Source organism: Hoplias malabaricus, chromosome 7 (genome assembly GCF_029633855.1).
Source record: "Hoplias malabaricus isolate fHopMal1 chromosome 7, fHopMal1.hap1, whole genome shotgun sequence".
Classification (NCBI taxonomy): Eukaryota; Metazoa; Chordata; class Actinopteri; order Characiformes; family Erythrinidae; genus Hoplias; species Hoplias malabaricus.
In genome coordinates, this window is record NC_089806.1 from 18,634,474 (window position 1) to 18,706,562 (window position 72,089).

The window sequence follows — 72,089 nt, forward strand, 5'->3', positions numbered from 1 at the left end:
AGGCATTCACTTTCTATATATACACCCACATGAAGATTAGAAGTCAGTTATGGTTCTGCTTTTTAAAATCCAAATATCCCAAACATATTTAATGCCACTGATTCTACAGGAGCCCTGTATTTTCTAAGACTTCTTTGACTGGGTTATGTTTTGTTTTTATTGGTTTTCCTGTCTTTCAAAGCTTTAAATCCTCATGGGAAGTTTTTGGAGTCTAATGGGTCTTGCATTGTTGTTGAAACTCCCTGCATTTTTAATTAAATGTTAGCATACTTACTCATATCTTTCACTTGTTTACATTTTTTCCTTATGTAAGTGTATTATCATATATCTTACCTCATAAATACCTCCTGAAACATGAATAACTTGTACTAAAAAAAGCTGCTTTGACTAGAAATTATGAATGAATTGTGGTCTCTGGTTTGACACGTTATATCAAACAATTCCTTTGCAAGATTTTCTACAGTTAGTCACTGGCTGAGCTACAAGTTAGAATCTGCATTAGTGTTCATAAACGAGTTCAGAGTTACAGCTGTCATCACAGGATAAGATCAGGATTCCACTGTAAAGTAAAAGGCTTCAATAGAGCTGAGAGTCATCAGATTAAGTCAGTCTATAGCTTTAGGCGACTTTATTCATTTACACCAAATTTAGATCTATATAATACAGATAGTGCACATGCAAGACTTCGCAAGTGAAATATATATATTACCAAATCATTTTCACCTATTTGAAATATATATATTTGCAACAAGTGCAAATGCAGAAGATAAAGACATTAAATAAAAATAGTATGAAATCAAAAATCAAGTATACAAAGAGAATACTTACGTAAACAGCCTTTCATTGCTGTTGAAATAGTGAGAGTAAGATGAAGCATAAAAGCACTGGTGTATAACAACATTTCCACTCATCCTCTCCAAAAAAACCCCCAAAACCCCCAATACATTTAAAAATAATATTAATAAAATATTAAGTGGGACACGAACATATAAAAAACACCCCATCAAGAACCCAGTGATAAAACTAGGAACCTAAAATCATATTAAAGGCTTGAAATGATAACAATATGCTTGTCAACACACCCAGAACAATTTCGGTTTTCATATGCATTCAGTGTTTCCTTTAGATACAATATTATGTTAACCATATGTAGAATAATTCATGTTAAAATGATGAATGTTAAAACACTCACAAACAAGTGCTATATAGACAATTCATTAAAGGTATACTATGCATTTGTGTATTCTGTGATTTAACATTTTTGAGCTGAACATTTAAAAATGTTTTGATAATAATTTTTTTTACAGTCCCTTATGTTCTAGGTATTAACCAGGTAAGAGTGAGGCTCACATTACTGTGGTGTCTGGGTGGTTATATAGCATTACAAATTGTACAAATGTAAGAGATATTCACATAGTATGTTTCTATGTGATTGAAATGTTTCGTGAAAATGTTTCGTACGAAAATGATTCGTACCATTGTTCACTGTGTCTTTTCTCTTTACTCTCTTTGTATTTTGTAACGAGTCATTAACACAGTATTCAGAGATGCCTTTGCTTTTATTTACTGCTTAATCTTCGACATTGCATGAATGTTTAAGAATAATTAAGAGTATTCCTGGACTACACAGCATTTTGAACTGTGATTTTCCATTGAAAGGAGTATACAGTCAGGGACTAGGCTCAACCCCTGCCCAGGAAACCAGCCCTTGGTGTACGTTTGTACTTGGCTTGATCCTTTGTACGATTAATAGCTTGAATCTGTTGGGTGTTTCAGTGTAATGTGGTAAATAATTATCTAGTGCTTTGCAGATTTGGAGACTGGTTCATTCCTAGAACTTAACAGCCTGTGAAATAAATTATTGCCAATAATTTTACTGCTTTGACAAGACAGCTAAAAAGAATGGAAAGTCGATTTCTGGACATTGCACACTCAGGCTTGACAAAATCCAGGCATTCTATAAAGCAATTCTGGAGTCTACACTGGACCCCCTTATTTTGTTTTATCACAAGATACTGAAAGGCATGGAGCGCGAGTGTTACAAACAGAAAAGGACTTTTCACTTAACAGTTTCACTTCCATTGTTTACAAACATTTTTAAATAATCAAAACCTTCTTACAGTATATGTTCACATGATAAAACGATAGTAAATCAGGGCTGATTTCACAGATTCATAAGAATTAATAAATGGAGTATTTGTTGCCACAAACACAACAAAATATACCAACAGCTGTGAGGCTATGGAAAATAAAGTAGTGCATTTCTATTCCTGCAGAAGTGGTGCTTGCCATAAGTACAACTAGAAGGTGACAAGTCTAATTTAATGGCCACTGTTAATAAACACAAAGCTGTAGTCGCAGAAGTAAGTCAGTTAGACCGTGGCAGCATGTGATAGCTCATGACATCACTAACCCAAACCCCACCCCCCGGCCGCAAAGAGAATCACCTATGTATGCAGACAGTAGTATAAATAGTACCATGAAAAATGTGGGAATAACGATATGCGTGTTAAAATATCTGCCAATATCACTTCAGAAGAGAAACCACAGAAACAATGTGTGCAAAATTCATTAACACTATGTATGATTTTCAAGTATTTGAATTCAGAGATAGAGATCCAGATGCCGCTCCTTATGACTTGAGGAGAGACTTCAGGCGAAATCAATATGTGCTATCATACTAGTTCTTTTATATAGGCTTCATATCCTTAAAAAAATGCAAGTTCCACAGGCAAGGTCATGCACTCTGGGCTTATTCTGGGAATAGACATGGAATGTATATGGGAAAAAAACTGTGGGAGTGGAAAGATCATGACAAAGTAGTATTCTAACTGTAGAGAAAAGGATGGCTTGGGAGTTCAGGATGATACATCTACAATATCAAGTGCAAATCACTCTTCAAAAGGAACTACAGTACTTTAACTTCATTTTATGATTGTTTTAAGATCACAGCCAGGCACCATGCCAAAGTATTCAAATGTGATGAATCTGGGAATGTTTTTTTGTGCCATAACAGCACAACAGTTCAGTTCTGGTATATCAGGTCTTACGTGGTTGTCAAGAGTCCTATTATTTTACTTCTGTCTTTAGATCTTGCTCCTAAATGAACTCCTGCTTTTGGAAGTTCCAGGGTTTTTTATTTTTCTGAATAAACATAAAATTGGAGATAGCTGACTTTGTGCAGCACTGTATGTGAACACACACACCATATACATGAATTATGATGATTGTGCATGCAAAGCATGGGCTTGTTGAATGATTTGTTTCTATGTGCTACTTTTATAGCACACTCTGGAAGGTGAAGCCCCCTTCTATTTTATTTTTACATGTAGCTCCTTTTAAGAGATACCAGCCTGGTGTTAAGTATTGATAAAGAGAACTGCCTCTAACCCTGAATGTCCCAAAGTCTGCATTGGACCTGAGATGTCTAAGTGCTTGGCTATTCTTTGCTCAGGCAAGAATAGTCATATTATTGTTAATAATGGTCTATCCTGCACTTGGTTAGGTAGCTGCCGGCATGCTAAAGTAGCAATCACACCGTTGATTGTGTGACTTTTTTTTTTTGACAAAGATGGGCTGCAAACCTTGAGGGAAAATGGCTGAATATCATCATGTCTTTGCTTAAAAGGTCCATGACCTGAGACAGAGATCTGTTCTCCAAACCTTCCAGTTTAGAATGAGGTCACCAGCTTACTCTATCTAACCACATCTGAAAAAGTCAGAGAAGAACAGTTTGCCATTACAGTATTTAAGGGCCATGGTGAGATTTTCAAAAGAGTACCCATCTAAAATTTCTGAATCATTAAAAGCAAAGCATTCAGTTTCACAAAACAAACTCACAATGACCCTGTTCAGTTCTATGGCAACCTATTGGGACTTGTCCGCTACCAAGGAAAGAGGATAGCTTACACCAGTTTGTGGCAAAGTTGGAAACAGGACAATAGTTAAGACTGAGGGAGGGGGGTGGGTGGGGGGGGCATAAAACAAATAAGAACACAGTCATTGACCAGATTAAACAGGAGTTTAAGTAGCAATAAAAAGTTATATGCTGCAGAATTGAAAGTTACTGCAGCTGTCGTTACACATTGGTGGAGATCTTGTACTTGGGCGACATGTTGCTATGGAACCAGATGAAGCTGAAAATGACGCCCATGGTTTTTGGGAAGCTCTCGTCAAAGGCGAAAGTCATGGCCTCGTGCAGGGGCACTTTCACCACCTCGATCAGCTCGCCCTCTTGAGGTTTTCCACCACCTTCGCCCACCTGGTTCTCATCCGACACCTCTGCATAAAACATGGTCTGCTTGGCTCCGGTTACTCCTACCCCTGACCTGTGGAGCACAGAGGAAGTAGGTGAGTCTGATTTCCTTCATTTAAAAAAAAAAGTTTTACCCAAATTTAAGTTCATGTCCAGTTCCACTTGCTAAGCTACTACCATGTGCCAGTGTACATCCTCCAAGGCTGAAGACTAGCACATGCTTCCTCACATCTGAAGCAAATACTTAAACATATTAGAACAGCTTCATTCATTTGTGGGACAACTCTAACTGAGCAATTCCTTTGTGTTATGGAGTGAGCACGTGTGTGTTCTGAACTTTGCACACTGGCTTGTTAATACCCACAACAGGTGGAATTATATATACACAGGTGTTTGTATGCATGTCTTGTTAGGTGTTGCATTCTTGGGTTTGATAAAAATAGTAAAAATTTAAATATTTAATACAGGTTGAGACAATAGTCACAGCACACCCTTTTATTTTTTTATATATTACATCTCCACCTTCCCATAAGAAACAAATTCCCTTGATCCAATATAGCAGCCATGTTCCAGACGCAGCATAAAAGTTAGGCCCTCTCACACATTACTTGCTGGGTATTCAGATAAAAGGGTGTCCTGCAACTTTTGACTCACCCTGTATTTAATATTATATTTATTACTATGCTAACAGATGCCAGCATTGCTTATGATGGTTTCCACTGATGTAAGACACCCCAAGAAAGTGTGAGGCCCATTATGCTTTGTTGGACTCCTGGCCATGGATGCACTGGTTATCCTTTTCCCCTTCATAGAATGGATGACAAAGTAGAAGAATGGCAGATAATTGAAAATGGTTCAGTCTCCTTAGGACTGTTTTCAACATTACATAATAGCAGTACTACAGCAGAAGTCTCTGTGAACTTGAAATTGGAAGTTTTCCAGTTTACTTTCCATTTTCTGAAGAACAAGCTGGCATGGTAATAAACATTGTCAGATGCTGGCAGCATTTGAATTAAAGACACAAATGGTTCTGAAGGTCTCCATGATGAGCAGGAATTCTGATCTCCACAGCTGCACCGTAAGCCTGCCAGTCCAGTCAAGTTGCTGTATTACAGTGAATGTGGGGTTCTACTTTGTGGGCCCTTCAGGCATTCAGAGATGCTTCTTAGGCCTTAGAAAGAAAAAATATTACAGTAAGCATGACCAGGTTGGAAGCATTCCCTCACTTGAGACACTGTCAAGGAGATGTTGTTATGGTGATCTTCCATAGGGCCTACTGGCCATTAGAGGGATTGTGGGCCTCAATATCTTTTTTCCTCTCCCTGAAATAGTATCTTTAAAATAAATTAAAGTTATGAGCTTAAAAAACTACAGAATTTCAAAGAGTCAAGAGAGGAAGGCCTGAATGGCACTTTGTAGAATAGACAAGAACTTCTCATACAAGCTCATTCTACCCAGAATGTGTGGGCTAAAGCTGCAAAACACAACACTGAATTTATTAGCATTATCAAGGAATTTCATGATCAGTGTTAGAGTTGCCCAGAGCGGCCAATCAGATGACTGTGTATGAAACAGAAAACCCACTACCCACATTCACTCTTCTAAACATCTCTATAATAGAATCTGAACAATGTTTTGATAACAGTGGAAGCACTCAGTATTTAATGGATAGCCCAGAATGGAGATGTGAACCAAACAGAATGGGCTTGTAAGAGCCTGTAGCTGTGAAGGCCTGCAAGAGTACTGTTTAGGTGAACTGTTTAAATGCACATATTGGGTATTGTTACATAGGGGTAATGAGGGATATGGTGACACACACCCATTAGGATGGGGAATTCACAACATAAAACAGGAGTGATAATCCCCAACTACTGCACACAGAGTGAATTCAGTTTGAACCATTTATTATTTATCTTAATAAAAGATTACCAACTTAAATCCTCCACAATACAGGGACTTTAGGCAACATTTGAAGCAGTAGAAAAATAAACGTACACATTAATTTGTTCTTTGGGTTGATATTTAAAATCCCCATCGGAAAATATGGTGCGTACATTTATGAATGAACCATACCTATGTCAATTTTGGAAATATATTACTTTTTGGTTTGTTTGTTTGTTTGTTATTCTGAATCATGAATTCATTTCCATGTTCATTTGCTTATCTTTAACAGTGTCTAACATAAAACAATAGAAACGATCCCATTTCAATTAATAAATGAGCCAAATGACAAGGGGCTACCTTCAGGCCAACTGTATAATTTACTACAAACGGACCTGCAATTTTAAACAACTGTAGCATTATGCATTAGATAATTATTAACAGAAGGTATATTCACTGATTGTTGTTATAAAAGCCAATGTTGCTTTAGTTTGCTGTTATCATTATTGTATACAACTGCTTGGTCAGTCTTTGTGCTCTACACATGTTGGCAACCCCCTTTTACCTTTTTCTTCAAATGGTCAGAACCACAGTGTGTTATTAGGGTTGTGGATCATTCTCAACAGTGCAGTGATGCTAAAGTGGTGGTGGTTTTTGCTGCTATGAGTGCATCAGAGAGTTTTTAAAAAGGCACACATATCATTTGGGTGCACCTTGTAAATGCAAAGTCAGAGACAAAATGCTATTGTTTAGATCTTTTAGGTTGGTGGATGGTACAGCTGTATCTGATGCACTCATACCAGTGTAACACACACACACACACACACACACACACACATACACACTAACACATCACAAGCATGTCAGTGTAAATGCAGCACTGGGAATGATCCTGTTGTAGTCCTGAATATTGAAGGACAAGGTGAAAGAGGGGTGAGTGCCTCCAACTCTATCAACATTAAATTAGTGTTTGTTTGTTTTCATGTGGAAAAACCCTGGGATGCTTTTTTTTTGCTACATCTTTGCAACTCTTTATGTTGTTTTCTTGCCAGAAATTTCTATATTGGTATACAATGCACATATGTTACCTTTAGTTATTTGGACATTGCTCCAAAAGTTAAACAAAATTTGTAGCACTGCGTTTTCCCCCTGAGCTGCTTAAATTTTTATAATATAACGATTGGATGTAAAGGTAGATATTTAAATAATAATTAATAATCCTCCATTTTATTACGTGTACTCTGAGGATCGCATCTTAATTGGTGATGTTTCTTGTTCATGAGCTTCAATTCAACCAACATATTTTCCTTAAAGTCCATGATTGTGAAAAAAACAACAACCAAACACTATAAAATTCTGATTATATTTCCTCGTCATTTGCTAGCTCTCCAGTCTGTTTGCACGCTCTAAACACATCCCCAGTGCCTTTAAATAGGTAAAAAAACAAAAAAACAAAAGTGTCTCCGTGTGCTAGTGGTAAGAAAGTAGCATTTTGAAGATTATTTTGACAATGAAGTGGTCAAATGTTGAAAAGCATGAACTGAGATGAGATGAGGATATTGCTTTATTCCTGTTCCATACGTGGATAATATTGACTTTATTTATTTATTTTTATTAAATTAGGGAGAGCGCTAACTGCATGCATGTAAACACAGACCTAAAGTGCTACAAAACTAAACAACTTGAGTACCAAATGTGTTTCTGTGGTAATAAAACAGTGAAGAAAAATTTGCAAATAAGTTATACTTCAGCCACATACAAACAACAGCCATAATTTCCCCTCAAACATACGGTTCCGTCTTAGGAAATTTGAACTTAAGAGCTTCTCAATGTAAACGAACCAGAGAACAGAATTTGCACACAATCGCAGATGTCCCCTTAAACAGATCACAGTTCACATTGGTTCACATTGTTTAGTTTTTATTGTCCTATCAAAGCAGGTCATCCATTTTGCATTCCCATACTTAACCTGCAATATACAGACATAACCCAAACAGTCCTTAAATACACAAGGCAGGTGTAACACCAGGCCTGCAGGTGCGTGTGATGGCTCAAACAGGTGTTTGGCCGGCCAGGACCTTGTGTGTGTGTGAGTGTGTGTATATGATAGCACGTAGGTCTGAGGGAGTGTTTGTGACTCCATGTAATGACACAGTGGATTAGAACTGGGTGGGTGAGGGTAATCATCAGCAGCAATAAGCAGGTGCATGCACTACCTTACTCAACACACACATACACACTTGCAGATGTGAGACGGCAAGGGTTTACGACTGTCTCCTCATCTAAGGCCGATAAGAACACAGTCTCTCCCCAGTGAGCTAGTTAGAGGGGGCTGTTTTACCCTACCCTTCACAGCTGTATTCCTTCAAACAACAGCTTTTTGAAGTGATAATAAACAGGGATTATGGAGTGAATGCAACACTAAATACAGGGAACAAAGTTTAAACTTTATTCACCACAAGATATCCGTTATATTGTTTGATGCAAAATATGTCTGTTGAAAAAGATACAAATATAATAGCGTGTAAAGACTTCTTTACACCTTGTTCTGTGTAATTGAAATTCAATATTTCATTACTGTTTATATTGAGTTCATCTGTGTCTAGAAAGGCTTAGACATCACAAGATCATTTTACTCCAAACTCCAGGTAAATTATTTGTGAGTGTGTTCATAAACTAATAATTTAGCAGTTGTTTATTCTGAGAATTTCAATCCATCAGTTCTATTTCCACATCTAACCATCATCTTTTGAGATTATATATATATATATATATATATATATAAAATTAAAATCTCAAAAGCTAATATAATATATGTGGACTATAATAGATCTGGAAATAAGACGTTACGTGACAGGCAAATATTGTTGTAACCTCTGAGAACAATACACATGAGAATTCTTTGAAAATGAAATTTTTTTGATTGATATTTCCCTTAAATAATGTCAAAAAATGAATTAATTATGCCAAGTGTTTGACACGTCCACTCAGGCAGGGTTTCCTTTGTTTTTGGCCTTTTTCCACATTTTGTGAATGTACAGTATCAGTCAAAAGTTTGGACACCTCATTTAATTGTTTTCTTTTATTATTATTATTATTATTTTAGGAAGACATTAAAACTATGAAGGAACACACATGGAATTATGCAGTAACCAGAATATGTTTTATACTTCAGCTTCTTCAAAGTAGCCACCTTTTGCTTTGATGACACCTTTGCACACTCTTGGCGTTCTCTCGATCAGCTTCATGAAGTCGTCACCTGGAATGGTTTTCAGTGAACAGCTGTGGCCTTGTAAAGAGTTAATGTGTAGAACCGCTTGCCTTCTTAATGTGTTTGAGACTATAACTTGGGTTGTGCAGAATTGGAGCGTGTACACATTTCTATACTGTGAAAAGCCCTATTCCACCCAATGACTAATGCAATGTGTCCAATCTCTTGACTGGTACTGTAGGTACTGCCATGTAATTATGTTATGTAAATCAGTGTACACTAAAATGGCAATTACTCTAGATTTAAGGGTTAGTTTAATCCTGTAATTGTGCTGAATAGGTATAATTCACACCTGTATGATGTGATCCTCCTAAGCTTGGTGACAGGAACGTCATAACCACATTCCTCGAGGACTTCCTGCCGAGCGATCTCCTCCAATGAGAGATTGGGTTTGTCCACCAGGCCGGCGCATAGCTCATAGGTCACGCCTGCTGATGCTGGAGGCTGGTCAGCGTCGCTTGCCACTTCTTCACCCTCCTTACCCTCCTGCTGGACTTTGGGTTCTTCTGGAGCTGCCGGGGTACTTTCCTCACCCCCTTGCTCCCCCTCAGGCTGAGGAGGCACAGGCTTGCTCCTCTCCCACTCACACATGTAGACGGCTGCAAAGAAACACACAAGAAGAATCACACACCCATCACACAGGAAAGGCAGCATGATTCCAGGGGGCATATCACAAAACATGATTTCAGATTTCAATGTTATATATCTAAGACATACACCTTTATCAGAGCACAAATATTTATTGAATATTTTAACAATGTTTAAGGACAGTTACATTTTCAAATCTTACTGGGCCATTTAACATCTCGAGCTAAACTAAGACATTTGCTTCGTCAGAAACTTTTAGGGATAAATTTAGGTAAGTCTGACCGGCCATTTTTACTGAATCAGTCCTCATCCTTCAGTCGCCTTATTACAACTTCAACACAGTGCAAAACTCAAGGTGTAGATGGAAAAAATATTCTAATGCCCTTGAAACAATGGTTTAGAAAAAAAAATCCCATAATCTTTGATCATCTCATTAAGCCATTATGATCCTCATCAAGCAGGTGGACTTCTGAAGCAGGCTGAGGCAACCTGAGCCGCACAGTAAAGTGAATGTATATGAGCGAGTGGGACCTGAGCTCAAGAGCCATCATGCTCCAGAGGCTTTGTTCCAACACCATTACCTCAGACAAAGCCCGGCCTTCTCTCGAAGCATTGTTCGGGGAACCAGGAGAATGAAGGGGGGGAAAAAGGAGAAGTCCCTTTCAATGAGAGACCTTCCTTCCATTCTGAGGAGCAGGGCGCCGTCCCTGGCTACAGCATGAGGAACAATAGCAGCGTGGGGCCACAGCCTCACGTATCGCAGCACAGGTCCAACACTCACACGAGCTCCCAAAGCATGAAAAATGTTCCATTACGGGAGAGCTATTGTTTCCAAAGGCTCTGAAACAGGGCAGAGAGCACTCTGCTATAAACACCATACAGCCATGAGTGTACTGAAAGTATAGATTTTAATTAAATATTTAAATACAAACACACACACACACACATACACTAACATACACACATTATGAGTTTAATATTCAGCATCTGAAATATTTAACATTAAAGGGAGTTTGTCCCTCTTTTCCAGAAGCAACCACCTCCACTGTTCTGGGAAGTTTGAACAATCCATGTTCACACATTTCTGTGGTGATCTGGAATCTGGCGACAGATCACATTCTGACTGATGTTGGATGATTAGATTAGAAAGTAGAAAATATTACACTATATTCTAGAAGAAGAAGAAAAAAAACATTCAAGAAGAATGACTAATTTTAAGGTTATCAGTTATGGCCTCGCTAAGGCTATGGTGTAATTTGGCACATAACACCACCTTCTGCAAACAGTTGTAAAATGACTGTTGCTGATGTTACCAGGTGGCTGCTGGAATAAACTGAACACTTCTGCTTTAAAGACGGGATCAATTTAATGACCACTTGAAGCAATCCAGATGGTTTATTAAAGATTTTTGGTCATATTGCTAGCTGAGGAGATGACAGTTGATAGGCAGAAGTAACTGGCAGCATTAGACAAAGATGTGCTCAGGACACAGTTATTGTAATTAGTCAAGAAATGGTTGTACAGTTTAACACTTCCCCAAGATGTAACTGATCAGCCAAGAGGGTTCAGTATTAAATGTATTTTTCTTTAGTTAATGCTTTAGACATGAAGTTAATGTTGCTAACACACATTAGAAATGATTCATTGCCCAAATCCTTTCTATAAACACATCTTCAAAACAAATCAAACTTAGAAGCACCCTGAGACCTTCACACATTATTTTTTCTTTTATTGGATTTTGAACAAACACGTTGAGAGTTCCCAATGTAAAATACTTGGAAAGAAAAAAGAGGGAACAGTAACTAAAACTTAAAAAGATATATAAAAAAGAAAGGGCTCTGCCCATAAGCTAAAAGAATAATAAGGTAATAAATAAATATAATAATAAATGTAACAGAACAAGTGTACATCCACTTCTATACGTCATATTTCCTGTATCCTGTACTATCTCATCCCGGTATTTCTTCAAAGGAATTAGAGCACGGTGGAGAAAAAGGAAACATCAACTACAGACACATACAGTTGCAGATAATTCACTCTCCCATTCATCAGTGTGACCTTCCAAAAGGGTTCAAATAAGTCTTTTCGTAAGGTATTATTTGGCATTATTGATAAATGAAGGGAACATTATAATGTGCATTCGAATTTGTACAAACCTGCAAATGTCTTGACACAAAAGTTGTATATTGCTGTTCAAAAGGCAATAAACCTCCATATTTGAATATCAGACACTTTTCAATGCCTGTGGTTTCACACGTCCTGTCTTTGTATCAAGTGCTGAGGTATTCAGGAATCCACCCCCCCAAGATCACAGCTCTCAGTGTACTGTAGTAGCCCAATCCTGTGCACATTACACCTTTATCCAGAATTAACCAAACCATCCAAATGTGCTGCAGCTTGCTTCAAACAATTCGATGTTATTTTTTCACCTCTGTAATGCACTGCACAACCCCCTTCTCTAACCAAATCACACGTACATTTAACATCAATTAGAGTAGATTTGTGTCCCCCAAATACTCTGCTGAGAATTTTGATAACCATGTCAGTAAAATCCTCACTAACATTCATCACAGATCTAGCCTGGAAGCTATCAGAAACCATGCTACAGGCTGTGGATTTTTCTGATTTGCTGATTTGATTTTGGATTTTGCAAAAATAACGGGTCAGACTTCTTACGCTAAGTAAAATATTTCACTTTGAAGTTAATGAGAAAGAAAATAATCAAAATGATTGAAAAAGTAAGTAATAAATAAATTAGATACTATAAAGTAGTGGAAATCATCATGAGACCTTGGAATTAGGTGCTTACTCTACAATGCCATCTCTTCTGGCTCTGAAATATATATTTGTTGATGTGGTTTTTAAAATAGCATGTCTTACTGAGAAGCTTCAATACGAGCTAAACTTTGTGTACCATGTAGCTTAAAACTGTATGCAGCCACAACGACAGTTGCTGTACTGAATTCAGTTTTGTCAGCTAAAGAAATTCCATGATGTGCTTAGAATCTATAAGGATACGGCAGACATTCTGCACAAGAAGCAGCACTGGATTTTGATGTAACTCTTGACTACAATCACAGCCTGCACCATTCAGTTACACTGTGAAACCCCATTTATATTTTACAATACATAGTAAATCACACTGCTCTGAACAACACCAACAAGTTTAATATTAATGAATGTATCCTAAAGGGTGTGATCACTGGCTTGTGCAAACAAATGTGTAAAAAGTTTTATCATTCCTTTTAAGAAAGTGTGGATTACTGAGGCCTCCTGTAAATATTTAAAAGCGATTCCTCTCAACCAGTTTCGTCACTGCTGTATTTGAAAAAAGGTTCATGATTTAAGTGTTTAAATACATTAAACATGCTACATGAAGTGTAGTCTTGTCCGCTGATTGGTGGTGTGAACCTGGCAATATTTATAAGAAGAGGTTATTTACCTGGGCGGAACTGCTTGACCAGGATGAAACAGTGAGAGGAGGTGTTGAAGATCAGCACAGACACACTGAGAGAGGGAGATAGAGAGAGAGGGAGAGAGAGAATTAATAGCAGTTATGATCTATGTTCCTGCAGTTTTAGCTGTACTAAAGAAAGGAAAAACTAAGAGTAACTCTACCACTATATGTCATTATAAGAATAGCCTCTAATTAACTACTCCCAAAATAGACACTAAGACAAATCCATAAACACAGAGAAGAGTTCAGCATCTTGGGAGAGAGGTCCACATCTTGTCTCATCCTAAAACCTTGTTTGGTTTTGGATTCCTGCCTTCTGGTTATATTCAATGTTCGGAAGCAAGAAATTACAATTGCTGTAATTTGAATTCAATATATACTTGAGGCAAACAAGTTTTCTGTCTGCAAATATTGATTATTTTTATATATTTCATTAATCTGTTCAATATTCTTTAGTTAATTTAATAACTGATAAGATTTATGGAAAATACAATTATAAAGAAAATGCTTTAAAAAACTAACATTTATTGAAACATTTCAGAAAAATGTAATGAACAATGTTATGTTTCCACCCACTAAACTTTTGCGAATACACCTCAGATGTGCCGCCATGATTAGGAATGGCATCAAAACGAGGAAGTGGGCCGTATAGAGCTTGTTCTTAATGATTTGAGGGGAAAGTAAAATGCTCTGTGGACTTTTGTATGTGTGTACAATATTCCACACAGGCACTAAAATAAGAAGCTCAGGTGCTGGTGTGAGAACAGAGTGGTAAAGTGCAGAGAGGAGGAAAGAGGAAGGATAGTCGGGGTGAGTTCATTAAAAAGCTTGTGTTTGTGGGATCAGGCTGGGGCTCTGGCACGCGCTTTGTCGCATGCGCAATGTGTATAAACCAGCTGAAACGTCACTGTTTATTAACCTTTTCCATTTGCACTTTAGTGATAGTCAAACATTTCTACCTCATTCGAGCATAAAACCCTTTTTGCAATATTTGGGAGTTTTGTTTTCCATTCAACTCATGCAGATACAGTAGCTTTGAGTATGTGTGTGGCCTGAGTAATATCATGATTCCCAGCTGGTTCATCTGTCCCAGTCCAGCCCTGGTCACAGTGGGTCTGGAGCCAAAACAAAGTCACTGGGCTTAAGGCAGGAATACACCCTAGATTAAGGGCCAGTTCATTGCAGGGCAACACACACATACATTCTTTCACACCTATGGTCAGTTTAGTATGGCCAATCCACCTACCAACGTGTTTTTGAACGGTGGGAAGAAACCTACATGGGGGAAACCCACAGGGAGAACACACTAAACTCCTCACAGTGACCTGAGGCAGGGCTCAAACCCACAACCACAGGACCCTGCAGCTGTGTGACAGCGGCACTACCCGTTGCGCCACCATGCTGCCCCCTACAATACTTCTCAGACTGCATTTAAATCATCATAAAATTGAGTATTTGCCATTTGCTTTCATGTTCTTGAATAACTTGTGTGCATTTGTGATTATAATCAAGTTAAAAGAAAGAATGACTCAAATAGGTCTCCACATACACTGCAGTTCAGGGGTTGGAGCAAATATATCTAAGCACATGAAGAACATCTTTCTTTTTACCACATAAAAGCAAAGTGAATTAATAAAAGCCTCTAAATAATCCTCCGTAAAGCTGTGATGTTCGCACCTTAGCTTCCATGTTGAGAAAGCATGCAGTGAAGCAAATATGCATTAGCTAAATATACGCTGCCTCTGTAAGGATTTATTTCCTGTATTATAAATATGATTTTTTTTGTTTTACCGTAGGTGCCTGTTGGTTGGCTGGATGACTAATGTAAACCAGGCTAATATAAGCTCATTTAGCTAATACTTGAAAAGGTAATGGCCAAACCTGAAGTTTTTTTTGTCTTTGATATTACAAGCAAAGTTATATAACAAATGTAAAATAATGAAATGTGTTCAAGCTCAGAATTCTTGTTCTGAAATGTTGTCCTTTAGTTACAGTGTGAAGGTTTACGACTGCTTTATTTGTACAGGTTATTTCAAAGGACATAACCAAGCCAAATCTGGAATATTGTAAGATTATGACTGGGGGGATAAAGTAACTTTAGTACTTTGATTCATTCATTTGTCTTCTGCAATCACTTTAGCCTGATCTGGGTTTCATTGATCCTACAGCATACATGTACTCTCAAAAAGAATGGTACTGTACAGGTGCATCATTATTCCTAATAAGTGTACAATAAGTGTAAATATATATTTATAGGTACAACAGTGGTCTTAAAGTCTAGTTATATTCCCTAAAGGTACATTACATTCTCTTCTCTGGAAAGAGAAATTTATATTGACATGAATTCATTTCAAGAAAATAAGTCATGGAGATTAATTTGGGTGTATGAAATCAACAGTTTCTGGAAATGGCTTTTGTGATTCAGGCCTTTTTGGTATTGAAGAGAAGGATTTTACACTATACTGAAAGGGCCCACTGAGAAGAACATGCTGAAATTCAGGGAAGATTTCGGCTAAATCACTAAGGGTGGGTGCCTCAGAAATCATACTAATTGGCTCGTCTAAGAGAAAACAAATCAAAACATTGCACTTCCCCTTGCTATTCCCTTCATCTAAAGGCCTCATCAGCAGACATCAAAATAGCATTAAAATAGAGTTAAGTCTGAGGTAGATGAGAACCATAGGGAAATAAGGAAGCTAGTAAGATACAGAGATACGGAACGCATGAACCATAAGCTTACTCCATCATCTCACGTATTTTCCATGGGATTAACACTATGCCTTTTGTCTTTGTTCCTCTCTATAGATCCTACACAGGAAACATTGGGAAGGATAGAATAAATACCTGCATCTTAGGGGTCTATGGATAATAGGATTTTATCAGGCTAAGAAAGGAGATCCACCAAAAGCATGCCAGGATTGCCAGGCCTTTGTTGGTGGACCAAGAGCAAGCTAATCACTCCACGGAGCAAGAGGTCAAGCTGTCCATCCACAGACTCCACTCACTCTCCCACGGAAACCATTCATTCCGTTGCCCATTCTCCAGCCCTCATCTACACCACCCAGGATTTCAGACATGTAGAGAACATGCCTGAGAGCCACTTGTCTTTGGCCTCAGATCATTGAGACGTTAGGTGAACCATGGCTGATCATACTGCACTTGTGTGAGAGAGTGTGATTGTTTTGAAGGCAGTGGAGACTGGGTCTCATACACTGTTGGGAAAACGGATGTGTCTGTAAGGGCAGGAAGCCCTGCCCAGTCTTTCCCATGGTGAAAGCCTAATGTGGGAGATTACCATTTAGCCTGGCTACTCTGAGGACAGTCATACACAAACACACACTCAATACAACTGTAGAAAAAAAAATCTTTTAAACAGGTTTTAAACATCATTTTTATTTCTTTTGGCAATAATTTTTATGGCCAATTCTGTTTACAGACAAATGTTCCAACAGAAAGACGTCTGGCAGATATTTTATTAACCTAATCATTCACATCCTCATTATTTCACCTTTAAAACTCTTTCAGCACCATGTCTGAAGCCGCACTCAGCTTTGGTGTATCTCTGGATGATCAGTAATAGTTCGGATCTGACTGGTCGTGCAGGTTTCTGCTCTACAACTTGCAAATGATTCAAAACATTTCTCTCTCTCTCAGGTGGCCACACAGTTGTTTGTTCAGTCTTTGGCCTTCTCAAGACTTGACTACAGCAACTGCCCCTTGCTGGTCTTTCACAGTGAGCCATCCGGCCCTTTCTGCTCATCCAGAACATGGCTGCATGGCTGCTCTTAAATTGTCCGTAGTTCTCTCACATGACTCCACTGCTGCGTTAACTTTGCTGACTTTTAGTATCTGCCTGCATCAGATTCAAGACCGTGATGCTTACCTACGAAGCCAAGAATGGACCGGCTGCTCCATTCATGAAGGCAATAATCAAAACCTGATCCATGCCACAAGCTCTTTGTGCCTCAACTACAGCTCGGCTTCAGGCATATTCCATCAGGTCATGTAGAAAACAAGGATCAAGGCTCTTCTCTTTCCTGGCTCGCAGATGGTGGAATGAACTTCAGCTGGCTGTATAAACTACAAAGTCCCTCACCGTCATCAAAACCAGACTGAAGATTGAACTCTCTGTGTAATATTTAGATGACCACTAATCCTGCACTTGCCAAATTATTTTGAACTTTCTTAGTTTCTTTAGTTGTGTTTGTCCTTCCCAGGCATACTAGTATCTTGAATTTTCTTAATGTATTAAATTGTTTCTCTTTCCCACACCTAGGCACTTGTCGTGGTTTCGGTTTGCACCTGTTTATTTTCTATTTAGGCTTTGCTTAAATCCTGTATCAAATGGTGTTTTAGTACAATAGTATTGGAGCTCTAATTCTATTTCTACTGGTGAGTATGTCACTCTGGATAAGAACATCTGCTAAATGCTGCAAATATAAATGTTCACACTGTGGCCTAAAAGAACACACAAAACAAACTAGCTCATTTTTAAGACTGTTGGTCAGGGTTGCAATATAAATATTTTTGCTTGGGGTTTTTTCTCTTTGTATAAAACAATCTAGCATTTTCAGTTGTTTAATGGAAAGCTGTTGGCTGTTTAAAAAAAAATTATTAAGACATTGATAGTAATTTAGCACTTATTTGAGTCATGAATTACAATGTTAAAAATATTTTAGCATACGTGCTGCCAAACAAAATAATAATATAAAATAAATATTTTTTTTGTCGTAGGTGTGAGTTTGAAGGACAATGTTTGTTCAGATTCTCCTTGACATCACACATTATTTAAAATCATTATTTATTAACCGCTAAAACAAGGCATTGGATAACCTCAAATATACTAATATATATATATATAGATATATAGATATATTAAATTGAATATATATATTCTTTATAATTGAAATGAACACTAACATGAAATCAGATTGATTAATGATATGTGCAGAGTTAAATGTTTTCCACAGTCAGAAACTACAGGATACAGGCATGCATACAATCCCAAGCATTGCATGCACAATTAAAGAGTCTGGAAGGGAAGCCCATTATCTGGAGAAACCATGATTCATTTGTGCCTGTGCTCCTGATTAAGACGGCCCGGTTCCATTTTAAGCACTTCTATCTCACCACCACCGTTTTTCTTCTTTCGCTTGCTCCTTCCTACCCAGCCCCTTCTCTAAAAGGAAGAAGTGGTGTTCCCAGCTCTCACCACCCATCTCCTTATCTCCTTCCCTCTACTGAAAAGCCTGAGCTCAGCTGACCCAAGCTGGTTCTGAAGCTGTCAGGTCATGGCACCAGCTCACCCCGGAAAAATCCCTTAACTGGCATCCCGCCCTGAGAAACACTACCACAGAGGCACGCTGGAGATTTCACACACTGTTACGCCTAGAGTCTGCAACAGGCCTTCACCTTCATCAGGAAAAACAGACACAAGGATAGAAACAAGGAAATAACTACTTTTATCAACACTTTTTAAATAAATTATATGTTTGGGTTCTTCACAGTATAACTGTTATATTATTTCTCAATAAAGCATAAGCACTCAAAGTTTGAAATGTGAAGAAAATTTATTATATTATTATTATTTTTAAAAAAGGGTGGAACCCCCCTTCATGGGTGAAAGAGAATTTTGGCAAAATAGATCACACATACTCTGCACCATCTTAACTATATTTTGACAGTTAAGATGTTTGAAATATGTTAAACTTAAAAAAAAAAAAACAAATGTGAAAGTATAATAGTCAAAGTGTTTTATTTAAATTCTCAGTTTTGTTTTATAATACACATATAAAACAGGATTTTGGTAGATCACAACTATTGTTCACCCTTAAAACCTTGCCTACTGACACACTGTGACAAAATATTGTGGAATGTGTCATATTGCCATTTACCTGATATAATCACTATGAAAATATATTTGTCAGAGTCAATTGTCTCAACCAGGAGATCTAAATGTTCTCCCTCTCCTCCCCAAAGCCCAAGTCTTCCTCATGAAAGACAATTGACACAAATTACAGTTTCTTACCTCCCAAGATCAGAGGAGTCCTCAAAAAGAACTGAAGCAGTGGCACTAATGACCTGAACAGATGCTCCTCTTAATGGTTTTACCTTTCGACTAAAGGCCCTTCCACATTCTGTCTCTCACTCACACACACCAAAACAAACCCATACATCATCACACCAAACAGTCCAGCAAAACAACACATCAATTCACCAAATGGCAAAGTGAAATATTTTAATTTGTTTGAGTAAAAAGGCCAGAGATGCACAAAAGTATTTACAGGTGCCTAGTTTAAACAATAGAAAATACATTGCTATTTTGTGTCTCTATACAGTTTTCATTTCCATGAACAATTACTACTGACTCCCCAAACTTCTTCAGTCACATCACTCTGCTTTGTTTACTACAGGTTAATTCTTATATGTAAAGTATATAGTTTGCTCCCTGAGTACCAGCCCTTGTTCTGGCAGTGTTTAAGCTCAGGGAGAGTTTGGACTCTGCTGTAAACGTAAATTAAATCACTTTCTGTGAGAAATTTCCTTTTTGTTTCTCAGCATTTCTCAATAACATTTGTCTAAAAAATAAATAAATAAATAATAGCACTATAAAGAAAAATGAGTCCATCAGCCCTGACATTATCCACAGGGGCCTAACCCCTACAATGGCATTCAATAACTTTAAGTTAACTCAATATAAAAGGTCAGGCATGATCTTGCGGCTGCTGTGGAAAATTCTAGAAGCATAGGTAGGCAGATTTTAAGTGCAATCACCCCAGGGCCCGTGTGGGTGCAGTAGGCGGAGTGGACTTTTTTTTTCTGGCAGCCAGAATCTCAGTTGTATTGCCACTGAACACTTCAACCTGTCTGGAGAGCTCAACAGCTGCTCTAACCAGAAGTGCTCTAGTAATCTTACTTTTCTAGCACAGATGTGAGAGATTCCAGGCCACCATGTTCTTATCTCTCCAGGTTGTATTAAAGTTAATTAAATTAAAGTACAGTGCAGATGGTGAAAAATTCCTCCACTGGAAATACTAGGATAATGGTCTGGATAGAACACTTTAAAAAAAAGTTTTATTAATCCAGTCATCATTACTTTTTCATCATCTGCAATTGCCCCCATTAGCTGAACCCCCCCATCACACAGTGTTTGGCTTCCTCCAGGACACCCAAACTGAAGTCCTTTGATTTTGGAATCACTAAAGACTGTTGTGCAATACCAGAGTTTGTGTTGAAAGCTGTAGCAGTGCTTTTGTATTTCTGATTTTGATTTCAGTGAAGAGTGAACTCAGGGTGAACGCCCAGCGTGAAAGAAGTGAAACAGAACATCATACCCTTCTCAACCATTGGAGAAAACTGCAATTACATTTTTGCAGATCTACAAAAAAGGATATCATGTGCCACCACATTAATTATAACAAACGTAATGTCAACATGAGAATAACAATAAATCACAATCACAATAAATAAATAAAAATCTGCAATGCCAAACAAGTTCTGGTTCTTATGCACAAAGAGCAAATATAATTGTTTTTTTTTTTTATGCATATTTTGCTGCTGACTGAATTCTCAGTTGAACACCTGGAAAAATAAACATGTGCCAAATGGAGTTCATTAACCCTACACTTCTGTAATACAGTGGAACAAACTCAAGTCTCATCTGAAATGACCAAACCCAGTGATAGTGAGTATAAGAAGTCTTGTGAGTGAGATACACATGCAGAATTTTTACTCGTTCAACAGAGCTGTGAATGATCTACCGCCCAAATAACACCTATTCTAAGATGGTCCTGACCAGTGAAGAACAGGGTGAAAGGGTACAAACAAAATACACAGAGCAGCAGGTGAACTAGAGTCTGTAACTACAAAGAACTACAAAGTGCTCCAATGGTCAGTGGAGCTGATAAAATGGACAACGATTGTTCAATACAAGGTAGGTGTTCTTAATATTGTGGCTGATCAATGTGTGCGCGTGTTAACATACATATACATTCATGTCGGTAAATCTGGGTTCTGCCTGATTAACTTTTACACTAGACGCGGCTGTAAGGTTTATTTTTAGCACAGTTTAAATAGAAGACAACAGTCAAAGCCAATTAAAGCCAAGAAATGTACTGTTATTTTGTAAAAGTGTTCAACATTCGGTGCATGTGGGTTTCAATTGGAACTCATTATTGTCTTGTTTTAGCTTAACTTAATTTAGGGATCTATTACTTTGTATTTAGAGGCAGTTTTTTTGGTAATGACTAACAAACCAAGTTAATAATAGTTAATTATTAATTTAGCTACCCTGCCTTAGCTAGCTAGGAAATAACCTTAGCCACAAACAGGTAGGCCAAATTAGCACAGCTCCGCAAGTGAATCTCACTGTAGCAGTCTACAACTGCTTCTGGCTCTCCAGGTCCTTTCTCTGCATTACTTCCAAGAAAAGAAAAGGGAAAAAAAATCATTAAATTAAGTGTTTTCTTGCATGCTTAGAAACAGGTGGGGCTTAAACACTTGTGTGACTGACATGATGAACCTTCAAACTGTGATTAATATGTAATGCAGTGAAATATGTCAGTGGGCCAAGCATTTAGAAAAATAGTGTCAATCAGTTTTTGAGATGAGAAACTCAAGAAAAACTAGCTGAATACTCACCTGTCATGAGTTTGCATGAAATCCCAGGACTTTTTTGTTCCATTCTGTAAAGAGAAAAAAATACATAAAAAGAAATATGTATATATAAGTTACAAATACTCTACATAATATATTGGCCATAATTAACTACTATCTTTTTCTGTATAGCTGAAAGTGTAATGTATTTGTAATTGTACTGCTTATGATTTTTTATTTTACTCTCATCACCGGTCATACCAAGTTCAAATCACAGGCCTTTAATCTCCTACAGAACACAGTATAATTTAATAGACCTGTTAAATAAATGCACATGATGAACTTGACTTTTTATTAGAGCTGGGGTTGCAGATTATGCCCAGAGGATCACTAAGTTGTATGTGCTGATCCTAGGAGTGGGTGATATAATAGAAGTATCATATGACCATGCTTAAAGATATGTCAACAATACACAATATGTATCAAAATATTTTGACACAGAACACAATATGCTTAAAATGTCACATCTAAAAAGTCATGTGAAATTGTACTGTTATAGTGTGCCAATAAAGCACAAGGATACTTCACCACTTCATTTAACCTTTCCTGACACAAATTTTGGGAGTTAGGGGCTCTTGCTCAAGGACATTTTATCTGTGGATTTTCCTGCGGGTTGTGGGGATAGAACCCAGGATCTTCCAGTCCCAAAACTGCTTTGCAATAATTAAAAATTGCCCAATTGCCCACTTCTGAGTCAGTGTTTTACTTCACAGTAAATTAAATAAAACACACATTTTCAGTTTGTCTTGTGCAGCTGAAATTAGTGGCATGTCTAATCACTTGAGATAGGATTCTTCTAAACGTGTCTCTCACAAGAGCAGACATGCAGGAAAATCCTTAAGCTGTGGTTCCCGGCCTGCGGTCGCTGTGTGTGTGGGTGGGTGTGTGTGTGTGTGTTCACATCCATAAAATATGATGAAGGACATAGAGTTACCCAGTGTTTATATAAATAAAACTTGAATTTAAATAAGTGGATGTACAAATGATTACACCGTACTGCAAACATGTGGAGCTAGGAAACAAGAATGTATACACAGCTACACAACACAACAGCTTCTTTACCCGGTGTTTAAAATGTAATCTGATAATGAACTTGATCACTGAAGTACACCAAATGCCAAAGCCTTCTGTGAAATAGCTGAAGCTACAAATATACTACCATTAAAATGCTGAAATTTTTTCAAAGATCTCAAACAAATTTTCCTAGGGTGTCTTGTTCAGATTCACAAATTAAAGGTGATTCGATTGAAACTAGCAAGATTTAAATCAAATTAAACAAATATGTAATTTTTTCACCTGTATTTTAATGTTGACACCTACACAAATAGTTTTTGTCAATTTTAAACAGTGAAGAAAAATATATAGCAAACATAGGAAATTCTGTTCGAATTCACCAAGATTTGGTTAAATAATATTTTAATTTTTAAATAATTAAATAATTTTTCCATATGTTGAGCTCAACTTTTGTTTTATGATAGCAGTGTCCACAATCACAATACGCTTAACTTCACTGTTAAAAGAAGAGAGAAAAGCCAGAACAATTCACTTTGCGTCATCATTCAACATGTTTTTTGATATCAGTATGGGATTAACATGACAGCAGGCCTCCATTTATTTAATCATTCTTTATATTCTACGAAAGAAACAGCTGTGTTGGGCTTCTAGGTCAGCGGTGTAATAACAAAACCTCATCAATTAGGACAATAGCAACCACTGAGACCTCACTGTAGCTCCAAGTCAACAGACACTTTGCTATTCAAAAAATGCAGAGCCCCCATCCTGGCCTGGCCTGACCCGACCAATCGTAGTGGCAGGCATACTAGGTTAATAAACAGCAACTTCCATTAACTGAAACATTCATGCTTAACCTGAGGCGCTGGACTAAAACAGCAGTGTGGAGAGTGACCCTGCATGCAGCCTCATTAACTGAAGCACGGCCAGTGGCCCAACAGGGTCACGTTTGTTTTAGGCTCACCTACCACCCATGCTAATAAAGGGGCTTTTCAACTCCAAAATGTGTTGGGGGTTTTTTTGGGAGATGGTGAAAGTGGGACAAATCACATCTGTGCAAGTTCTTAGTGGTGTGTCTCATTAAGCACAGACATGACTACAATCCCTCAACCACCTAGAACTTCAGCACCCCAAGAGAGGGCTATGCTGCTGTAGTTTACTGAGCAGAAAAAACAGAAAAAAAGGTTTATTAAACACACATTAAAACAATTAAACTAGGCACATGTTTTGCAATCCTCTCTTAATTTCCATCTTGCGATTCTGTATATTACTGAGGACAATGCTTCTGATGATCTCCTGGTAAGTTTTCGTGAACGTTTTATAAAAGAAAAAAGAAAATCATATATATATATATATATATATATATATATATATATATATATATATCGTATGTTCAGAACAAAGGCCAAAAAGGCAGTCACTGGAGTTCTGAATATTCTGAAAGCACTCTGTGAGGGCTCAGTAAACAACAAATTGTATATATTTTTTTAATTAAAGCACACAGACACCTCTCTGACCTGATTATGCAGTGTTTGCTAAAAAATGTGTTTTAACAAGTTTAAAATTAGTGTGCAATGTTTTTGCTTCAGCTTATTCATGTCCAGATGACAAACAACGCCATCTGTTTTTTTTTAATTCTCCTCAGAAGGAGCCTACTGAAGAATCAAAAAGTGTATTAAATTAAAAAAAAACTTCAGAATGCACGCCAGGGCTGAGGTGTGTGTCCTTTTCCTCAATGCTTCAAAGTGATCCAAACATTTTTGTGTAGGCGTGAAATCCATCATTTTCTGCCATGGGGCAAGGAGAGTGGGGATAAAACGGGCCTTTCTGTGGCAAGTGCGTACTTGAACACATAGTTGTGGTGGTGTAAGTGGGCATGTTTAGATAGGGGAGGAGGATACAGGGTGGCTGGTACACTTCCAAGTGGACAGCTCAAGGCCTCAGGTCTGCATAAGAGCCCACCTCCATATTTTGAGCACATGTGCACACAGGAAGATATCTTGCGTAACAGTCCCGCATTTTTCTATCAGTTCATTCCTGATTGATTTGGCAATTCAGACACTAAATGCGACTGTTGGGCAAAATACCAAATTTACACAATTTTCCCCTTTCTCCATATCTAGTCAGTCGGCCAAGACGTGTGTCCTCCTTTGGAAATTCATACCTCTGCAATTAGCATTGTGCAAAACTGCATGCCTAAATCATTACACTTTGTGCAAAGCCTGCACTGGATTGAGCTACTAAGTAATCCTAAACAGACTACAGCTACATAGATGAAAACACTAGCATCAACCACCTTGAAGCCTGAACTGGATTTCTTTCCAACCTATTTCTTTAAGCTTATATTGAGGTTGAATGCTGTAACCTGCTTCACTTTTCCACCAACGAGGAACCGGAACAGCTGTAGTTCGCAAAATAAACGTAGAACCGTTTGGCATGCTTTCGCAGACATAAATTGGTTCGTGAACCAAATAAGTTAGTTCTCAACTGGAACCAAAGAAGAGTTGGTCTTTCAGCACAAACCGTGACATCATCCGTGGGCGTGTCGAGGCTGAGTAACTCAAGAAAGAGCTTGAGCCTCATATACAGCATTATCAAGCTGCATGTGGTAAACTTCAACATTTCATATAAATGAATAATAGGAAACAAAACAGGAATACCCTCCATTTGTGTGTGTTTCTGGGGCTGTGTTTGGCGCAACACCATGCACTTTGCTCAGAGCCATGGCTCTGCTTGAGATTTCTCTGTTGTTCACCAGCTCAGCAGGATGGCTCAGAACTCTGCAACATTTACACACGTATTACATCTCACTCTGATCTGACTCCATGGTAAACAAAAAATAAGCAATGACCCTGTCATGATTCAACCACAGCGATGCCCTTCACTGATTATGTTTCCTTGGTTCCCTTCTAAACTTGGGAAGAACCAAGGCTCCAAAAATCAGGAACGGAATCAGTTAAAGTTCTTTTGGTGGAAAAGCGGACCCGCATCGAAAACTGATTTTCGGTGTAAGTCGGAACATACGTACATACAAGCCTGTCTCAGCCACGTTGAACACTTGTTCAGCACAGTAACCCCCCTCCCTAATTATCCCGAGCCACGTAACCGTGTATTTTTCCACTGCGCACAGCAAACACGAAGTTCGCGTTACGACGTTTACGACGCAAAACCACTTAAGTCGAAACAAGGCTTCATACAGTAAATGGGAGATGTGTTGTAACCACGAAACATTGTAACTCGGGACTGACGTTCTGTAATTAATATATATATATATATATTTTTTTTTTTTTTTTTTTAATCTACACAGTTCCAGGGAATATGCGTTTTATCAAACGAAATACTAGTTTATAGCCTTTTTTTACATTTACCCTGTTCACTAAAATGTTTTTGGACCTACATTTTCAAGATGATAATTACTCCTCATCAGGATACATTGTTACCAGACTCTGTAGGGTGTCTCAGATTACAATTTAATGCAGAAAATTATATAAATGTTACACAAGATAAAATGAAACAATAATCATAGTAACAACATAATTTGAATACTGTTGTGAATCATGCTTGACCTAAAGCTAATTTTAAAGAAAATGGGAAGAGTTTACATAAGAATATGGAGGAGACAGAAAGATAAATAAATAAATAAATAAATATATATATATATATATATATATATATCTTAATACTAGCAAACATACACAAGGGTGGCATGTCAGACTTCACATTCCTCAAAGCCCAGGGTGTCGTGACAGCTGGCCAGAGGAGCCTCAATGAAGGGAAGCGGCTGCAAGTTCATACACAGCAGATACGTAATCGGGATGAGGGCGCGGTGCTGACACAACAAGCCCCGAAAGTGCAAGTGTTGTAGAGGAACAACATGATCCATAAGAGGCCTTGGGGCTGAGCGCAAAACAGTTTAAGTATCGTAAGCAGTTCACACACACACACACACACTATAAACCTCAGGTCCATTGCTGTCCTCTATAATTACTGCCATAATATCCTGCAGCATCATCAAACAATACCTGTGTCAAACAAGTAATTGTGCCTCAGGCCGTTTCAACCCCTACTCCTTCATTTAGGATCAGCAAGTGTTACTCTGCTAAGCATGCACTCATGACATGGTCTTCATCATTAAGATTTCAACGTATGTAGTTGGCCTGGAAAATTGCTGCAGGATGAGCACACGTGGTATGCTGCTTGTTGCACGAGGACAATTGGTGTTCACACCTTCTCTATAGTTCTACTACTCGAACATGTAGAACAAAAGATATTAAATGTATTGACAAGTTGAGAACACAGGTTGAGAAAAAAAATATTTTGCTAGCATACTTAAAATGGACATAGAGACAAAGTTTCTATTCTATATGGTCCAAAGATGAGGTGTCAAACGGTAAAAGCAAACGTAAATATCCTCTCCAAGTTCAATTCTAAATTCCTTGTTCTTATGATTATCATGAACTATCCTCAGGAGGTGGCAGTGTGTGTTCTGGAAAGGATTTTTACTTTCTGGACCTGAATTTGCCATCCCTGATGTTTAGTAGTGAGAAATTCTACACTTAAACTCTACACTTTAGATAGAAGTGAATAAAATCATTATCTTTCTATGATGTGCAGTAGTTTGTAGTCCTACACGTTTCATATTCATGTATTAACTGGGTGGACATTTCAGTCTGACTGAAATGTTCATGTCTGGTATATACTCTGATAGCTTTAAAAGGAGCACCACGTACTATTTTTACCTTATTACAGCTTCATTGTGATGCTCCACTGACTTGTTCGAGGAAGAATATAGCCTCTCTTGGTCTACTCTGTGCTCAGAAATTGCACTTTTGTAACTTCTGTAAAAGTAACTTTTGGAGGAGTGTAACAGAATACCACCACCCTCCCCACTCTCCCTTTATTTTAGGACACGGCGGTAAAAGTGAATTAAACTGTGCAAGTAAAGTGGGAGCAAAATTACCAAATCTCTCCATAATGTTCCTTTAAACAACACAGTTCACCTGTTTCCACAGTTTCACCTGTTTCCTCGGGCATCACCATCAGTGGCATTTTTTTAAATAATTATTGTTTTTCTATTTATAAATAAAATCTGTCATAAACATTTTAAATTTCTTGCCTGAACAGCTGAAACAAGTGTTTACTGACAATCATGCCATAATAAAGATACAAAAGACTTAAAAATGTATCTTAAAGCTACTGCAAGTGTTGTTTTCAACCAACATTTGCTTGTGGAGAATTTACCTGTCAGTCATTAATTGGTTTTGGGTAAAAACTGGTTCAAAAAATAGCATAAAAACATGCAAGAAGTAGCTATATGGTCAAAGCTCAAGCTTTACAATATAACTTCTTCTTACCATTAACAGGCAAAACACTGATGTTTCAAGATGTGAATGTCCTAATTCATGGAACATCCCTCTAGTCCAGAACTTCTTGATGTGCTAATGTTTTTGCTGAGTCACAATCACTTTTGTATGTGAACTCCAAGAAACCAAGCACTGTGCTGGGACTCAAGGCGCGTGGACAGATGGCAGAGGCTCCTCATTATCAGGGCCACTCAATAGGTCAGCAAGAAAAGCCCTTTGGGACCCTGGGAAGCACCAGCAACATGGATTACGATACAGATTATAGGGCCAAGAGGGGGGTGTTGGACTTCAAAATTAATGTGCTCCGTTGGCCTTCTTTGCATTAAAGACTCAGAACTGAATGGGGATAGAGAGGCAGGCCTTGTTCTTTTGGGTGCTTAAAGTCTAATTACCACCAGCTCCCACTTTATAATGCTGTGACCCCAGCAGCTGTCAGGAATTCAATTGCCATCATGCTGCCATTTACAATCGAGGCCTTTTAATTCCCACCATGTGCTGTACAACTTCCCAGGATTTAAACCCCTCATCACACTCCATCCCCACCAGGCAATCACACCCCGCCCATATTACTAATGTGTATTCATGGAAAGCAAGATTCTCTCTGGATGTGTGGCTGAGGAGTGCAGGTGGCAATTAAACCCCTGCAGAGATCATCGGTAAGAGGGAAAATGAAGGCAGCTTGCAGCTACCACTATCTATTTTGAAGTACCAAAGTCACAGCATGACTGGCCTGATAGTATTTACATCAACAAAAAGTTAAACAAATTCCCCTTAGCTCAACTGTAGTCAATCAGGATACGTTCGGTTTCCAGGGTTAGCTGCTTTAGTTCTGGACTTGAATTATGAATTTAATTTAGAAGATGTTTTACCATTCATTTAGCCTCATGAAAAAAAGTTAAATACTTTTTATATACACTTGTGGCATTAGATGAGATGTCATTGGCTGAAATATGAATGAAGCAGCTCACAATGGTCAGCACGGCATTTCCACTTGGAATGTCCTTTTTTTTTTTTTTTTTTTTTTTTTAAAAACACAACCCATAATATTTAGTGTAAATCTTATTTCAGCCAAAAAACAACTCACTATTTGTTAATTATATCGAAACATTATTTAGATCAGCACTGAATCTATAGACCTATGTATATTTATTTTTTATTGTACATTTATTGTAGATGTACACACAGCAATACAATTACTGCTACCAACAGCAACTAATTTTCAGTTTTTTTGATTTGTCACATTACAGCACTTTAAGTTCCCTACAGACTGTCTACAGAGTCAAATGTGACAAAGGTAACCATGCTAATCAGTTAGCCAACAGGCTAAATAATGAACATCAACAGTAATGCAATTCAACTAATGGAGTAAGACATCTAGTGAAAAATATTTGTAGTTAAATATAGTGTGAACACTTGTGATCATTTATTGCCTCATCCCAAATGCCCTGTTGAGAGTTACCATGGTTATAGCCCCAGTGGTGGTAAAAATCCACACATAAACAAACTCACATGCTTCCCCGCTGTTGGCTACACAATTCTCCACAAATTGGTGTCACACAGTCTTATTTAGGAACTGCTACACAAGGGGGTGCTTTTCAACGAAACTTTTCAGCAACGAAACTTTGTGTGTTTTTTTAAACAAATATTAATGCCACGTGTCAATGCTGGTTTTAACATGTTCTTGTCCAATCTGACTCACCATTTCTCCTCGGGGGAATCCCTGATGCCGTCTTAAGGGCCCATTCCATTTACTTTATTAACTGAAGTAAGGCGTGTTAGACGATAACGGGAGGAATGCTAAAATTAGATCCCTTGCTGAGTAAACATTAAATATAATAAATAAATACTACAAGTGCTGTTTAGACATACAGTGCACAACCATCCAAAGCACACCCTGAACAAACAGAGCAAGACTCAAAATCAAGGTTGAACAAGTGTTTACATGGACATCTCCAAATATATTTTTGTTTATTTTCATTTATGCATGCCTTGGCTTCATTGGATGGAATCTGATACTTCCACTTGTCACACAAACAATAGCTTGCACATCCCCCCCCCCCACCACCACACACACACACACCCCAAACACACGTCACCTCACTTGTGTACATAGGCTAATGGAGTCCTCAGCACTTCAGCATAAACAATCCAGATCACCAAGGTAAATAATAAGGCAGCAATTACATCAAGTAGCAACCAGTGTAACTGAACCCACCAGACATCAAACAAAGCCCTCACTGCATAAACCACCAGAGGCTTCCTGACAGGGGCTATAGCTGTCTCTGCATGTGGTCAACGGGTACATTCGTGTGCACTCAAGCACTAATAAGTCAAAAGTAACAAAATGAGCAATAACCATTGATTAATGAGTTTTTATTATAGCCAAATCCAAACATCATTAATGTGTGTGTGCATGTGTGTAAAACGTGTAGGGAGGCTTAGATAGTGGTAGCTGATTTAGTTTAAAATGGTTTTGTGTCCCCCCCATACTTTTTCCTGCTCTCCAAAAGGCTGAGGCAGGACTGAAAGAGAGAAGAGCTCAACCTCTTTGTCTCCATCTGCCGTCTCTACTCCAGTCAATCCCCACCTCCACTCGCTATTCTGTCCCATCATACATACCCAAAAGGCTCTCTCCAAGGTCCAGGGAAACTAGAAGCTTAACGGACGAGCCCTTTTATGATCCTCAATTATTTTAGTCTCAATTATACAGGGCCATGATGGATGGCAAAACAAGTCTAATCAATCAACTGATGTGGCAACACAATATATATCAGGCCTCTTCCAAAGCCACTGTAGTGTTCTATTTAGAGGACATTTTGTTTGTCACAGAGTTCTGCCTTAACTTGGGAAAAGCTGCCTGTCAGAACATTACACCCCATCTAAAAGGAGACAACACTGTACTTTATATTACCATCTGAGTGATTTATGAAGCTTTTCAGAACCCTAAACATCATTGTTCCCACGAACAATCCACAATCTCGCAGGGAAGTGATACACAGGACGTAAATACAATGCTCTGAATGGCAGCCTAAACCCCCCCAGCCACAGTCGCCACCCAACCCTCACTATTATAGACTTCATAGATCTAGCTGGGCTAAGGAAGTGGTTTGAGGTTACCAGTAAACGAAGGCCATACAATGTTGGGAAACAGAAATGGCTTTTCTACTCACTGGCTCCCATAAGACGGGTGACAGTGCTACTGCACTACTGGTGGCACGTTCCCACTGCAAATCTCTTGAGAGTTCCAGAGTAATAACTAGGGCAGAAGACGCCACAAAAGGATGCCTCTAATGATAAAACAGAACACATACGGGTTGCAAAAATAGACTTATGACCGCGTGAGACAATGAGTGAGCAAAAGAAAATGGCAGGGACTCCTGATTGCCTCAACAAGCTGTCCCTCAAAACAATGAGACCGAGGCACAAGTGTGCATCTCACCTTTCCTTCCCCATGCTGATGAGCAGTGTGTCAACAAAGACCACACGCCCCACCACCGGAAGAGGTCAAAGGTCATTGTTGACCCCACTGGCCACCTGCCGATCTACTCCTCAAGGCATCTTAACTAGGCACAGTGCAGCAGAGCACTAAGATAATTATATGTCCAGTTCAAAGATGCCTTAATGCAATTGGAAAAAACAGATCCTGTCACTTAACAAGTCATCTTTTAAATAGGCTTGTCTGTGCTCTTATCTGCACTTACACTGCTGTTGTAAAGATGACATAAACTGGTGTTACTCAACTTTCTGCAGTAAGATGTTTCCTGGAGTTAACAAGCAATTGAAATGTTTACAGTGAAAAATACCTGAAAGTGTAAAACGAACACATTTCCACATAATTCCTGTAATATCAGAGGTTTGCCTGCAGTTGAGCTCGCTGGCATATGTCAAAACTGGCTAAACTAAATAATGCCATTATAATGTTAAAGGAATGTTCCTTTAAAAATAACATGTGAAGGGCAACACTGTGAATGCTATCTTTAATAACGTTATTGCATAGCCACGCAAATCTTACGTAACTGGGTGGATTTTATATGACTTTAAAAGGTACTTTAAGTTTAAAACAGAAACAGTGGCTGTAATCTAGGGCATGACAACATGCATGATGTGCATATACAGGAAGTTGAGCCAACAAGACTGTGCAACCTTAATGATTACCTAGGATGCAATTTGAGCAGTTTGGGAAAGGTTCTGGGATGTATTTACAGAAAAGCTTTGGGTGACCACTGACTTTAAGCAACACCCGTCTTGTAGCTTCAGTTTAAAGCTAAAGAAATCAAAAATGTGTGGGTGATTCGTATAGAATTAAGTGGAAATTTGTGTAAATCTGACTTTTCACCAAACTACATCTTTATTGCAGATGGCGTGTTCATATGTACAAAAATACAAAATTTGGTTCAGATATGATATCAGCAGAAAGTTACTTAATATTAAATGAGCCATGGCCAAAAAATAAATAAGTAAAATAATTAATTAATTATTTGAAAATTAATAGATTTTAAAAAACAACAACAACAAACAAAAAACACTAGGACAACTATTTTCCCTTCTTACATTTGTTTTTTGTTGTGAAGAAAATAAAGCAAAACAGCTTTCTTGAGAAGCACATACAGGCTGCTCTCACATCTTCTTGCTCATTAGGCTTTAATGCATTCATCACCTCTGTTCTCTTTCCCGCACATCTGTCTTGTGCAAATCCCATTTCCTGTGCCTATTGAGTGCGCCCAGCGGCCTGGTGCTGGGCCGATAGCTGCCACACGTTTCCCATGGCCTTCTCACCCCTCTGCTCGCTCCAGCCTGCCTGGGCCTATTGTTCCTCATCTGTTCTTCCCCACCCGATGCGCACCGTTGTCCACCCACCGGCCCCTTGCTCTAATCCAGCAACTCCCCCTCTCTCTGCAACACACTCTTCTTTGATATCCCACCTCCCTGGCTTGGACCCCCATGGCTAAAGCAGCAGGCTGACAGCTGGAGTAGTTGACCATGTTGGCTCAGCTGCTGGCTCGTGGGACAAGAACAACTTGCAACTCTGCACAGGAAGCACTCTGGAAGCTGAGTGTGGACAGCATTTCATTATCCAACCAGATGACTAATTAATTGCAATTTAATCCACTGGAGGACCCTGATGGGATAGAATCTGACAATTACTGTACCTACATACAAAACACCAACAACATCCATTTTGTGTAACTACACTGCTTTCAGCCTCAAACATCACACAGGAGATATTAGTTCATGTTGCACATGTTCATTCTCAAAATTAAAGAGAGACACATATTAAAAATACAATTTTCACCCATCCTCATTCATTCATTCATTCATTATCTGTAACCGCTTATCCAGTTCAGGGTCGCGGTGGATCCAGAGCCTACCTGGCATCATTGGGCGCAAGGCGAGAATACACCCTGAAGGGGGCGCCAGTCCTTCACAGGGCAACACAGACACACACATTCACTCACACCTATGGACACTCCCCATCCATGAAAATTAAATACTGAATCAAGTACTTTGAAAACATAACTTTTTTGATCTCCTATGTGACCAAGCCATTTCATGCACAGTACTCTACAAGGCCCAGGCATTTGCACTGAGAAACCACAGCCAAGTTAAAGCCCATGAAGAGGATGCTTGGCAGTGGACTTTCATTGCAAAGGAATCAATTGCTAATCCCCATAGCTTTAGTCTTTGGCATGCTCCACAGGTGACAAACAGCACTAAACCTTGCACAGGAGTAATTCTAAGCCTCAGGTTAAACCTGGTAAGGGTGTGGTGGCCAGGTGACCAAGATGAGGAGCCAGTAAGGCAGTGGCAGTACAGGAAGGTGCAGGCTGGCAGCAGAATTCTCCTGCTACAGGGTGCCAGCAGGGACGTGTGGGTGGCAGAGCGCAATGACTCAGTGATGCAGCTGCTGCTGTTGCTGCAAAAGACAGGCAAAGGGAGAAATATGTATGTGCCATTTAGTCTCTGTAGTTGTTGATGAAACTTAAGGTTATTTGATATTTCAAATCTGTTTACAGCACCTGCTTTACTTCTAGTCAGGACTTTAATATGGAAAAGTAGAATTGCTAGAGACGTCAGATATCTGATGACAAGTGAATTTTGCACTTACTATATGCTTTTATATTGGCAGATATGTACAAGAACAGTTTTGTACTGGCATATCACAAATCAGTGCATGCATAATCTCCATAATGATTGCTTCATAACTTTAAAACTGGTCTGACACGGATTATAACTGCTATTTTAGAACATATTTTGCTCCTGATTTCCTTTGTTTGCACACATCTGCCTCACTTTATAATGATCAGGTAAGCCTAGAAACACATCTTATACTCAACTTTCCACTGCAAAGCATGTTTAAGTTCATTAGTTATAACACCGAAAGACAAAGCTAAAGAGTGTATGTCAGATAGGACAAAAAACAAACACCAGCGAACTTCTGTGAGGCAATGAATAGATATTTTCATTAATAATGTAAGCAGATGTTGAGCAGATTTAACAATACAGCTATTAATCTGAAACATAATGTAAAGGCTAATAGAGGTCCTGATGATGAGCAAACCTCTCCATGACAAAAATATCCTTTTCTTACTCTGATTCTGTGCCAAGCGATGAGTCAGTAATACTGCAAATAAGATACAATTTAAAACCAAAATAATCATTTAATCTTTTATCATTTCAAAACACCAACAACAGCACAGCATATCTAACCATGTTTGAGCAATTCACGTCCTTAGTCTAGTTTGGCAATGACCTCTAGCTGGACACACTGCATCTTCCAAACAAGCACGTGAGCTGAGAGTGGTCCAAAAGTGACTTGCTAGTACATAGTGTGTCACCTTGACAGCCCCGCATTACGACAGTGAGCGATAGTCCCATGAGCATCTGGCGTGATTGCACCATGCATTCCACCCATACCAGCAGCAAGCAGCGGATGTGGATGACTAAGACATCTTGCCAAGAACAATGGGCCTAGGACTGAGGATTGCCACTTTAACTTCACACAGAGGAAGCCTTACTGCACAGTGAAAAACGTATAAACTGTAAAGCACAGATGCAGCGGAACAATCAGGGAGGAAACACTCGCAGATGCCCCAAGAAAACAAAGGTCTTAATGCATGTCAGGTCAACAGAAGGAAAAAAGATGTTAACTCAGGAAACGTCTATGGATTTGCTTCTATGGTCTTTGCTGATCCAGAGACACCATGAAATAAATGCCAGTGATGATGTTATCAAGGTTAGATGACAAAAGCACCAGAGAGAACAACATATAACACATACAGCATGATACAGTTTTAACAGCTATATATATTTTTTTGTATCAGTTATTTTGTACCAGTGAAACATCATTAATATTTCTCGACAAAAATACATGGCCAATATCAGTTTTCCAGAGTGTCTGTGCTTTTTCTTGCCGTAGTTCAACTGCCTGCCATGTGGGAATTTCTCTGTTGTTATGGAAACTATGCAAACAATCTGCTGTATCAAACCTGAACCAGACAAAAGTGTGGTCTGCTCTTTCCTGATTGGCTGAACACAATGTATTTATCCAAAGTGTTATTCAGCCAGGATTATAACTTGATTACATTTCCTGATTAAAGCATCTGTTGGTTTGGTAAACTTTTCTCATCCTCAACAGTAAATCTAAAGGAAAATAAAGGAAACTGCTTTTCTCCTAAATGCCCTGTCTCTGCTGCTCAGTGAGGTATCTATCACACAGAAGTATTCCATGTTATAACAAACATAAGACATGGTGGTTATTTTTTCTATTATATCTGAATGCACAGGTTTTAAATGAGATAAAGACTTGCGTCCACACAAGGCAATTCCCATGATTTGTTTTTTTCAATAATTTCACATTAATAATTCAAATAATCTGGGGGTGATTTAGATTAAATGTCATTCTAGACTAAAAAACAACTCAGTGTTTCGATGTAACATATATTACATCAAACAAATACAAATTGTTTCTGATTAAAAACAACAAGATATATTTTTAAATGCATATAATATTGAACCTGTGGCTCCTGGCTGATTTCTCTGCAAAGCACCAATGCTGATCAAACCACTCCTAATGACTTTGTTTAAATCCAAGAATTAAATTACTAACATTTTCAAAACTTGGTGGAGTGCCCCTTTGTGTATACTGGACCACCCGCTTACAAATACAGAAAGCACTGCAAAACAAACCCATGCTTAAAATAAAAAAAAAAGAAAAGAGAAAGCACTTCTGGTGTCGCAACACATGCTGAGCATTAGTTCTTCAGATTTCTCGGTTCAGTGGGTGTAAAGATGTATTTCAGTGAGCTAGGCGAACTATAATGGGAAGCATGTGCATTATTATGAAGGAAGGGATTCCCCTGTGTCTGTCAATGTAATGCTAAATCCATTCGATTTCGACATCAACTCGGAAAAGCACGTTTACTAGAGTGAGAGGATCATGCAAGCCAGGAGATCCGCTGGCTGACATTAAGAGCTGATGCTGTTGATGTTGGTGAAGGATGAATGGGGGCTGGGCTGCTGCTAGCAACAAAACCCGAGTGCTACCACCAAGACTATGGCCTTTAATTCGGACTCACCTGGCTATAGTGCACCGTGAACGGTTTCAGATAATTCGAGCTGGTGCACGGAACGACCTGGATATTATTAATGTGCTCCATTGTTTGAGAAAGAGACAAGAGATAGAAGGAGAGAGAGAGCTGCCTAGCGGCGCTTCCCACCACAGCTTTAGCCGCAGATCAGCCTACAGTGAGGAGACCGACTCTGTACGGAAGCCTGAAAGGGACACGCAGAGGATCCGTTTTCGCGCATGTGTTTTCAAATCAAACCTTTGAAAGAATCACATGAACAGCCTCTAACTGTGAAAACCGTATTGTTTTAAAGAAGTGTAAAGAAAAAGAAAGGGGAAGTGTTCGTTTCCCGCCCAATGTTGAACCTGGAGCGTATTTTGGCGCCTGAGCGTTTAGTAGCTGTTTCTCTTCCCGCCCAAACCCCAACCACAAACACTGCTAAACTATTATATCTGTTAATGATTAGTACACTTCTAACAGGGACCCGGTTTGTGAGGCGTGCAACTTAAATAAACCTGCGTCTAAATACAAAACTGACAACAATAAATCCGCAGTCTGTTGCACACAGGCATGTTTAGTTTGTTTTCAGTTGGTTGGGGTGAATCTTTATCATTTATTTATTTATTTTAAAGGTTGAATCTACATTTAAACCCTCTGTGGTAGTAAGCTCACCAACACAAACTAATGAGCAATTCTTCACACACACAACTGGAGCATTGGGCTGCCAACCACCTCAGCACCTAAGGAGCAGTTCAGGGGGTTAGGGGTCTTGCTCAAGGGCGCTTTAGCAATGAATTACATTTTTCTTTCTGGCCCTGGGATTTGAGCTGGCAAAAGCTCACTCCTCTATCCTCAAATAAGATTTTGAATGTCCAACATAAATAACACCCTTGGGAAATAACAACTTATTTCTCTTTTTCAGGAAATCCAGAAGATGCAATAGTTCAGTGTGCCCTAATATTTCACAGATTAATGAACACCCACCATTTTTAAAAACTCTGCCTCCCTGATGCTCTTTTTAAACCCAATCTTGTAACTGACATGTTGACATCATATTGAAAATGGGCATGTTTTTTCATAAACAAAACAAAAATACTCTTTTTTTCAGTTTCGACATGTTAAATGCTTTATTATGCAGTTTTTTACAAAAAAAAAAAGGCTTTACATTCCTTTATGGACCTTCAAAAAATTGGGTTTAGTTCAGGGCTTCAGGTTTTATGGAAAAGTCAGTCTCAACGATATAGCATCATAAATATTGGCTGTGTCTTTTTTAAAATTCATTCTAACACACAAAACTCACAAAAACAAACACACAAAGACTCTTTGTGGCATTTTTTGTTCAGGAGCACTGTTTGATCTTTAATACATAAAGCTGCATTTTAAAGACACTTTCAAGCTATGATACAACTTGATATTGGCTACCCACTAATTTTGCTGTCTATTATCATTACATTGTCCCCTTTTGGCTGGTGTTACAATCTCCTCATCTTGGGAGTCACTACAAAATGCAACATTCCCAGTAAACAAGGGGTCTAAAAGTAGTCTGTCCGTCAAGGACATATTTTAAACGTCAATGGACGTCCAAAATCCATCTTAAGTTAGTTAAGTGGTGACCAATCGATAACGTCAGTGGACGTCCAAAATGCGTTTTATACAAGTAATTTATGTCAAGACCAATTAATAACGTCAATGGACGTCTAAAATACGTCGAATAGTCGTCTTTTCAATGTCTGTATTTGGACGTCTTTTCAACTTTCATTTTCAACCTTAAAAGAATGTTGATTAGATAGCAGTCATTACGTTATTACAACGTTGAATCAACAGCTAAATGTTTACTGGGTTGCTATGAAGGTCTGTTTGTGTTCAGCCACAGGACCATTAATGATATCAGGAACTGATGTTTGTTGTTTAGTTGTAGATACATAAACATTACTCCAACTCATTCCTGAGGTATTAGATAATGCCCAATCACACAAGTCAATGCAATTCCACTGTCCCTTAGCCTAATATTATGAAGTTTTACCATTTCACCAGAGTGTACCACTCTATTAGCAGTGCTTTTCTTCTGAGAATATGTAGGCTGTCAGAAATGGGTGCACATTTAAATGAACAGATTTCACTAATTAATCAGGGTCATTCAATCAATCCGGCCATTTTTTTGTTTGTTTTTAATTTCACTGCCAAAAATAGAATGCCTCTAACTACTTCACGTTTTGCATAGGCTTGACTTTTGGCTTATGTTTCTAACTGAAGTGTTCTGCTTTATAAAAACTTGCATTACTTGCATTATTTGCACATAAACAAGCCATTTGGAGCATTTAAATGTACATAGTCATAAATTATTTATTGTTAGATCTTATAGGCACATTTAAAGTTGTGAATTCTAAGTTCAGAAATGTAGCAGTTTCCAGGAACCTCCTGTTATTCTGAACATTTTGTACCAGGTTGCTGCTTGATTTGTAGCTTTAAGTTAGGCTTAAATTTGTGGTTATGTTTTATTGGTTATTAAAATATATTACTGTCTAAAATTTGGTAGGTACCATGTCATCTAACATTCCTTCAGGAATCAAGAATATTAATAGGATTCTTAAGGATTAAGGATAAAATGGTATCACAACTGGCTCACATGTGAGAGACCTGGGTTCAAACAGTCTGTGCTACACCAATAAGAGTTCTTGGGCAAGACTCCTAACACTACCTGTAATACCAGTAACCTTCTGAGTCGCTCTGGATAAGAGCATGTGCCAAAATGTGTGTATGCATTTTAGATATGGATGGAACTTCTACCAAATTGACACAACTTGTACATCAGGAATCCCTACCCCCACCCCACAATTGGGGTGGAGAATGTGCACTAGCTCATCAAACAACCTTGCTCTTTTCCAGAATAAAAGTATACATTTTTAAGGAGAAATCATCATGTGTTGTAGAGCACTCCTCAAGTGCAAGTGTTGCTCTCTTACCCCGAAAGTGTGCTTTTGAATGGCAACCTATGGCATCACCTTTAAATGGAGCCAGCTCATCCGTAGCTGATATTCTTGTTCTCATTCAGCTCTGACTCTCTATTTTTTGTGATATCTGCTTGAACAAGAAAGTCTAAAATTTCTAAACATTTTTGGTTGTGGGGGAAAAAAAAACTAAAATGGGAGGGGGATTAAATGATTTATGTGCACTGATAAACTGTGTGTCATGTTGATTCCAGCTTGCTTATCTTACCATACACCTAGGCTAGCCTACATCAAACCCAGCTGAAGAAGCTTAGCCTCTCTTCCTCAAGCCATGCTTACTGAGGTTTCTCTATTTCATTTAGTCATTATATGCTATCATTTATCACAAACTGAAGAATTATATTATAACAGCTATTTTGAGGTTTTGTGTGTTGTTAACTATTGTTTTATTCTGACCCACATATGCAGATTGGGGTTGTTGGAGATGCTTAATAGATGAAGAAATAAATTTAGATGTAACAGCATACACTGCAACACTGTGTTCGAGTCCCTCTGAGGGGGAGCTGAAAATAGGTTTTAAATGGCCCAGTTTCTGCAAGAGAACATTGAAGTTAGAAATCAACATGAAGAAAAAAAAAAGTTGAAGTATTGGGTCCAGTGTTTTGCCCAAAGGTATATAAGCTCTAATATGAAACAAGGACCCATTGATGAAGGTGACACACATTGTTTCATATTGAGTGAGCTCTTGAAATTAAGGGCCTGACAGGTTAAAACTATGTGTTTGATGGAGAATGGCTTATGAGATCTCAGGAAATGGGGCGACAGCTAATTGCACTTTGAAGACATTGCTTAGGGAACTCTTTGACGGTGGGGTCAAGGTCACAGACTTTGGAAGCATGTAATTGGCTTATGATTCCCACAAGGTTACATGAGAAACTCACATGAGAATCTCTGGAGCAACGCTGCCTCAATGTTTCTACCCTATTCATGCTTATATGAACAGCTTTAGTTCTTGCTCCAAGAAGTCAGTTTCCGTAACATGACAGGCAATAGTTATGTCAGGAACAGATTTTAGACTTTACTCATTACGTCCCACGCCCAGTTCAATCTGTTATGACCAGTTACCTGTCAAAACTTGGACGATTTTCTTTCCACACATCCTCCAACTTGTCATGATTTTCTCAGATGTGAGCAAAACATCTCATTTAATCCAAATGAGATCTTTTGATGAAGGCTGGGTGAAAGTGGCTTGATAAGGGTGACAAGGAAATGAAGTCAGTATGAACCCCTGGGTGTGCCACCTTCGCTATGTCTTAAGGCTGACACAATCCTGTGTGGTTTGGCCTACCATAACACTAATCACTGCAGTCACAACACTGTACAGAAGGGGCCTTGGTCTGGAGGTGTTGAGAGGAGGGGAAGGTGTGTCACTGCCAGGATGCCCGGCCTTGGCGCTTGGTGAGGTGGGGGAATGGGGGGCATGATGTCACCCAAACTGCAGTGTGGCATTCCTTCCCAAATGTTCCCCAGGCCCCAATCTTCTGGAGCCAGTTTCCTCTTCGGTGCTCAGATACACCCACCCTCCATACACGGGCAGGATGTAACACTTTTGCTTGCTGATTTACATCTAAATAAACACTGCCAGACGAAACAATGTGCATCTGGAAGGGAACTCACAGGCCTTTCTTCTCCACCCGCTCGATTGATATTGGCCCGATCGGCCTAGGCTGTTGGCTCTGATAAGCCATGTGGGAGGGGAACCTTGGCCCCAACAGCCGGATAGTTCTGGAGACACAGAGTGGTCCACACTGCCTCCAAGATGGAAGAGAGGTTCTTCCAAGGGTCAGGAGAAGTCTGGGGAGGAGAGAAAGAGACAAGGAGGGTAATGAGTTAATTTTATGTAGTGTCATTTAGTAGTTCCGGCTCACCTGTTCATTCCATTTTCACTCTATATTCAAGAACACTAGGTAAGATTTGGCCAAATTACCAAAATCAAGCGAGGGGGGGGGGTTTGAAGCTGTAATCTCCAAAATCCATGCTGTTCACTGTGTAAATTATTTCCTTTATGCAGGTAATTAATGCCTGCATTCATGAGTAGCACACTGCAGTAAATATGGCCATGTCTTTATGTAACTCATTCTCATTTTCAGTTTAAGGCCACACAAATTAATCTTTGCAAAGTTTTTAACTATTGAAAGTTGAAAAAATTATATAACAGAGTTGTACGGTTGTGCAACATGTAGTAATGCTGTCACACAGCTCCAGTACTTTTTCTGTGTAGGTTTCCTCCCACAGTCCAAAAATCACATGTTTGTAGGTGGATTGGCTGTGCCAGGTGTCCACAGGTGTGAGTGAGTGTATGAATGTATAATGCCTTGTGATGGACTTGCACCCTGTTCAGTGTATGTTTCTACCTTGTGCCCAATGAAGCCACCTGGATACATTAGGCATACACACTGCAACCCTTAACAGGATGAAGCAGTTACAATGTTGAACTGTGCACACCCCACATGACAAATTTCTATTGAAAATCACTGCCAGCAGAATGGGACACTCTGTAGGAGCCAAAGATGCCTAATGCTGTGGTGCTTTATACCTGCAGTGTATAGCACCACAGCATTAGGCATCTTTGGCTCCTACAGAGTGTCCCATTCTGCTGGCAGTGCTTTTCAATAGAGACTTTTTCATGTGGGGTGTGCACAGTTCAACACTTGTGTATTAAAGCTGAATTCATTCATTATTTAGCAACTTCTGTATGCATAATGTATGAAAGTTTGAGGTGTATATTGGGTGACTGACACTATTCACTGATGACTGATTGAGCTACTCAGAGCAACCAGCTGAAGGTCTGTAATTACGCTTATTGTCTGTGGCATACATATTGTAGCTAACATGTACCTCCAAAATTGTAACTGCACAGGAGTATGAAAAAACCCTTAATTTTCAATGGACGTCAATGTAAATGATTTTATTCCAAGTACATTTTGGAGCATTTCTATTGGTCCATTCATCATGAAATGTTCAAACAATGTGAAGGACAGCTGCCGTGTTCAAATTATGTAATAAACTCCACAAAAAAGTCCACAAAAATTGAGGTACACGTTTTTATTGGATGTCTACGGTATGTGAAATGCTCTTGCAAATTTGCAAGGTCAAAGCTAGAGGGCACATGGGTAATAAAATGAACACAATGGCATGCAGGCTGTCTGATTTATATGGCTTCTCTTCAGCACTTCACTTCAGTCTGTTTTGAGCTGCTACTGTATTGCTGCCAGTCATTTGAACTGTACATATGTTATGGTATGAGCCTACTTAAAAGGAATGTGACTTTGTGAATATGTATGTTTGAAGGCGCAGAGTGATTGAAGAGGTTACACAGCCTGTCACATTCTTAGAAACAAAGTGTGCTTTTTAAAAGGCGAAAGAAAAATAGACACAAGCTTATCCTCCTTGGGCCAGTCAGCTGTAGGCTTCCCTATTAGACTCTCAATATCTTATCTGACCATCGTTTTAGCTATGGGACTCCAGCAGAGTGCTAAGCTTAAACCCCAGTGAGTGGCTGAAAGTGATACTGTCCATCTACCCATCCTATCACTTCAAATTAGCCTTCACTGTGCTAAAACACAAGCCAGGCCACAAGAGCCTTTTCTGCACACTTGGGTCATCAAAACACACTCCTCCACTTTTTCTTTGGTTCTGAAAATTTACTCTGTGTCTCGCAGCAGTCTACTCATTGTGAGCTTATCAGTCAAAGGTCAAGCAGGGATTGGTCATGGCCATGGATAAGAGAGGGCAGGCCTCTGGGAATGCACTTAGCTGAGGTGCTTGCTGTGTTTCTGTTAGCGCTCCCAGGGTGTATATCCCAACACAGCGCCCACAACAGGCCAAGGTCCAGACGGCCAGTCGCCACACCAAGATGTCAAACAAATGAGGTCAAAATATCAAACGACTGTCAGCACCCAGATTTCAGGGATTAAGGCCTTCTTCTATAAAGCATGATAGATAGTTTGGCCAAAGATTTATACAATTTCCCTCAGATGTAGTCAAGGAACTAAGACCAAAACTGGTGTTCAATGTATACTTTACTTTTACACTGGACAATAATGTAATTAGTATAGCCACAGATCTAGCATAATGCAAACTGCATGACTAAAGCACCAAATGGTTGCTGCAAACTGCATCAAATGGATGTAAATATGTTCAGATGAAAGAAATAATTGCACCTTGCTGCAATCTAAATCAGCCACGAAAGCATTAGTATGGCCCAGTACTGATGTTGGATGATTAGTCCTGGATTACAAAGACCACCCAAATTCTTCCAAATTGTACTGTCTAGTACTCCATCACTCCAGAGAATGTAGTTCTGTTGTCTTACAGCTCAAGCTGGTGGGCTTTACACTCTCTGGCAGGCTCTCTGGGTAATGTGAATGCTGACCTCAGGTTCTGTGCAGCTGCTCCAAACTATCCTATATCATTTCATGCACTTCTAGCTGGGATTGTACAAAGTATGCATGCAAAACTGAACGTATGTGTTTATGTCTGCACCTTAAAGAAGCAGAACATTGTTGTAGATTTTGGATATTTGTATAAATGAGAATAACCCAAAAAAGGCATTGTCAGATTATCAGCTGACAAAGCACAGTTCACATATCTATTATGAATGATTGCATACAACAGAGCTAAAAAAATGGATCATAAATACCATGCACATTGTAATGCATGTACAGTAAGCTCTGTGAGTCAGGAGGATAATTTGTTGGTAGGGAGGAAGTAGTAGAGGTTATGGGGGTTCATGTACGTGAGAGCATGTGGGCAGGTGTGGGGCATACAGCAGGGGGGCGGGATAAGAATGGAAATCGCCTGTCACATCAAACGAGGCCCCATCCCTCCTCTGTTTCCAGGTAGGGCCTAAATAAAGGCAACCCGATCCATGTGGAACTCGCCTCTCGTGAATAGGCCTTCAAAGCAGCGGGCCTGCTGTCCGTTCAAGGCCTTTGTAATGGAAACCTCTGCTGTTATTTTGCCCCGCGCATTTTTCAGGCTGGGCTATTATTGTTCTCTTCGGCCCGGATGCGTTACCCAGGCGAGGGCAGAAATTCCCACTTTCAGCTCTTTATTCCGTGCGAGAATGGCTGCTGCCCCACCCAGGGTCCTTTCTGTCTGAAGGTACTGACGCCTATTCATCTTAGCAAGTCACAAATAGAAGCAAGATGGAGCCTAGCTGGAGCCAGAGAAGAGGGCTTCTTGGCTTGCATGTATGGTCATAGGACAACCCTTCAGTTGATAAAGACCATTTACATAACCGAGGTTCTTAAAATAACTGTCCATTCAGGGTTCTTTGGGGAACTAAAATTGGTATTGCTCAAATAGGCTTTTTAGGCAGATTTGTAGGTGTAGCAGTGCAGAGGGGATAGTGTACAAACTTTATACAGCTTCTTCAACCAGTATGACCCACAAAACCAGCCAAAGTTCACTTTGCCCAATGCAAAGTTTTAGCAAGAAGTTTATAAAGCCCTTTAGCATTGGGCTTTGAAGCAGTGGGACTGTGTTCTCTGGAGTGAGATACCGCCATCCAATACTTTTGGGATAAGTTAGAGCAGTGTTTACGATCCTCACAAAAATGTTCTAACATCTACCGTAAAGAGTAGAAGCTAGAAGCAGAAGAGGAGAAGATAAAAGGGACAAGGTCTCTATTAATACCCTTGATTTCAGAAGAAACATAGAGCAAGCAGGTGTCTACAAACATATAGGTCATATGGTGTATATTTCTGGCAAACGACCGAAGCAACAGGCAGGAATGAGTGTGGGGATTAAAGGCTAAATTTCAAGCCCGTGTACAGACATTTTGGTCAGCTGGGGCTCAAGTGACAAAAAGAAGGGCAAAATGAATGAAGCAGAACCGAACGTATAAAGTACTATATCCATTTTTTTTTCCAGAAAAACAAACAAACATGGAGCAATGTGTGTTCTTGAGACTTTGCTGCCTGTGCAATTTATTCATTCATTTTCTGTAACCACTCATCCAGTTCATGGTTGCGGTGGGTCCAGAACCTACTCGGAATCACTGGGTGCAAGGCTGAAATCACAGGGCCAAATTAAAATGTGTATCTCTCAAATAGTAACTTTGCAGGAAAAGGAAAACAATATTATTAACTTTTAATGAAAGTCAATGTAAACAGATTTTATTTCAAGTAATTTTGGGGCATTAGTACTGGTTCATTCATCTTGTCATTTTCACACAATGTGAAAGACAGATGCTGTGTTCGAATGATGCAGTAAAATACAAATCTACAAAAATGGAGATATTTGTTTTTCTGAGTTACATATCTTTCTAAGATCACCACACAACCTGGCATCAATAACATCAGTAGAGGGCTCATTTCCATGCTGAAAGTCCTATGATGCTATATTTTAAACTTTCATGAAGGTGCCTATGTCATTGGTTTATTAAATCAGTGTTGTGATGGGTCCATGGCTTACCTGGAATCACTGGGTAAAAGTACACCAGTCCATTGCTGGACATCATTACATTCTCCTTGATTCACTCACACCTGTGGAAAATTTCACACAGCGAATTGGCCTACAAACGTGTATTTGGGCAATGAAAGAACCTGGAGGAACCCCGTGCAGACATGATCCAACAACAAGAATCAAATCCAGGCCCCTAAATTTTGGAGCTGTGTCTGCTACACTACCTGTAGTGCCATGTGTTGTCCTCTGCGAAATGTTAGTCCAAAAATATCTGGACAAATATCCTGTTACACTTAGCAACAATGCATACCATTTCTTAAACTTCCTCCTTGAACAAAAAAAGCCTGGTCTGAGAACAGTGTAAGTAATGAATCTAACTTGCAAAAATGTGTAATAGAAATCTACAGGCACTGAAGACTGATCTTTGAGGGTACCACCTCAGTGATGTGAGAAGTAACACCCCAGGGACAGTTTACTTTGATAGTCTGTTTTTCAGAGAGGGTTACTGTGTTTAGGACACAAACACAGGGTTCTGCTTCATGCTTTGGAGCATGTGTGTGTGTTTGTGCACCAGTTTGTGTCCCACATCACCATGGGAATGCACGATCCCCTGCTAATTACTCGCCTGAATGGGCCTACAGAGACACTGTTAATGACACGTAACTCAATCCCAAAAACCTGAGACACTCCACAGAGGGTGTAGCCTGCATCCGTCAGAGTGGGGGGGGGGGGGGGTAGTACTGAGGAAGCGGTGGAGGAGGAAGATGAGGAAGGTTGATGTGGAAAAAAGTAACACGATAGAGAGAGAGAGAGAGAGAGAGAGAGAGAGAGGAAAAGAGAGAGAGAAGCTGTGTTTGTGACACACTAAACCAACTGTTCAGCATACAGGCATGACAGAAGCATGTCAACCCTGTCTCTAATTCCAGAGGCCATTATGTGTTACCCCCACCCTAGTGCAGAGGCTACTAGTGCAGTGGTACTGAGGGCTACAGAGAGGTGGTGTATATGAAGGGGGTTTTAGGGACAATGACAGAGGGGCCTCTCTTGCAGCTGGGCTCATTAACTGCAGCCTAAGAATAATAATTAGCACTTTTGTCACAGCACTGGTATGTTAATGACACACTCTGCCGTGGTCACCTGATCAGCTGCAGGAGAGCTGCTCTGTGCACACACACACACACACACATACACACACAAAATCAGCAGAAGCGCAGTATGGGGGTCCGCATCATGGTGTAGCCCCATCAAGATTTTTTGGAAGGGTGCAAAAGTACATCAAGTTGAAAGTAGTGTTTATCTTATACATTGATTGTGAAATGCCTGCATCAGTTATAATAATATTCCATAACATTTTCTAAAGATACGAGCGGCACGGTGGCGCAGCAGGTAGTGTCGCAGTCACACAGCTCCAGGGACCTGGAGGTTGTGGGTTTGATTCCCACTCTGGGTGACTGTCTGTGAGGAGTTGGTATGTTCTCCCCGTGTCTGCATGGGTTTCCCCTGGGTGCTCCGGGTTCCTCCCACAGTCCAAAAACACACGTTGGTAGGTGTATTGGCGACTCAAAAGTGTCCGTAGGTGTGAATGTGTGTGTCTGTGTTGGCCTGTGAAGGACTGGCGCCCCCTCCAGGGTGTATTCCCGCCTTGCGCCCAATGATTCCAGGTAGGCTCTGGACGCACCACGACCCTGAATTGGATAAGCGGTTACAGATAATGAATGAATGAATTTTCTAAAGATAATTTCACATGTAAAATCTTGAATGTACTGTGTGTATTGAACTAAACCACACATTGCCTCTTTGTTTATTTCATTTGTTACCGAGCACCAATTAATCCTTTTACATTCTTTGTTCAGTGCAATAACAGTTGAAGACCAACCACTGCCCTTTAGTTATTTGTTTTATTTAGATATTTCTGGGGTGATGTAAGATATAATCCATTCCTGAGAAAAAAAAAAAAAACAAATGCAGATGATGTTCTCAGAACACGGAACTGGCCACTTTAGATCACTTGGATCTAAGGTAGAAAACGTATGCAGACTGAACTGAACTGAAGGAAGCTATATGAAGGTAACTGTGTTATTCCCAATTAGCACATGGGTGTGCTATGACACCTGACTCCATCGCCTTTCCTTTCTAGTGAATATGGATTTGTTATGGTTCTTACTTAGTCTAGGTGCTGTAATTGGAGATGTTTGTATAGCTCCAGGGTAACTTTTTACTTGATTGCAAATATAGATCAGTGTAGGCAGGTCTCTGACTACATGGTCCTGTACATCATGCCATGACTTATTTCTCTCAACTATGATCTTGCTGCATTGGTTGTGTATGCTGAAAATTATTCTGATTTTAATCGGAGGCTCAGACTACATGACGTCATTACACGCTCCTTGTATTACTAAAGAATCAGTGTCAAAGTTGTGAGGAATCAGTGAGTAGTTATGAGGTCAAAGGTTTACAACCCTGTGAGTGTTTTGTTTTTTTGGCCTTGAATCCTTGGTGCCCCATCTTCTGCATCCATGTAATTCCTGCTCTAATCAAAGACTAAAACCTCTCCACACTGTGTACATTCATTAACGAAACAAGCATAAAACGGAGAGGGGGTTAATCTGGGGGGAACAGGCCCGTTGTTATTCACTAAGGCATTGCATTCATTAGCCGTGTGAAGGAGCAAGTTCACACTCTGGCTGATCTTCCAGCTTTCATTTTCACCTTGAGCTTGATGGGAGCTTTAAAAAAAACCTCCCTCTGAGCTTTAAAAACTTCTCCATGTGCTAAGAACATGAAAAAAGAGACCAAATCTATATGCACTAGAAGGGGAGTGGGTGATGGTGTCAGGTGTCATAACACAGCAATGTGCAAATTGGGAAGAACACAGTTAGTTCTTCTCATGTCATTTATCATGCACATGTCCTAGATCAGTGTTTCTCAACCACTGGGCCCCAGCCCACTAGTAGCACCCTCTAGTGGTCTCTGGGCCATTACAGATCGAGAGCATGTGTTCTGTAGTGAGCCAACAAAGAAAACAATTGTAGTTAATAATAAGAAAGACATATAAACTGGTTCTTAACTGTAAATCATATACAAGGAGTAGAGCATTTTGCCTGATTTCTGTTATAAAACAAGTGTATAGCAGCCTAATCGTTTGATATTTTATTCAGTGATGCACGTCACACGTTGCAGGGACACGCACACAAATTTTATTTAGGTTGTGGAAAATGTTGAGGACCTCTATGTGGAGGATGTCGTGCACTGTAAGTGGTCAAACATACATTTCATTCATTCACATCTCCAGTTCCTCTCATGCTCCTGAAACAACTGGCTATTAAGGTCATTTCTGTAAATGGCTGGTCAGCTCTGGCAGAGTCATGCTCTGAGTCATGCACATGTGGCATTCTTGTCCACACGGTCCAGTGGTATAGTACAGAGGAGGACCTCTTGAGGTTCTTTAAAACTGTTTCTAAACCTGGTCCTTGTACATATTTCGCTGCATAGTTTACTTTTTTCCCCACCTACACTTTCTTAGGAAGGGCTTGATAAGCTTTTCCTGCAAAATGTTGCCTCAGGGCAACACCCTGTTTCCCTTACTTCCCAATGGTAGATAACAACTTAATAACAGTTAAAGAGTTAATGTTGAAAGGATGACTTTAAGTAAACAAGTGAAGCACCATGCTGAGTAACATTAGCCTCTGATTTGCGTTTGAATATTATCATATTGACAATTATCCAAAGAAAATTAAATGCGCCTTTCCAGTTAAAACTTTATTTCAGCTACTTCTGATGAGGACTGGGCCTCCATTTTTCAACATTTACGTACATTTAAATATATAAATAAAGCCTAATAAACAAAATAAACCTTTGTCATTATAGTCTTTATGTTTATTTATTTTTTAATAGCAAAGACCAGTTACATTAAATTATGTTTTTTTTCCATAGTTGCACAATGTTACGTTGAGTAATATACAATAATAAGGACACCTAACGCAAACTACTTTTAAACAAAATTAAGTCAGGTGATTCTGAAACTACCAAAATATAAAGGACAAGAATACTTCAGTGTACACTGAACCCCTGCTGTAACTGACACTCCATAGCAACTCCTACAAAACTGTCCTCACTGGATTTTCTCTAACATATAAATGACCTCTACTGACCAGGTGGGTAAACCTATTAAGGAAAACGTCTCCTAACAAACAGGAATTTAATCCTTAAACAATGGCATGACTCACGAACCACACAACCACGTGATTATAATTCATAACTGAGCTGAGCAAACTCACATCTGTATCCTCCCCTAACGACATGTAACCACAAATCAATCATCTGCACATAAAACAGCGTCCCTAAATCCATTCAACCCTTCCTAAGAATATGCCCCTGGTACAGCAGCACAGAAGCCTTAGGAAGATGCCAGAAGTGCAACAATGCCCCTGAGTACAGACAGCCGTTTTCACAAGGCCATGACAGAGAGGCAGCATGACCAAGGTCTATTGTAAATAAGTTGGCCCATTTGGTCGTGCAGAGCTTTTGATTCCCTGGCTCTCCCATGGGTGCGTACAGTACGCCGGTGTTGGACGGCCATAAATAAAGGCCAGAGGGGTTCGAATAACTCCCCCCCAGGGGGCTCCCTCTCTTCCTGTGCCACCCGCTTCAGAAGGGCAATATTATTCTGCCCCCGGGCCTGAAGAATGACTCCATTGTGCTAGGAGCAGAATGCGGCCTTCCTCCGGGTCCACTTTACTGCCGCCCGTGCTTTATTTAAAACAGCTCTGCCATTATTATCAAACCTCCACTGTACGCGCCCCTGCTGTCCCCGGCCAGCATGCTACGTTAGCCCTGATAAGGGTGGCGGTCCAAGTAAGAAGGGCCCATGGCAGGGAACCAAGGGGTGGTCAAAGGGAAGTGTCAACAAAGAGCGGGGTATTAAAACTGTTCAACAAGCTTGATCGTTTCCCATGGCGATAGTCAAAACCATCGCCCCATGTTCCAGCAAAAATGTCTGCCGTCATCCCTTTCAAAAACCAAGAGTGTCTGTCAGTAGTTAGCATTCTTTATTGTTGTATTGTTCTCAGTTTCATAGAGCAGCGAACGCAACATGTGAGAGGGCCGGGCACGTTCATAATAAATACATTTCTAAAAAAACGTGGGTGCAACGGGTGTAACTTCCCCAGGCAGAACATTCTCCATTTTCCAGCAGCAGCAATAAAAGAATATTAGTCACCCACTTCATACAAAAGTAATTAGACTTATTGTAAAGCATGCTCATCCATGGCTGCTCCAGAAGCGATGACTGCCTGTTTATGTGTCCTGAGGGCAGTATTCAAATCTTTTGTTGAATCCTCTACACGCTGCCACACCTGTGTGTGCCCACGAGTCAGTGAGGGGTCAGATGGCCTGCCCATGCCTGTCCAACATTCTTTGTACAATCAAGCCACGGCTATGATAATCCCAAAAGGAATGGCCTTGTAAAGGAGGGATCGACCTTAATCAAAGTCAAGTCCTACTTCTGTGGAGCATGCACACACTTGCACTTGAGTGTTCATGCGCTCAGAAAATGGCTTCCAAAGAAAATAAAAGTTAATTTGCCTCAACCCAAGATGTTTGTCAAATGATTACTAGCCAAATGTTTATTAGCAAAAGCACCTTGTATAATCACATGAAAAAGCATGACACCAAATAGGACACAATCTACAGAGCCCAAAGCAGATCTTCAACCAGAGGAACATAAAGCCCACAGCAGTAGAATTACATTCATTGGAATGATAGTATCACATTGAATACCATTGGGATCCGTGGCAGTGATCCAAAACTAAACATTAAACATCAGTAATTGACCTCGCTATTGTCCTGGTGGTTGAATGCCAGCAAATCCTCACTACTATGTTCCAGCACCTAGTGTGAAACCTCCTCAGAAGACTACCAGCTGTTACAGCAACAAAGCATTGACCAAATCCCTATTAGAAAGAATGCACATTCACATGAGCGTCTACATTGTTGGGCCATACAAAAAAAATATGAACACGGCATTATGATTAATACAACATCTGTTATTGAAACAAAAAGACCTAGTGGCAGAGACATTACTTCATGTCTATGTCTTGTAAAATCTAAAGGAAATGCATCATAAGGAAGAGGGGAATGCGGGACAAATTCCTTGATGAATAATCATCTTCTTTTGCGTGTGGAGTACAGAGAGGCAAATGCTGCAACTTCCAAGTATTCATGCCATATGTGGAGAGGGGTGATGCTCTTGTTAGCTCATGAGGTGCATCAGGGAGCAGTCAGGCCCAGCCAGAATGGTGCAAGCATGGGCAGGAGCAGAGGGCGTGGAAGAAGGAGGGAGGAGAGAATTGAAGAGTGAAGGAGAGAGAGAAAGAAAGGGCATAGCGAATAGTTTACTCTGGAGCGGAACTCTCATTCTCTCAGGGGATTAGCTCTGAAGGAACTGATGAGGCCTAATCCTCTGGCACGTTCCGATCAGCGAGCACTTTCCCTCAACAAAGGTGCTCCAAGGCAACCTGGAATAATCATTAACAACCCCATCTGTCAATCACAGCCTAGCGTCGGGCAAGCAACAGGGCGTGTTAAAGGTCAACATGCTGTTAACGCTAGCTATCAGCACAGCTAAAAGGCCAAAATCTTGAAAACAAAAATCTCTTAAATGCAGCCCCCTGTACCTGAGATCTATTTATAGCTTTGCAGAAAAATGGAAGCTATTCTCAACCTGTCATCTCTCCCTGTGAATGCCTTCCTCCATAAACCTGATGTAATCTACATTCATCGTTGTAGACCAGGGAAGATTGTTGTTGTGGCTCAAACATCTGAACGATTTCCTCCTTATCGCTCTCTGTAACCTTGAACATGTAATTGAATGCAGACTATGGAATGCCAGTCAAAATCAACTGAGTCTGTTCAACTCTACCAGCTTGCAACATACAGAATATTTTAGAAAATCTAAAGAGTCTTTGAAAGCACTGCTACACCTTTTAAGGTCATGGGATATTAGCTTACATTTTATTGTTATTAAAGTATTTTAGCACGGCGCAGCAGGTTGTGTCCTAGTCACACAGCTCCAGGGACCTGGAGGTTGTGGGTTCAAGTGCCGCTCTGGGTGACTATCTGGGAAATGTTTGGTGTGTTCTCCCTGTGTCCGCATGGGTTTCCTCCGGGTGCTCCGGTTTCCTCCCACAGTCCACAAACACAAATTGGTAGGTGGATTGGCAACTCAGAAAAAAAGTGTCCATAGATGTGAGTGAATGTGCGAGACTGTGTCGACCTGTGGAGGACTGGTGCCCGCTCCAGGGTGTGTTTGTGCCTTGCGGCCAGTGACTCCGGGTAGGCTCCGGACCCACCGCGACCCTGAACTGGATACGAAGCGGTTACAGACAATGAATGAAAGATTAACATTTAAAACATATATTTACTGTAGAAGTACAACCAAGAATAGGCCTGATTGGAAGTTTTTCTTCATAGAGGTTCATACTTAGCTGTTACAAACTGAAGCAGCTCCAGCTCAAATAAGCAATCATTACTCAGTTCTTAAAGTGGACATAAGAAATAGCATATTCATTTGGGGGATGTGGAGTGCATATACTATAAATTGCACAATAAAACAACTTAATATGTTTGTCTGACAGCAATCATGGGATGAAATAACCTGTTTTTGTGCTGCATCTTACATAAGATTGCCCCACCTCCTTGTCTCAGTAACTCCAATCACAGCGCTGAAATGCTGTATATTTAAGAACAAACACAGCAAATGCAGAGAAATATTTGTACTGATTAGAAATGAAATCGTTACTGGTTTCAGTCTAAACCACGGTAAAGTATCTAACAATTAGCATTACCAAAACCGATTACAGCAGTCTGAAACCAGACTGGGGTTGTTTTGTGTCGGGGGAAATACAGTGGCACAGTGACAGAGCCATGATATTATGTCCAGTCTCACCTCCCCATCCTGATTTCACTCCCCAAAGACCCTAGAGACTAGGGAAATTGAAATCAGGACAGGAAACTGACATTGGGCACAACACTGGAGCTCCTGAAAACAGTAAGCTAACTATGGGCTAACACAGCTGATGCTTTTAACGTGGCTGTAGAAATGTGCTGATCTAGTCATTTCATTTAATTTTTAATGACAAACAAGCCATCTCAGGCTAATAAAACGCACTCTAGCCATTAGAACAAACTTGCAGCCTGTTACGCCTTAATACAAATAGGTCCAGATCAACATGCCATAACAGTAACAGGCCTGTACCTAGCAGCAGGTTCAAACAATGTTTACACCCTGTAGCCTCTTATTCATGTTATTTGTCCAATGATTTTAAAATGTTGGGTTAATTTCCTGCAGTAGGAATACAATGTGTGACCTGCGTCTGTTCTGCATACCCTCTATATAACTATATATATATATATATATATATATATATATATATATATATATATATATATATATATATATATAATATATATAACTTATATCCTGGAAGCGCTCCAGTCGTGAGATATCAACATCTTTATATTTTATATGAATATACATGGTCTGACATAGACATTTAAACATTAGACATATCTGCAAGTCTAACTTGATTAGGTTAGAAGAATTATGCTTCTCTATACAGCAATTCCATATAAAATCTGAATACAGCAAGGATAATATAATCCAAGCACAAGTGTACCTCAGGTGGGGTTAATGTATTTGTCATTTACTGGAAAATGCTTGGAGATATAACTTCCCCAAAGCTATATTTATAGCTCAAGAGAACTGTAAATCTCATGAGATCATATGCTGTATACCCCATTTTTTTGAAGCTGTCATGGACACCTGCACTGAAGACTGCTCTTAAATCAACTTTGCCAGAAGCTACAGAAGAGTAATGACATCAATCTAACTTTGAATAAACTCAGTCTAGAGCATATATATATATATTATTGTCTGCATTGTCTGACACACCTTTTTTAATCTTTTAAAATGTTTTAATCTTTTGTTCATGCTTTGTTTTATTACACGTTCTATTCTTTTCTGAAAGCTTGTTTTCAGTATTTTACAGAATGTTTTAGAATATTTTTCCAGTCCATTTCAATCTTAGTTGTTGCATATTCTGCTTCTCAAAATCCAAGCAATCTTAATACAGGGTATAAACTTCAGCCAAGTTCAATAATGTAGACATTATTATCAAATGGATTATAGTTTTATGAGCTTTATATGTAAGGTGATGTAAGGTCAACCATGATTACAGGCCATCGCTTAAAACATGGCTTATATTTCGTCTGAAAGCAAATGATCAATTGAGGCCCATTTGACAGCAGTCATATAGTCAGCAGAAAACTAGAAACAAACACACATCATTACTAAATCAATGAGAGAGAGAGAGAGAGAGAGAGAGAGAGAGAGAGAGAGAGAGAGAAAGAGAGAGAGAGAGAGAGACAGAGAGAGAGAAGACCCTATTTAATAGGAGTCATACTTAACTTGTTTAAAGACTACAGACAAACCTAGTACGTGACTGAACCAATGAGAGAGGGAGCGAGAGAGAGAGAGAGAGAGAGAGAGAGAGAGAGAGAGAGAGAGAGAGAGAGAAAAGGAGAGAGGAAAAGGCCCTTTTTGAATGCCATGTCACTAGATTAACCCCTTTGGCCCTGACAGCATGTTTGTGCTTAAAGAGTTATCTCTTTACATCTCTTTCTCTACTGACCCAGTCATCTATGTCCTGTTGTTCTGATCTCTCTGTTTAAAACCGTTGACATTAGTCCATAACATTAGAATCAAGAAAATAAGCTTCTCAGAAACAGAGAGATCACCACAATATTACAGTGCAATAGACTATTTTAGACAGTTAGAAAAACACTTTGCCACGTTGGCTTCCACTTCACTTTAAGAAGTGTTTTCTTTCCCCTGTAAAAATATTATTTTGGATATACAAGGTTTTGTTCCAACACTGACCCTGTGTTCACCGTCTCTTCTACATTTGTAAAAATGAAACCTACACAGTATTCAGGGAACACAGTTCCATTAATCATACAGAAGCCTTAGACAAGATTTACATTTAGTAATATGATCTTTCTACAGAAAAAAATCATTCCTAAAACGCATTATTGCCCTAGGATTTTTAGTAGTGCACAATAGAGGTATTTTCTGTTGACATACATAGCATTTTATTAAATACATTCTAAAATATATGAATTTATTGAACTCAACAACAGCATCTTTACTGCCCTGTGATTGGAGGTTAGAGAGGAAAAGTGTGTCAGTACTTGCTGAGGTGCTACACTTCCTAATTCTGTTCGAGGCTGTATGTTTATTTTTTTTAATTAAACCACTTTTGTGTTTACTTAAGTCGTTATTCTACCCAAGTAACGCCTCTGATTCTTAACGTTTTGACGTCATTTTCCATGTAACTTGCTGGCGAGAGGTCATTGCCCCATTTGTATAGATAAAGCGAAAAGGTCGCCATGAATGTTTCACCCCGTAGAGAGAAAATTTCATGTGGCCATAGCGCCTCCAGACGGTTAGAACGCACATCGCAACTTTCCATTTTAGACAAGACATGCTGAACTTACAGGCAATATGACATTTTAACATTGTAACCCATTGACGTTCCTTTCTTGTAAATGTATCTCTGTTATGGCTTTTATTACTATATTTTAATGTACAACTATATATATATATATATATATATATATATATATATATATATATATATATATAGTGGCGCAGCAGGTAGTGTCGCAGTCACACAGCTCCAGGTACCTGAAGGTTGTGGGTTCGATTCCCGCTCCTGGTGACTGTGTGTGAGGAGTTTGGTGTGTTCTCCCCATGTCCGCGTGGGTTTCCTCCGGGTGCTCCGGTTTCCTCCCACAGTCCAAAAACACACGTTGGTAGATGACTTGGTGACTCAAAAGTGTCAGTGAATGTGTATCTGTGTGTGTGTGTTGCCCTGTGAAGGACTGGCGCCCCCTCCAGGGTGTATTCCTGCCTTGCGCCCAATGATTCCAGGTAGGCTCTGGACCCACCGCGACACTGAACTGGATAAGCGGTTACAGATAATGAATTAATGAATATATATATTTCACACAAACAAATGTTTGTTTTATTGAATAAAACAAATGCTTCTCATGACAGAATCTGAAAACAGTCCTGTTTGTTTTTTATGCCACAAAACACAGGGGTTAGACAATGAAACTGAAACACCTGTCATTTTAGTGTGGGAGGTTTCATGGCTAAATTGGAGCAGCCTGGTGGCCAACCTTCATTGATTACATTTCACCAGTAAGGTCATGTGCATCCAATGGTTCAAACATTGTATCCTGAAGGCGGTGCCGTGTATCAGGACGACAATGCACCAATACACACAGCAAGACTGGTAAAAGATTGGTTTGATGAACATGAAAGTGAAGTTGAACATCTCCCATGGCCTGCACAGTCACCAGATCTAAATATTATTGAGCCACTTTGGGGCGTTTTGGAGGAGCGAGTCAGGAAACGTTTTCCTCCACCAGTTAAAGGACTTGTATATGTCATTCCCAAGACGAATTGATGCTGTATTGGCTGCAAAAAGAGGCCCTACACCACACTAATAAATGATTGTGGTTTCAGTTTCATTGTCCAATGTGCAGCCTAGAACAACACGTCATATTCCTGTGGCATCCCTCAAGAGAGCCCTGTTTGGTAGATTTTATAAGAGTGCTAATGGACATTACTGTTTTTTTAAAGGGACATATATTTTTATCAATTTCAGATTGCACAGATAAACGAACAAAGCATACATTACATGAATGTATTCAGTTTGGTACCGTATGATGTCATAGTTTCAGGGATGTTATGAAGGTCCAGTGTTGTATATAGCGTGCCAGTGTCGATCAGATAAAGATAGATCAGCGACTAAACAAAGCGGCTTTGTACAGATTTCCCACAGTTATCTTCAGGAAGCCACATGAGGACCAACAAACTACTATGCATGTGACTTCTATCTGCTCTTTAACCCATAAGAATGTCCTCCTGCTTTTACACACCGTTCCAAACACACACACACACATTCATTTAGACAGGTAATTAATTAACATCAGCTTCTTAATCAAGCCTGCAGGATATCTATCAACAAATAAAACCTTTCATATACAAACACTTTAAATTTAAATGTATGCAACTATTTACTCACAGAATTAATTTTGAACAACCACTCCAGCCATTATTACATCTACCATTCTTCAGAGTAGACCTCAGACAGATTTCAGACTCTCAAACCCTATTTGCAGGATTTTATCCAATTATCCACATTATCCACTTCAGGAGGAGGTCCGAGACGCATTTTAGTTTGATGTTATGGAAGTGTAAATGTGTCTGTCTCTCCAAGCCACAACCAAAGAGACTTTTCTGACTACCAGAAGTATATGCATATGATTACAATTTTATCAGGATTCAATGGATATATTTGTCTCATGAACACACACCAGAGCAGACCCCTGTTTTAAAATCCTGTCCTGCTACTTTAGTGCTGTCAGTGAAAGAAGAAGTCTGTTTATGGAAGTAAACAGGAAATTGTCCATCTCCACATAATGGGAATTAAATTAATACAGAAAATTAGGTTAAAAGAAACTGAATGGAGAGAGAGGGGCCGGGGGCTGAATTAAGTGCGACTGTATCACATACATGTGAGTATCATAGTGTGTAGTTAGTAGTGGTTTATACCTGAAGCCTGTTCTATGCTCACATTTATATATGTTCCCACGTTTAACACATATTTTAACTCAGAGTGAGCTGATACAAAACACTCCGCATTCGAGTTAAAATTATTCAGAGCAGTAGTTATAGGAAGTGGATGTAATTACATGAATCACAGAAAAATTATGTCACTTTAAAAAAAGCAAGATAACAGAAAGTACAGCAGCTACTTTAATATATAACATTCCACTCAGTCACCTGTTCTGGTCTGTGCTTTTCAGTGGTAACTTCATTCATTCATTATCTGTGACCGTTTATCCAGTTCAGGGTCACGGTGGGTCCAGACACCCTGGAGGGGGCGCCAGTCCTTCACAGGGCGAGACACACATTCACACCTACGGACACTTTTGAGTCGCCAATCCACCTACCAACTGTTTTTGAACCGTGGGAGTAAACCGGAGCACCCGGAGAAAACCCACGCAGACACAGGGAGAACACACCGAGCCCAGTCACCCGGAGCGAGACTCGAACCCACAACCTCCAGGTCCCAGGAGCTGTGTGACTGCGACACTACCTGCTGCGCCACCATGCCGCCCAGTGGTAACTTCCACTGAAATAAATAATTAAAAAAAGCTCAATATTTGTAGAATTGTATTTATTATTTTTCATAATACATACTAAAGAAGCACACTCTCAGCCACAAAAAATGAAGATACATGTTTTACCATGGACAGTGATGATATATATATATTGAATACGGCATATTCTTTCAAAATTCTTTATATGTAATAACACATACTACATGTTAAAGTTGCTTAATATATACTACTTAATAATAAACACATACTCACTCACTCTCATCAGATGAAAGATAAAATCCACACAGAAGTGCTTGCACAAATGTGGATATCCAATGACAGTGTAACTGATGAAATTAGTTCTGACTATGAGAGTGTGAAATATTCATCTGTGATCACTGTCTTTTGTGGCCAATTTATATAGTGCCTTTCACAAACCCAAGGACGCTTTACAATAAGTGGGGAGGGGGGAAAAAATTAAGACACAGAGAAGAGAAGAAAAATTTTTTGAGCAGAGATTTGATGTAAGACAGGGTTGAACAATTATGAAGGTCAGGAGGAAGAGGGGGCAGCGACAATGAAAGACCTACCACCCAGAGTAGGAAGTCTAAAAAAGGCACAAGTTAATAAGTCCAGAGTTAGAAGATCTAAGACAGCGAGAGAGACAATATGAAGAAATAAGATCAGAGAGATATGTAGGAGCCAGACCCAATTTTATATTTAATCCTAGACTCTACAGGAAGTACAGGAGTGATATGAGCTCTATGCTTGGTGAATGTAAGAGCCCTGGCTGCTGAATTCTGAATATACTGGAGACCACTGATCAGTTTAACTGGTAGACCATGAAAAACTGGGTTACGGTAGTTAATACGGGAAAAGATGAAGGCGTGTCAACATGTTGGCATCACTATCTTTAAGCACAGAGTGTAATTGTACAATATTAGGCAGATTATAAAATGCAGCTATGCTGATTAACTTAATGTGTGACTCGAAAGAAAGTGTTGAGTCAAGAAGGCATTCAGGATTCTTAATGACTTGATATTTGATGTTAGCAGATTACACAAAGCAGTATCTTCTGCCTGTAATAAATTTCAACATTATATTGTTCCTGTGAAATCCAGTAGGTGGAGCTATTACCTTGTGATTTGTCATCTGCAAGCAGCTACACAAGGTTGATCTTATGTCATTTTGACCTGTTTTGCAGACTTTCTGACAGTGAGCCAGAGAACATTCCTACATTCAGTGAATGCTGTGTCCCTAGTAAAAGCCATAGGATTCATTAAGTAACAACAGGTTTTCTAAATAACTTACAAAATGTATAGACAGTTTTGAACTGTTAAACACAAAAATATCACTGGGACAAAGTGACTTGTGTGTTCTAAATTAAATATATTCAGCACTTTCAGCACAAAAAACATTTATCAGTAAAATTAAACTGAACAAAACGCAGGGGCTTCATGTAGAAATGTTTTGAAACTGTGTTGAAACTAATAATCAGATTAGATTAGATTATTAATATTTATTCATCAGCCAGATATTATACAGAAGGCAAGCCTCTCTTAGCTGTGTGATGTCACTGCCAAGAAAAAGAACATGAGAATCTCTTGCAAATTCCAGAAAAAATGCCTATAGAAACATCACATATTCACACCTACAAGTAAATAAATAAATAAATAAAAATAGGTTGGATGTGGTCTGACTCCACCCACTGGTCTTTTGACTCTGTAGTGCAGTACTTCAGGTCACAGCCTGCTCTTTCAGCATTAATAGATACTTCAATTAAGTTAATTTATGCGCATGTGATTTAATTACATTTTGTGTAAATTTATGGATCGTATTCAAAATGTTTGCATCCTTTGGGGATAAAATATGACTTGATTGATATCACAGCAAAAGATAAATAACATTGTAGCTTTCTGGGAAAACTAAAACATATTCCTGCTTTTTTTTTACACTGTCTTTTTACAAAGTTACTATTAAACTGACTAAACTATATACCTCTGATATGTCTATATCTTTATAATTGGTCAATTCAGCCAATTCAAGGTTAACCCATTACTGACACAGGCATGTAATTATGCAAACACAGCTTGTATATAATCTCAATAGAAATGCAAAAACTGAAATGGGACGCTCTGGAGCAGCTGCATATGAACCTGCCCAATGCCATGTGTTGGCCAGAGGGGTATAAAGCACCATGGCATATGGCTGTGGAGCAGTGGGACTGTGTTTTCTAGAGAGATGAAGCACCATCCAGTGTCTTTGGGCATCTACTAATGTTTATGTGGCTGAATTCTATCAAACACTCAGAACACACAGACAGAAGATTAGATGTTGTTGCTGCTGCAAAAGGTGGCTAAACATTTTAATACCTTTTATTTCAGAAGAAATGCCAGATAAGCCAGTGTCCTCAAATGTTTGGCCATACTGCAGCAGCGTCGATATGTTCCATAGTGTAAGTCCTGATCACTAAGCCAGTGCTGTTGTAAACATGTGTAGAAGAAATGTATTCAGGCCTATAGTGTAAAAGATATAGCACACCACATATTGGACAGGGGGCAGCAATGAGTGAAACAGTGAATTAGAGCCATAATTAACTGCCCTCAGCAACCAATCAGGCCTCCCATTGAGTTCAGAGCATCCAATCAGCCACCCCACTGCGGTCTGTTCGGCCAATCAGGCTCCCTGCTGTGATCAGAGCTGTCTTTGAAAGTCCAGAAGGAACTGTGTGTGCCACTGCTCCCTGCTTTCTTGTTAATGGCAGCTCAATCAATGCTGACATTGACTGATTACTGTATTAAAAAGTGGCATTATATATGAGGGGAAAGATGTCCCCAGGTTCTTTGGAAGTGACTCTGCCAGTATTAAATTATTCAGCTGTACAAGGACATTGTATTAATAGATAAACCAAGGAGCAACATTGTCAATGTACAAGGGAATTAGTTCGTATACACAGAGAATTTCACTTTAAAATGATGTATATTCAGTAGTAACAATTTTGGACATAAAAATGATGTTTAAAGTAATTAAAACTCCTGATTCAGGAAAATGAGTTGTACACATAGCTTGTAGAACCTCCATAGAAAAGCATAAAATTATGTGGGTCAGCTGCACATGTGCTAAAGTCACCATGCTCAAAACCAATTACTGGATAGTGGGCTATAAACACCTACAGCACTGAGCTATGGACAAGTGTAGGTGTGTTGTTGGGAGTGATGGAGCTCCATTTTCTATGCTATGAGTCCACCATCAGACTTCACTATTGTCCTTGTGGCTAAATGTAATGTTTTGACATCTACAGTAAAGTAGAGGCTTTTACTGCATCAAAGGGACACAACCGTTTCTTTGCAAAGACACAATTTCCAACCATATATTTTACTTGTGAGACAAGTGTAGTGTCGCTGCCACACATCTGTAGGGTCCTGTGTTCCATCCTCATCTTTGGTTACTGTTTGTGAGGAGTTATCCCAGTGTCTTTGTAGGTTTCTTCCGGGTGCACCAATTTCCTCCCACAGTGAAAGAACACACGTTGGGAAGTAGTTTGGCCGTGTGGAATTGTCCACAGGTGTGTGTGTGAGTGAATGGGTTAGTGTGTGGCATCCTGTCCAGGGTGTGTTCCTGCCTTATACCCAATGTTTCAAGCGTCCATCATGACCCTGATCTTTATGAAGCATTTATAGAAGATTCATACATTAATTGACTGTAAACGCTTCTCCAGTTCTGGGCTGCGGTGGGTTTGGGGTCGAACCGAAACCTGGAGGGGATGCTAGTCCATTGCAGGGCTCACACATTCACTCACACCTGGACACATTTGAGTAGCCAATTTACCTACCAACATGTGTTTTTGGACAGTGGGAGGAAACCAAAGCACTTGGAGGAAACCCACACCGACAGAGGGAGAACACACCAAACACCACACAGACAGTCACCTGGAGCGGGGCTCGATCCCACGACCATTATCTGTGTTACAGCGACACTACCTGCTGTGCCAACATGCCGCCAGTGGAGTTATGGCTATAACAATCTTAGGGAGAGCATCTTTTCTGTCTTTGAAAAATACAGACACATTATATATCATTATACATGTATTTACTGTGACTTGTTTCACAGTCAAGTCACACTGAGAGCTATTCATATCCACATCTTTCTTGTATGCAAAAGAGTTTGGGCTCTAGGATATTTCTTGTCAGTAAAAGTCTATTATACCATCCCAAATTCCAAATAAGACCAACTAGGACATGAAATTTATAGGAATAATGCTTCAAAACAAAAACAAATCGGTAGAAAACAACCCCCCCTAGCAGCTAGTTTCCTTTTATTCTTTTCTTTGTCAGACTTACTGCTGGGAATAATTCTGACAGCTCTGCTAACTGTCTTCACACAGAAATGAACATACTAGTTCTAACAGTCTTCTAGCATTCATTCGGAGTAGAATCACAAACCAGAAATGTGTCTTATTTGGAATATGTATATGTACTGTGTGTATATTAATATGCATTTTTAGTGGCTGTTTAAGTTTTCTAAAGGCTACACATTGAATTACAGTATTGAGTTTGATGCTGTAAATCTGCATATCAAGGTTAATATATGAAAACACGACTCTCAAATCAAATCACACATTTCACATCAAATCTCTAATTATATAAGTAGAGAGATGTTATTAGTTCTGTAAATTATGCAGCATTTATAATTATTTGGGTGATTCCCAATAATAGCAAATATTTTACATGTTCTTAATGTGGATGGATGGATACAGCCACAACTGTGTGGACACTCACTCTGCCAATATTTCTTCTGAGGTCAGATGCCGATGTATGATGATTAGTTTTGGATCACAAAAAACACATCAACTCACGTGTTCCACAGCTCCACAGGCAATTTATACACCCCTCAGTCATGCATGGAACTGAGCATGATAACCTTGGGCTCATTTGCTGCTACACGTATTGCCCTACAATATTCCCTCACTGTGTAGCTGTGGAGTGAAATGTTCCTACGGACACAGTCCAAATATCACCTGCTTTGTTATTAGTTACATGTAATACTCTGACATTTATCAGAAATGCACAAGCATCATGGCCACATTGTTCAGCGCTGTTAACTCATCTCTTATTCATTCAAAAAATGTATATAAAGTGGTGCACAAATCAACTGAATCCATTTTCTATCAAATTGGAGTAGAAAAGGTGTCACTATTCCATTGCAAAGCCTCCATAGCAGAATAGTTCTGGAGTCTGATGAAGCAGAGAATGCATGAAGAGAAAAGTAAAAGGTTTCCAGGGTGAGCACTGTGCTGGATTTGCCGGAGGCTCACAGAGCTGTGGTGACAGTGTGTGTAGTTCTGTGTGGGAGGTAAGAGTGTGTGTGGGTGGCTGGGGGAAACTGTTCCAGAGCAGCACTTATTTACACACCACTCTGCTGTGCTGACAACACACCGAGGTGATTTTATTATATACACAAACACATGAGATGCTGTACTGCAGCCGCTTTCCCATGAGAATCCACAGAGCTCAGTAAAATGATTTTTTTCCCCCAAATGCTTCTTCTGGATGTTACGTAAAATACAATAATTACAATATTTAATTTTAATTACACGTATTAAAGGAACACTAAGTAGTATTTTTAGCTTAAAATTATAGCTTCAAAATCATCGACATGCTTCACTGAGCTGTAACAGGGAGAACAGAAACTCTGTCTGTGCTCTTCTCGGCTCAACATGGCAGAAACTTCATTATGCAAGTTTTGGAGTAGGGTAGGATACCACCTCCCACTTCCTCCATCTTCACAGTGAGTTCAGGACCATGTGTAAAAATTAATTACACTATGCAGCTGTAGGAGGAGTCCAGGCCAAAAAAATTACCAAAGTTTACTTGGTGATTCTGTAAAGGAACTTTAGTGCAGAGAATCAGGGAAGTATCACAATGATTTTGAGGTTGTAATTTTAAGGTCAAATTGTTACATAGTGTTACTTTAATCATTTGGAACTGAGGATATGAACTGTTGCAAATGGCATGACTTTGCACATTATTGTTTGATACAAGACATTAACTCCTCTGCAGTCTGATTACTACACAACATATGTCCCTCTAAAATCCCAATATACACTCCATATGCAAGTCACTCATGTCTTGCGACTGATGAAACCCCCAAACCATGACATATGATGGCTTTTGATGGTTTCTCTGACAGCAGTCTGGATGGTTCCTTTCTGTTTTACACAGAGAACTTGACACTGTTCCTGAAAATAAGCTGAAACATGTACTGTTTGAAACATGTACTGACCACAGCAGTGCCACTGTCTTTAAGATCATGTGAAATGAGCTTTGGCTCAGAGATATTTTTCTGCATAAAACACATTTACAGTTTTCTCTTTGAGTTTCATACTGAGATTTTTACACATACGTAATATTGTGAAAATATACAGTACCCATCTAAAGTTTGGACTCACCCACTCAGTAATGGTTCTTTGTGTTCCACATGTTCAATCAATCATTCATTCATTCATTATCTGTAATCGCTTATCGAGTTCAGACACACACACACACTTACTTTTGAGTCGCCAACCCACCTACCAACCTGTGGTTTTGGACCTTTTAAGGAATCCGGAGCACCCGGAGGAAACCCACACAGACACAGGAAGAATACACCAAACTCCTCACAGACAGTCACCCGGAGCAGGACTCGAACCCACAACCTCCAGGTCCCTGGAGCTGTGTGGCTGCACCACTGTGCCGCCCATCAATCAAGTAATCAAAATTCATTTATATAGCACTTTTTACAACTGAATTTGTCACAAAGCAGCTTTACAGAATTTTAAATGAATTAGTCAAAAGTTTGCACATCTTCTCATTCAATGGTTTTTCTTTGTTTTTTATTTTTTTCTACATTGTAGATGAATATGGAAGACCTTAAAACTATGAAGGAACACATATGGAATTATGTAGTGAACAAAAAAGTGTTAAACACACCACAATATGTTTTATACTTTAGCTTCTTCAAAGTAGCCACCTTTTGCTTTGATGACAGCTTTACACACTCTTGGCATTCTTTAAATGGTCGTCACCTGGAATGGTTTTCAGTGAACAGCCGTGGCCTCATCGAGAATTAATTTGTAGAACTGCTAGCCTTCTTAATGTGTCTGAGGCAATAACTTATGCAGAGGCAACACTGCTACACAGTTTTATACAGTGAATAGCCCTTTCCCACCAATAACTCATGAGAAGATGTGTCCAAACTTTTGATTGGTATAGTGTAAGTACAAAGCTGGAAACTTCAATTAAATTAGACAGTACTCTTGCTAACATACCTGCTTTCCAACTACATGCTACACAAATGTTTCAAGTTAATTTCTATTGTTGTCTTTTCTCTAAACATTGATGCTGTCCACCTGACTAAAGGCTTTTCTGTGATGAAAGGCTTGCTTTCAGAAACCTGTGTCCCAAGTGTTCCAACTGTCTAAGCTTTGTCCTTTTCTTTAGGAGGATCATCATTTTGATCCCTGGTGAAGTTGGGAGCTCAAAAGAGCATAATTAGCTTTAATCTCTCTGGGTGGGTGGGATGGTACACTTTACAGTGCTGACTGATTCAGGCATCTGTTAGCTTAAATAACAAAATCGAAGCATTGCCATTCATTTCTAAGCCTGTTGAGCCATCTAATGATGTTGTGTTACCAGTAGTTCAAAAAGAAGCATTGACTGGATTCACTTCTCAGAGGAAGGATATACTAACATTCATATGACAGTGTAGCCCTAACAGCTGGGTGCATGGCAATTATTAAAAGTTAAATTATAGCCTTCTTTTTCAGAAAGAGCCTTTAAACACCCAAGAAAACAATAATACACAAATGAAACATGTCAGAAGTACTGGTCCCTCGTGAACTCATAGTGGCTGGTGTAAGTGCTGGCAACTTGACAAAAAGAACATGTTTGTCTCTGTGTGCTCTGTGTTAAATACAGGTACCTGCTTTGATGGTGGAGGAACTGACAGTGATGTAGAAGGTTGCTAACAATATCTAATACACACAAACACACACACACACACAGTCACACACTTACTTTATCTCACACAAAAGCAAACCAGCTTCTAAAAGAAGATAAGATGCCAACAGAATATCAGAGAAGACTGGGGAACACAGTAGGGCGATATTCTATGAGTACATGAAGAAAGAAGCAGTCTAGCAGTGTGTACATAGTTCGTGGGCTATGGGAGACAGAGTGTGTCAGAAGTGTGTGTCAGGATCTGTGGAACTCCCCAAAAAGACTTCACAGGAACTATTAAAAAAAAAAAACAGTAAAAAATACTAAAAATAATAACGACCCCATTTGCCCTTCAGTTCACTGAGCTTCATCTCCACTTTGCCTCTTTAATTTCTTATACTTGGCGTGTTTTCTCTCACACAGCCCTCAGGGTGAGCCGCTAATATATGAAGTATAACCCCCTTCAGAAAGGAGTCATTAAGCTGATGAATTATAGACATGGTATGGTCGCTATCATTAACCTCATTAAGACTCTGAGGGTGATTAGCTTGGCCAGCTAACTACGTTTATACTAAAACCTATCATGACAGCAGATGTGTGGCTATATTCTCCTCATGCTTAGTTCCTCCTATCTGAAAATAAGGTATTTGTGGTGTCTGAAATTACTTTTTTTTGCTTCATGTCCAAGCATCTGTAGACCCCTTCCCTAACAAGGGATTTCTGTTACTTTAAGGGACAAACACTGCACAAAAATGGATGAAATTAGATGATTTGGAACAGTGGCACATGAGCCCAAGTTATCCATGTCCAGAGCCAACTGTCAGATGTATTTTATTTAAACATTTTGAATTGCTCTGTATACGAAATGCACTGTATAAATATATTTATGCCATGGTTTAGTTGTGATATTGTTTGCATTGTGTTCAACTTGATGTTTTTGTGCTGTTTGTTTTTCAGTACTGGCTTACATCAGTTTCTGCTGCAGTTAAATGCATAAACTCCCTTGTAATACCCTTGATTTCTGAGGATTTTTGTGTAGGCAGGTAACTACTTCAATTGTAGCAATAATGGAAGCAAACCCTCCACCTATTCTGAATCTGAATCAGATGATGACGTTCTGGCTTTATCCTGAAAGAACAGACTAAAAGTACATGTTTATACCCGGCTTTAGGGTGTCGACCACAGTCTTGGACATTTGCATCACTAACCTGTTTACAAGTGTGTGTGTGGGGTGGTTGGGAGGGGGTGCTGGCAGCAGATCTAAACCATGTGTGACATGTAAATACAAGCTGAAGTTGTGTAGTTTGAACTTGACTTTAATCTTCACACACCTGCTTGAGCAAGGGAAAATGGCTGAATGTGCCACAGTCCATGTCCCTTGCAAAAATAAAAAGTTTTGGTTTAAATGTCAGATCATCTTGCAAAAGTGAATGAATAAAGTAACATTTGCCTTTCAGATGTGTGTTTAGGCCATTTATATGTATAGTCAACCAAGTGGTAAAACGTCCACTATAGAGGGCTATCAAGTGCAGCACAAGTATGTGGGCTTTGCTGTGAATTGTTTCAGCACCTGCACTTTGGACAGCCACCTCACTTTGATTTACATCAGAAGGTGAAAATAAGTACAGCTGACATCATCAAGTAATTCACAACTATCAGTGTTTCAATCCTTTTGCCATTATATTGTTAATAATTTGCAAGTACCATTACATCATTATACTCAGCAGAGAACACTTGAGCAAAAAGCACCTCCTGTTGAATCATACTGACCTTTGAGAGTCAATGGCTAAATAAACTCCTCTTGAGGAACTGTCCACTTCATGACTCATCACACAGGATTGAGCAGAATGGAGATGAATTTACAGCACCCATCAAAAGTTTGGACATATCTTCTCATTAGTCATTGGTGGAATAGGGCTAGTGACTGTATAGAACTGTGTACCAGCCCCTACCTTTGCACAAACCAAGTTATAGTCTCAAACACATTAAGAAGGCGAGCAGTTCTACATATTAACTCTTGACGAGGCCACGGCTGTTCACTGAAAACCATTCCAGGTGATGACCTCATGAAGTTGATTGAGAGAACGCCAAGAGTGTGTAAAGCTGTCATCAAAGCAAAAGGTGGCTACTTTGAAGAAGCTAAAGTATAAAACATATTGCGGTGTGTTTAACAACTTTTTGTTTACTACATAATTCCATATGTGTTCCTTCATAGTTTTAAGGTCTTCCATATTCATTTACAACGTAGAAAATAATAAGAAACAAAGAAAAAACATTGATTTTGACTGGTACTGTACATTCACAATATGTGGAAAATTGCCCAAAACAAAGGAAACCCTCCCTAAGTGGGTGTGTCCAAACTTTTGATAGGCACTGTGCATCCTCGATTTGCTGATTAGAGATGTTGGGACCTTTTGCACAGTCCGGTCTCTTACTGTTTTCACAGATAACGGTATGTCTTAACTTTGTCCAGGATTTCCTTTTTGTTTTTGAAACCAGTTCCGAGATGCTGTGCTATCTTCGTGAAACATTCTTTTATATATTTGGCATCAGTGAATGTATCTTTCCATATTTAAAGATCCCCTGAGTTGCCGTAAAACTGGCAACAGTTGTGCTATCAGATGATTTAATCCACTGTAAAAACACAGACTTACTTTGCTCTGCTTTAAGCTTTAGTTCAGTCAGCTACAGCTGCTTTTCTCACATCTCTGGCAGGAAACTTTTACACAAAATTGGAGTGGTTTCATGTAAAATGTCTCTCAGCATTTGACTTATTGTTAGTTGACAGTTTTTGCAAATCATTAATATTAGGAGACCAACTGGTGTGCATCTAAATTCTCTGTGTTTGTCTTGAACCTTTCTTTTCTTTGCCATTTTCTTTGCTTTAGCAGTTTGGCAAGATTGCTGTATGTGACCAGCAGTCTGCACAACAGTCGTCAGGAAGTTAGGAGTGAAATACGTTTAGGATTTGGAATGCAATGGAAATGCATTTTGTTAAATGTAGTAAGTTTGGCTGTTACTGAGTGCTGCAGCTGTGTGCATCATGAGAAATGTTCTCTCTCTCTCTCACTTACTCTTTGTTCATTTTATGATCTCCATTTTGTCTTTTTTTATGCTCAAGCTGTTTGCAATAAATGCTCAGTATTTCACTGCCATTCTAGTTCAACATATTTTTGTTAGTGCAAGGATCTTTAAAATCATGGGCATTACCTCAGAACAGGAGGAAAAGACAAACTCATTCTGGATTTGGAGATAGTGGTGGAAAAACTTGCCTGAGCCGTCAAGACAACAGTCAATAAACTGAAACAAATAAAGGATAAAAGGGTTATTAGTGCGTGAATTTACAGTTATACATTAACTCCAGCATTTAGAACCATTACTTTTTAAACTATTGCCTTTAGGCCTTTCTTTACCAGATGTGATGCTGCTTTTGTACAATTTTGTGATCGAGCTTTTCTCGCAAAAATAATCTGTGTCTGTAAAGCTCAAATTTAACAAACAGTTAAACTAAAGAGGAGGACATGGGGGTGTTTTGGTGGAGCCACAAGTAGGCAGTAATGAAAGACTAATAAAATGTTGCCCATTACAGCACAAGCACTAGACATAGCTGCTATTTTGAAGCCTAAACTTGGTCAGTTTAGCATGACACTTATCGCTGGAATATAATTCCTATTACTTGCTGAATCAAAATATATATATATTCCAGACCTCACACAGGTTTTGGCTGTTCAGCTTGAGATTTGGGTGAAGGTCAAACTTGGAAATGATATATTTTTGCCAAACCTCTGTCCGTCTGTTGAGGCAACTCTCTCTTGCCTTCAGAAACATATCCCCCCTCTTCATCCCTAGGTGGGTACCTAATGGTATGCATCAAATCTGAATGCATTAACCCTGTCTGGTGGGTACAGCCTCCCCTCCCACTCCCAGGGGCATAATTGACTATTTCTTAACGAGCTGCTCCTTTTAAGTCAACGTGATAACGATCTCCAGTCCTGAGTTAATTATGCATGGAGTAAGCAACCTTGAATACCTCCTCATTGGGAGATTTTTGCTTTAATTTCCTATTTTTGCTTAATTGGTGCTTGTCTGGCACAATCTGCTCCGCCTGGGGGGTGCACGTTTGTTTGATTGTTGGCAGCACTTTATTTCAGCTGCAGTCAGAGGAAAGTAGGGTAGGAAAGGGCCAGGAGGGGGATTGTGTAGTTAAGTGTTGTTTTTTTTTTCAAAAATAGCAGAGGGATTGTTTTTATCTGTTTTTCAATGGCATCTTCTCTGTCCGGATAAATGTGGCACATATCGGTGCAATAGTGTACTCAGTGAATCGGGCCTAATGCACTCCTATCTCTGGTTTGTAGTTGCATGTTGCAAATTGTTGTTTATAACCCAGGCTTCAGCAGCATCAGAATACACGTT

General features: G+C 39.4%; 1 protein-coding gene across 3 annotated transcripts; it reads right to left on the reverse strand.

The window, feature by feature from the left end:
* Positions 1-612: 612 nt before the first annotated feature.
* nudt14 (nudix (nucleoside diphosphate linked moiety X)-type motif 14) lies at positions 613-37,278 on the reverse strand. 3 transcript variants are annotated; one of them, XM_066677548.1, is made up of 6 exons: positions 37,058-37,278; positions 22,093-22,136; positions 21,781-21,870; positions 13,438-13,502; positions 9,700-10,006; positions 613-4,328 (listed from the first exon to the last, which is right to left on the reverse strand). In XM_066677548.1, the coding sequence occupies exons 1-6, from the start codon at positions 37,136-37,138 to the stop codon at positions 4,079-4,081; spliced, it is 837 nt and encodes a 278-aa protein (XP_066533645.1). In that variant the 5' UTR covers positions 37,139-37,278; the 3' UTR covers positions 613-4,078. The 3 variants fall into 3 exon arrangements, with proteins under 3 accessions (XP_066533645.1, XP_066533647.1, XP_066533648.1); XM_066677551.1 differs by lacking the exon at positions 613-4,328 and adding an exon at positions 4,917-5,426; XM_066677550.1 differs by lacking the exon at positions 21,781-21,870.
* Positions 37,279-72,089: the final 34,811 nt, after the last annotated feature.

Bases quoted from the DNA above. Each gene is read 5' to 3' on its own strand.
- nudt14 (XM_066677548.1), bottom strand. From the start codon at position 37,138: ATGGAGCACATTAATAATATCCAGGTCGTTCCGTGCACCAGCTCGAAT. The intron at 10,007-13,437 runs GTAAATAACCTC...GTTTCTTTGCAG, and splicing joins GGTCAAGCAGTTCCGCCCAG to CCGTCTACATGTGTGAGTGG. The intron at 4,329-9,699 runs GTGTGAATTATA...TGTGCTCCACAG, and splicing joins AGGAGGATCACATCATACAG to GTCAGGGGTAGGAGTAACCG.